This window comes from Impatiens glandulifera, chromosome 6 (genome assembly GCF_907164915.1).
Source record: "Impatiens glandulifera chromosome 6, dImpGla2.1, whole genome shotgun sequence".
Classification (NCBI taxonomy): Eukaryota; Viridiplantae; Streptophyta; class Magnoliopsida; order Ericales; family Balsaminaceae; genus Impatiens; species Impatiens glandulifera.
In genome coordinates this window covers 13,354,284-13,426,372 of record NC_061867.1, presented here as the reverse complement: position 1 = coordinate 13,426,372, position 72,089 = coordinate 13,354,284, and the positions used below count along the sequence as shown (strand labels likewise).

The window sequence follows — 72,089 nt, the reverse complement described above, 5'->3', positions numbered from 1 at the left end:
TTATTTTATTAATGAAAATAGTGAAGTATAGCTTACAATGTTATAATATTTTATTTGTTTAAGAAATAAAATTAAACAAATTAAATATATAATAAATAATTTAAAATAAAATCATTTATAAAAAATGATATTTCAAATTAATTTAATTGTAATAAACTTTTAATAAATCTGTAATTTATGGAAATGTTAGATTGAATAAGGCCTGACTTATAAATGATGTTTACACATTTATTATGGTAGGGTCAATAAATTTAATTGATTTTTATATAATTAATTTCAAAATAATTAAATATTATTTTACTTTTTCTTCATTAATTTATTAACAATATATAAAAATATTTTTTATTTTATTTTGATAAATTAATTTTATCATTATATTTTTTGTTTATCGAAGAAGATATATTATATGTTGCTAGACAACTAAATACTGTACAAACCAATTAAATTTACTGATAATATTTTAATAATTAAAAAGTGAACCAAGAAAATAATAATAATAAAATAGCACAAAAAAAATTATTGTGATTCAACAAAATGCCTACATTCATTTTTAGAATAGAGTATGACTATTCACTATTATCCAGACCATCATTTACAAGAGTACTCAAAAGTCAAAACTCGAGAATTAAAACATTCTTTCACACAACTTCACTTAAAAATAAATTTATCAACCCACTTCAGATTTCAGCTCTATATTATATATAGGGTAATTTCTAATTTACATTAAAATAACTAAAATCTAAAATTCTTTTTAGAGTTTGAGGACAAGTGAAATAGGAAATATGGAATTCTTGAAGTGTCAAAGCAAAAAAAAAAATGTAAATTAACTTGTTATATTCTTTTATTTTTCTCCCAATTGTTGTGTTTTCTTGTGAAATTTAGTTTCACGGTGTAATTTTCAAGACATAGATCAATCAATCAAATCACTCATCTAGATTAATAATTTCATTTTTGAGTTATTTCCTAACATTAATTTTTCAAAAAATAATTAATTTTTATTTTGTATTTTTGTCTTTAATATGGACTTTGTATTAGCCTATTCATGATTAATTTCAACATATTTTAAATAATTTATTATGAAGATTAATATTTGTTTACAGTAAATTTAAATAATAAAATTAACACAAAAAATTATAATTAAATATTATTTAAATAAGCATAGGTTAAATGTCACATTTGTGACAACTAATTAATAAGTTTCTTAACTTATTTTAATTTCCGAACATGGATATGATTGATTAAGTTTATACTCACTATTTTTATTTATTTTTATATTTGTAATAATATTTAATAATTAATATTATATATATATATATTATTTAATTTTAAATATTAATAAATTACTTAAGTTAAAAATTAATCTATTTTAAAATAAATTGAATAAATATATTAATTCTATAAGTTTTTATTAATATAAATTTTTTAATTAAATGAAAATAAGTAATTAAATAAATAGTTTTTCAGTATATTGTTTTTTTACTTTTTTTTTTCGTAAATGAAGTTGAAATGATTACCCTACTTACAATAGTGATAATTTCTCCTACGATCATAGTCATCATCATTACAAGATCGGGCAAGTAGAATGAAGAACATACAAAACACCATTAATTGATGATTTTTGACTTAATTCGATCCACTTGCTTCACAAACCGATTTCGGGAAGTTATAAATAGCTTCCCTTAAGAAAACCAAACGCAAGATATCAAGTCTCCCCCTCTCAATCAAGCACAAAGTAAAATCCGTCATTAAAATTTCAAGATTTTATTGGAAAACTTGAATTTTTCGTGCAAGGCCTTAAAGCTCTGATTTGAGTATTCACGAAGCTTTTTTAAGAGCTGAGAAGTGTTCTCCAACACAAAATAAGCATTCAATCACCCTCTAATTCAATCTACCAGTTTGAAAGTGAAAATTTTAAATTTCAGTTTTAACAGTTTCATATACTCCCTGGTTATTGGATTTCTTGATTGGAAAATGATTATAAGATCATTTATAAGATTTATGTTAAAGTAAAACTCAATTAATCAACCTAAATAAAAACCCACAAATTTGAATTTTAAAAAAAAAAATTCAAAATCGGGTTTCTTTTCTTGAGTTATTGCTCAAGAACAACAACTCGAAAAGCTTCCCCAATATGTTTCTAATGATGTTGGGAAACTCTTTGGACCAGTTCCAATCCACCCCGATCAGGTTTGATCAAAGACCAAAATTTTTATAAAAAATAAAAATTTGAATTCTTGATTGGTCAAAACAAACCGTCAGTGTTTATGTTTTGATTCTATTCAACCATATGCAACTTAAGTAGGTTATTTATAAGCTCATTATCCTTCATCAAAGCCCAAAAACAAGAAACCCATTTTTTTTTTTACCAAAATTGGTTGATATGAATGGAACCTCTTCCCAATCGAATGATACATCGGGGAGACATTAAACATGATCCTAAGAACTATTTGAAGCTTCCCATGCCCTTGGATAAAAGGATCTAGGCCTCAAACAAAAATATCACAACCTGTAGTTTTTATGCTCTTGAAGATTAGAGAAACTTAACTCGAGCTAACCCCTGACTAATACTCCTTTGCATCTAGAACCAGGGAAAATTATCCCCAGGTTAACCCCCGATCGAGAATCATCAGCACCTAAGACCGAGGAAAATTAGCCTCAGGTTAATCCATGACCGATTATTCCTCTGTACCCCGACCGAGGAATTTAGCACATTCACCAAGGATCCCTGAACCCCGACCGAGGATTTCAGCAACCCGACCAAGGATTTCAACACCCTGATTGAGGGATTTCAGCACCTCAACCGAGAATCCCATGACCTCGACCAAGGGGGTTCTGACCCAAGATCAAGGGTTTTAGCCCCAACCAAAAAAATTTGCACCTAGGACCGAGAGTACTGGTCTTAGCGCATGTTTGGTTCTATCTTTTAAATTCCAAAATTATTTTTGTAATTTTAGGATCTAACCATTTTCTACAAATTCAAAAAATATACTAAATGATTTCAAAATACTTTTAGAATATTTTATAAAAAATATTTTGATAATGGCTTGTTTGAGATTTATTTTTAAACCATAATGTCTTTTAACTAATATTTTAAGATATGTTCCTCCTTAGTCGTCATCAACAACATGTACCAGCACTTAAATATTGTTATTATATTTTTTTAAATACCAAAAAATATGTGAATGCCTAGGATTTGAAAAATAATTTGTTAAAATAAACGTTATACAATCAATTTTAAAAAAACCAAGATTTTATAAAGTAGATACCGTTTTTAACGGGTATGGAGGATGTAGCGTAAAAACTCTTTCCCAAGTATCACTAAACTACGAGCCAAAAAGAAACTTTAGTCAAAATACATTTGATATGTATACATTTTTATTGAATTTAAATTTAAATTAATTAGCGACTCTTTATCAAATGAATAGTCTTTTAAATTAATTAATTTTTAATCCATTTAAAGTAAGATTTCTTTAATCAAACTTTTATTTGATTATTCCAAATCTAGGAGATTATTCGAAATTTGATCAAAAATTAATTATTGTTATAATTAATTTCAAAATATCAGGATTAATTTCAAAATATCATGATATATTTTTATAAATCTTTTAAAACCACATTTTATCTAAAAGATGCTTGACACGAAAATCGATGTTATAATTTCTTGAACTCGAGCTTTTTTTGGGACAAAATTTTTCCGAGGGTTACAATTTTAATTAAACAGGAAATTTTATAATTAATGTAAGACAAAAATAAAAAAATATTGTTTTTATCGTTATTGATGTTAGTTAGGTAGTTAAAAAAAACTGAAAATATATATTTTTGTTTGAATCATTTGAATAATCATAAATCAAATTTATTCTAAATCGAACTCAATCCAAACTAAAATAATTAATCCAAATTAGTATTTCGTTTTTGGATCGATTGGTTTAAGAATTAATCCGTTAAATGCATAAAAACTTATTTAAGGTTACTTAATAAATTTCCACATTAACTTGTATCCTCCCAAATGTCGAAGATGCATTAGCCAATGTCTAAATGTCTAATTGCACTAATCAATGTCTAGATTTCAATGTCATCTCCGTTTAATCCAAAGTTTCCCTAGGGCAACTTAATAGTTTATGACGTTAAGTAAGTCCAAAAAATGTTGATAACTTGTTATAAGGAAACGAATTAGTAAACATATTAGCATGATTGTCAATAGTTCCTACCTTCTTCATCTTTATCATATTCTCACATATTTTCCAAATGCATTAATCAATGTCGAGATGACCTAGATGCATTAGTCAATGTCGAGATAACCCAAATGCGTTAGTCAATGCATTCTCTGCATTAGTCACATTTTGCTCTTTGATAACCCTTCCAACATGTTAGCACGAAATGTGCTCAAGCTAAGAAAGAAGAGTAGAGAATACTGAAAGACTAGGAAGAAAAAAAGCAAGCAAATAAAACAGAGGAGTCTAACATCAAAGATCAAAATGTGGAGGAAGAGTAAGAAGTTGAAGCGAAGGAGGACTCTAAAAAGGAAGAAATTAATGTGATTGAAGAAAATAGGGTAAAGGGGACTCTAATTAAGAAGAGGATAAATGTTATAATGAAACAGATGTTGAGAAAGAAGATGAATGTTGATTCTCAAACAAGTCAAGTTGTAGTAGAGGAAAATACTTAGACTAATGAAGTAGAGGATACCAAGACTGATACAGAGGATACCAAAACTAATACTAAAGGAAACAAAGGCAAGAATCCTAAAATTCTAGTAGAGGACAACAAATATAAGAAACTTGAAGTCCTGAAAAAGAATTTTTTTCTATCAGATTAACACGGGTTCATACAAACAAATATTATATCGTGGGAATAATCAAGATTTATCATCTTCTTTCATTCAATCTTCTTTCATCGCAAGAGGAAGGAGAAGAAGGTTTTATGATGCAATAGATTTATATATAAACAAAACCCTGATTGGGGTAGTTAGGATCTGTTTTTGATTGCATTTTTTTTATTTGTAATCTTTGTTGTTTGTTTTTTTTTGTGAATGCTACTAATCAGTTTCTTTAGGGACTTTTGATTATTATCCTTTAATTATAGCTAGAGTTTGTCTAGCTTTGATTCTTGACCCTCCCACTTTTTCAATTTTTAATGAAATGATATTAACTATTTTCCAAAAATAATTATATAATTCATATGCTTTAGTCAATGTCATGATGGCTCAAATCCATTAGTCAATGCGAGATGACCTAAATAGATTATTTTCTACCTCGTTAATCGTTTTTCTCGGATAACAAATTCGATATAGGACATGAATTGATGAACTCAACTCTTGATACACCATCACTTATTTTCTCTCCCTTTTTTCAGCATTTAGGGTGGTTTCATAGCCCGAGGGGTGTGAAGTCGGATCCTCCTCATTAAAATCGGCTGGCTCATTTAATCTAGCCTCAACATGCTCAACATCTCTCCCAACCATATCAAATCTTTCCAAATCTATCATCTCAATAACTAGCCTTTCAACATCTGTAATGTTAGCCATATGGATCCGATCAACATAATATGTGGTTTTCACTAACTCTCTCGATAACCTTAACGAAGTCGACGACACTAACACATGCTTATTTGACAAAGACTCCACTTCGTTTTCCGATGAAGAAGATCACGGTGAAGAAGACACGACAATAGAACGTTCATGCCACATCATCATCTTATACACATGCGTCCCGTTATCAATACAAATGGATTCAGGGTAACGACTATGTGAATCAAAATGATGCACCTTAATTTTAACTCAACTATTCTCCTACACTAATTGAGTATCATCGCCAAGTTTAATAAATCTCTCAAGATCATTATTGGCCCTACTAAGAAGATCATGATTCTTTTTCCCAAAAAAGAAGATCATGATTCCATATATCTGTTATCAATCCAAATAATCGAATTCATGTGTCCTCCCTATCTACGAACGTTCTTATGTTGTGTTCGGGCGCAACAATATATGTGTTTTCAATATTATTTTATCAACCATCAATGAGTCGTTGGATTCCTTTTTCAACTAAAGGTTTACTACACTTATCAATTGACATGATAAATTTTATTTCAAATTCTTTACATAAAGCAACATATATTCCTCGAGAATTGAATCAATACCAAAAGACGTCCACATTAGGTCCAAGTCCAAGACGCCCTCGATTCCAAGTCGACGTCTGAAGAACCCGGCGTAACAGTTTTAATTGGATCAAATCAACTTTCATCGTTCTTTTTTTTCTCGTTATTAATTTCCGAGATAGCCACAACTTCTAGGTGCGCCTCCAACATTTAAAATTCAAAAGTAGGTCCGACAAGAATCACTTTTGTCCAGTCGACTCAAACAACTCGTTTCTTATTGCCTACCATTGTTACAAAGGTATGAACTTTGTCCACAATAGGAACGGGTTGCACCAATATAGGCCTAGTTTGTTGTCTAGATTGTGTGCTAACAAGAGACCTCTCATTCCTTTAATTTTGGACACGGAGTCTAGTCGAGAACCAACCCCCTTCTAGAACCCTTCTTCTACCACCAATGACATTCACAATACCATGCATAACTTCCCTAAACTCAGACGCGTAAGACGCCCTCCGAGGTTGCTGAGAAAACTGATTTAAGACCGATGACCAATGTGACCCTTCGGCTCCTCCGACCCTCTTACAATGTTTTGCGTCATTTTACCATGAACACTCATATGAGGTTGTTCGTCTTAGCTTCCTTTAATAGTTATTTCTCAATGTATATAGACTATAATTTGAATAATTTATTGTCTAACCTTAATGTTTAGAGATTATTAATGCATTTTTCTTTGTATTTTTATTATTAATTTTGAATGTCCAATTTATCAATCATGTGATTTATATCATTTAGTAAAAAGTATTATTTGAAAAGAGTGTTTTATCTCATTTAGTATAAAAAAAATATATTGTAGTTATTCCAACTAAATTGCTTATTTGATGAAAGATTAGGGTAGACACTCAATTCCCATTTTTGACTAGTACAACTAGTAATAGGTATTTGATTTTGTTTTTGCTTAGAATTTTAATAGATGCTTTGAATTATTCGAGGAAATAATTGATTGGTGATGGGAGTGTTGGATTTTTAATCCAAGTCAAACATATGATCCAATTTGTCAATCATCAGCTCTACCTAGACAATCTTTCCAATTAACTTTGATAATATAAGTCAATTATTGGGATTATAGGTTAGTAAACTTTTAATCTTTCAAACTGAATATTTTAAAATGTTGCTTGATTTTAGAATATCATTTTAATATTTGCATTAAATATTTTAATAATATAATTTTGGGGAAAGATACAGTAATAGCCGTCGGCATTCTGTTCTTTTTTTGCAATGGTTATAAGCTGTCAGCGTAGCCTACTCTTGGCGATGGCTCTTAAGTGTTCGGTATCTGTATTTTCAGACAATATCAAAATAATACCCTTTTTCGCTTTTAATGACTTATATATCTTCTTCATTGTCATCATTCACTTGAAATATGTTTTCCTTTTTTTTGGCTTGTTTTAATAATTTTTTATATGATAGTTAACATCTTAAATTTCACAATTATAAAATTTTGCATCTGTATATCTACAAACTAAGTGATGTTTGAATTTATACATACTGTGTCTCACATTACCTTACCACAAAATTGATAATTTACTTTTTTTTTTCTGAATTATATATCAATGTAACAACATTGTCATTTCAATATCAAATAAATTAAATAGTTTTGAAAAAAATAATTAAGCAAATGCAAATTAACCCAGCTCTATGTGGTTTTATAATTAATCAAAGTAAGCCCATGGTTTATGGAAGACCACCATAAGACATTCCAATATTTTTTATAATTTTAAAAACTTTTGTATGTTTTGATGAGTTTGTGTTCACATTAGAATGTTAATTTCAATTTCACAATAATTCGTATTATATTACAATTAACTTCTTAGGTTTGAAAAAATTTAATAAAAATAATTTAAATATATTATTTATATTATTAAGATATTTGTTAGATATAAGAAAATAGGATAACTCAAGTATTAAGAGTTTATGTTTAGAATTAGTTTGACGAGTTAATTTACTAAATTAAAACAAAATATAGGTTCGGCATCTTAACATTTGAAATTGAAAAAGAATGAATATTGGTTCAACATTTAAATTCCTAAATTAAAAAAAAAAAATAGTTTAAAATGTGAAGTTACTAAATTTAAAAATATATATAGATTTTACGGTTTAACTTTCTAAATTAAAAAGAAACCAATTATTAGTTTAACCTGTTAACTTTGTTGTAAAGATAGAATAATAATATATTTTTTTTGTTTAAAAAATATATAAAAAAAAAATTACAATTCTGATATTAAAAAAAATGAAATTCAGATTTATGAAAACACATTTGAATCCTCAATCAAATCAAACTTAGGAATTGGACCCCTAATTTTAATTTCAGTTACCAAACACACCTACTAATATTTAAGAACAACGTACTATTTTTTTGTAAATTAAAATAATATTAAAGAGTGGTAAGCACTAAAAATCTACACTCAATTTATAATATTAAAGTAATTATTTTGACTTATTTTTAATAAATAAAATTAAAATGATTAACCCAATAACAAAAACTAATTAAACAATTAATTAGAATAATTATTATGATAATTAAAGCCTAATTAATTAAAGAAAACAGTCAAAATAATAAAATAAAATTATTTGAGATAAATGTTGTACTCATTTATTTAAAAATAATTTGAGAAAAATTAAGGGACATAATAAATAATTTAGAATGAATTGTTGTATCCATTTCATTTATTTTAATATTTTGTGTATTTAAAAAATCAATATTAAAGCCAAAAGTGTTAAAGAAAAATAAATTTTAAACAAACTATTAAACTTTTAAAATAAAATTAAATCTGTAATCGTATATAGCCAAAAATAGAAGGAAAAATTCTAACAGGAGACGCATCGGATGGACACTGGAACCGCATCCAACAACTTAGGGCGCTCCACGTAGTTGGTCGTAGCCGAGGGAAAGCACGCACGTGAGACAGTAGATTCGCTAACGCCTGTTAGCCAAAACGCCAACAAAACGCCCAAACAGAATGCTGACAGAACGCCAAACACGTATGAAATTTTCAGCCTCCGATCTTCTTCTTCATCGCGATGCCGAGTAGATAAGGATGAAGAACCGTGGTTGATTTTTCCGACTTAGAACTCAATCGTTAGTCCTGTTAGGAAATGAGTCAACAATAGTAGGGGGTTGACCAAGTATTGTTAACCGTGAAAACCTTCGTTTAATATTAACTATGTTAGAAGTTAATATATATTTCTATTATTCACAAGTCTTCACAAACTCTTGAACAAAGTCAAGTGCGGAACTGTTTGTTTAGACTGGAAGCGACAGATAAAGAGTAAGAAGATTCAGAATGAAAAGAACACAAGACACAAAGTTTGTTTATGGATGTCCGGAGCAAACTCTCATACGTCAACCCTTCTTCTCAACATTGAGAAGAATATACACTAGAAGATTTGGTTTGAACACAACACTTACACAAACCCAGTCAGACAACTAGGACTTAGACAATGCATGTTTCCAAACTTCTAGTACTACACACTCTGTTAAACAGAACAACCCCTGTTTAACTTATAATACTAAATCTCATACAAAAATATCAGTGAATGTAATACAACTTAGTGATCTAGCAAGCTTGAATACTCTTAAATTTTAGAGCTTGAGCGCTTGATAGAAAGTTCACACACAATGCTTAAGACTCGTGAAATTAGTAAAAATCAGTGTCAAAATTCAGATTGCGAAAAACCGAGAGAGATGCAAATTGTCTTCTAACTTCTTCTTAAACAGATAACTCCTCAACGGACAAATTTGCTTCAGAGGAAACATGTCCTATTTCGGTTGGATGTGTGCCAGGGTAGTACATCAGAGGATATTCTTTTGATCGTGGATGTATTGGATGAAGATAGTGCGCTGAATATTCTATAAAGAGATCGTGGTGTACTAGGAACATACATCACATGAAATTTGAATTAGTTTGGCATGCGACAGTCTTCTATAGGTTTAGTTCGGCTGCTGTGTCAGACTACCAATAATAGATTTGATCAAGAATCGAATGTGCTTAACAAAATCCAAATACCGAGTTTGATCAAATACCGGAAATGCTTCATAAAACTAAAGTTCTGGAAAAATCGGAAGCGATTCATATAAAACCGAATTTGATCAAATACCAAAAGCACATTGTATAAGACCGAACTGGTTAAATAATGGAACGCTTTGTATAAAACCAAACTGATTTAATACTGTAAGTTCTTCATATAAAACCGAACTGGTTAAAATACCTGAAGCGTGTTGCATAAAACCGAACTTATTAAATACCGAAAGCTCTTTGTATAAAACCAAACTAGTTAAAATACCGGAAGCGCCTTGTATAAAATCGAACTGGTTAAATATCGGAAGAACCTTGTATAAAACTGAACTAGTTAAATACCGAAAGCACCTCTCTAAAATACCGAAGAGAACATAAATCGGAAGCGTTTCTCCAAAAACCGATTTAGACAAAATACTGAAAGTGCCTATCCAAAAACCGATTTGGACAAAAATACCGGACGCGCTTCTCCAAAACTAATGTTTTGGAAAACCGAAAGCGCCTAGAAAAGGTTAAGCCGATCAAAATAACGGAAGCACTTCTGCAAAACCGAAGCCGATCAGAAACCGAACGCGCTTCTCCAAAACTGAAGCCGAATAAAAAACTGGAAGCGCTTCTCCAAAAATCAATTTGGACAAAATACTGGACGCGTTTCATGCAAAAACTGAAATTGATCAAATACCGAATTTGATCAACTACCGGACTTGATTCCCATTTTGTTTTTCTTCACTTTGACCCTACACATAAACAATTTAACACGCCTTAGTCTTATTAATACAATTATAATTAATAAAAGATTTTACCTTAACTATTTCTCCATTTTTGATTATTTAAACTAAATTATCAAAACCCGGTAAAGTCATTATAATGAATGTCCTAGATTAATTAAATTTGATAATTTCTCCCTTTTTGATTATTTAAACTAAATTATCAAAATCCGGTAAGTTTATAACGTCGATTAATTATCCCAAGTTAATTAGCGACTTTAATCTAACAACTTCTCTCTCTTTGATTGTTTAGAATAAATTATCAAAGTAGTGATATATATCTAGTAGTCCACCATTTCGGCTCATTTAAAACTTGAAATGATCACTCTACGAAGGTGGTCATTTCTACCTATCAAAATAAGGATGAATCACCCTTATTCCGGCGACTTAAGCCAACAATGGTAAAAAACCATTAATAAATTTTGTCGATTTAGGCTTGTAGAGCCTACACCAACTCAAGACGAGTATAAATAGACCTTCTAAGTCGTTCTTAAACTAGTGAATCCAATCTCCACTCTTAAATCACGATTTTACCCAAGTTGAGAAACCTAATAAGAGATGAGTAAAATTAGCCTAAATAATGTAATGCAATAAAATTATACAACAATTGTAACTCACTCTTGTCTTGAAATAGGCTACGTAACGTCTATCAAACTCATCAATTTGTATGAAATGATCATCATATTCTCACTTGAACTCACTGCATACAATTTGAATGAAACATTGAGTCCATGCATGTAAATCAGAAGATAAATGTACAAGTAATTGAGCATTTACTTGTAAATAGATTCTGTATCCGGACAGTTCTTTAATATGTAAGAGTGTGCCTTCTATCGATCACCCGGTTCGTACGTGTACATAATTCCTTTTGATAACTCTTCCAAATATCTAAATACAGATATGGTTGAATCTCACACTGAAGTACGCGGGATAACTTAATCTTCCAAATATCTTGCACATAAGTTCATATTTTCATTCACTATATAACTCTCACTAATATTTTCATCTCACTATAGGAAGAAGATATTCTAATATAATATGAAAATTGTGACTTTTTAAACCCTGAATCTTCTTTTCATCCAAGTCAACACAGTCCGCAACATTAGAACTGAATCCTTCCAATATCTTTATTTTTTTTTTCAAAATTTCACAAAAAAAAATATTTTTACTAGGAAAAAGTGCGTATGAGGCAGAGGGACATTGGAGAACTCCATCAACCTCTAAGGGATGTAATGAGTGTCTTATGTCTATCAATTGTAAATTTTTTTGAGTCTCCAGTCCATCTTTCATCGTCTCTTTCACATCCTTCATTGTTCCGACAATGCTATCGCAATTTTTTTTCTCAATATGCATGACATCTAGATTATGTCTTAACAATAGAGTTTTCAATTATGATAGAGTAAAGAATATAGATAATTTGTTCCAATTATCTCTTCGCACATCATGATGGATTTTCATTCTTTTTGAATGATTTTTACTTAAAACAATGTCTTTTAGATTTCGAGTTTGCATATAGGCTTTTGTACCTGACAATAATGGTGGGCATTTGATATTATGTATTACCGTTAAAGACTTGACATTCTTTTCGGAATCTGTGGTTAGGGGGGAGAAAATGCATGTGACACTTGTAACACTCTTTTTCCATTTGTCAATTTCATTAAAGCGGTACCACTATTACAACACGGACAAGCCAATTTTCCCTTAGTAATATAACTGAATAGGTTTGCATATGCAGGAAAGTCGTTAATAGTCCATAACAATGCATGTTAAAATACTCTAGAAGTGGATGCATCAAATGTTCGAGCACATGTATGCCATAAGGCCTGCAATTTCTCAATCAACGGTTATAGAAAAATATCAATCACATCAACGGGACTCTTAAGGCCAGGAATCAACATGGATAACATAAAGTTACTTGAGTCCATATATATTATCGGTGGTACATTGTAAGGTATTATAACAATCGACCAAATGTTGTACGATTTTTTTACATTAATAAATGACTGAAACCCATCACCAGCCAAACAAAGTTGTACGTTTTGGGGCTCTAGTGAAAAATTAGTGTAGTGTTCATCAAACAATTTCTAGGTCATAGAATCTGCGGGATGCATCAAGACTTATCGTCTCCTCGACTATCTTTGTGACAACTCATTAGTGGAGACATTTTAAGACATGTATTACCTTTGCAGCCTTGGTGTCAATGGAAAATAACGTAGCACCTTAGCTGGAATGTATTTTCCATTATATTTTTTCTAAACTACACCACTTGACTTATCAATCTTTCATCTTGAGATGCCACACACCTTGCAATATTGTAGATCATTATCCTGCTTATGGTAAATCATACAATTATTATTACATACGTTGATCTTATCATATGTAATAATTTTTTTACACTCAAAATAAGAATTAGGTAAATGAGAATTTACTGATAAAATCTCATTTTGAGCAAATTTAGCAATATGTCGAATGATGTATTTATCCATTGACCAACATTCTTAATATGAAGCAACTTTAATAATGTGGAAGCCTTTGAAATACGAGAACCTTCATACAAATAATTCTTTGAATCATCTAACAATTTGTAGAAGGTTTTATCATCGTCAACCGGATCTTTAGAACTAGAGTATTGAATGTTGAGATACAAATCATTGAGAATATGTTCCATATACTAGTCATTACCATAGTTAAAAATGTCTTCGATAAACACTGTATACTATTCTTCTATAATATTCCTTTTAACATCATATTCGTTATTTGATTCGTCGTCATCATCATTACCAATAAAATCAACGTCATCATCAACAATATCATTGTTGGACTTCCTTTCACCGTGAAAATGACCAAAAATCATAGTTCATTCTTATACCGTGTATAATAAGATGTCTCTTCACAACACTAACACTTTCATAGTTTCAATTTTCACATTTAACGCAAGGACATGCAATATTTTCCCTTCTAGTAGCGTATTGAGCAAAGTTTAGGAATTGCTAACGCATTTCATATATTGTGGATGATCTCAACGTAGGAGCATCCAACATTTGTCAGAAATTTCCTTTCTCCACTATAATCTTGGTATATATCAAATTTTAGAAAATTATTTATCAAAGTTTCCAAATAAATCTAGGTATATATGACTTATATTCAGAAATTAGATTCAAAATTTGATAATAGTCTAATTAAATAATAAGTAGACCCAATTCTGAATTAGAAAAACCAATAATAAAATATGAGTCACTTTCATTATATGATGTTATAATAAGGCAATTCAAAATAACAAGCTACTAATTAAATTATAATCACCAATTTCATTATATGATGTCAGAAAATTGAAAGTTATAAACCTTTATTGTCTTTTATATAATTAGGGCTTATTTAATTATTAATGGGTTTGGGCATGTATGTATAAGTAATTTAGAGTTTCTAGGCTAATTACTCCTTTATAAGGATTGTTTGTAAGACTATTCACAGCAGGGTATCAAAATTTTCATTTAATACCCTATCACGTCATCTTAACACCTATTTTAAAACCCACTTTTTAGCATATCCTACAGCAGAGTGTTATTCAAGATATCAAAATTACTTTTTCACTTTCTCTCACTTCCACATCATTTATACATAATTTTATTTTTTTTAACCACAAAAATATTATTCATCACTTGGTAAATCAAACATACAAATATTATTTAAAACGAAAAAGAAAACAAACACTCTAAATATTGGTAATTTGTTAAGTAGTGTTTTTAAAACTCTAATCGAGAGTATTCATGGGATCTTCCGAACGTTCAATGTTTGGGTTCGAAGGTTGTATATTTGGGTTTTGTGCTTGATTTGGGATGTAATTTAGAAAGAAGTTGTAGTTTTGTGAAGGATTCATGAAAGAGTTTGAAGATTTCAAAAGAAAAGTGATACAAACAAGGATGATAATATAGTGGAAAATTTCAGAAATTTTTTGGTGTCTAAATGACACAAACCAAGTCTCTATTTATAGATCTCGAAAAATAAAAAATAATGATATATATATATATATATATATATATATAAATTTTTTATCAATTATTATGCAAAAGTGTATTTAAAAAAGAAAACAAAAACAAAAAAGTAATCACCAGCGCTGCCACTTGGCACGCTGTGATTGGGCCACATCAAATTTGGTTCGTATCAAAATTTGATACCCATATTTTAACACTTAATTTTGATACTCTGCTGCACCATTTGATATTATTTTAACACCCATTTGATACCTTATTTGACACCCAGTTGTGGGTGATCTAAAAGTTAAATATACAACTAATTAAAATTCTGAAATTTTTTTCTATTTAGAAAATATCTATTTTCCAGAGTTTCATATATTCATAAATGTTCTTAGAAAGATCCAATAGTCAAATCCAACACCGTGGAACGAATTCACATCCGGTTAATTTGTCTACTGATCCGTCTTTCTAAATGCGAATTCATGCCTTTGATCTCATGAACTATTTAGTCGTTTCTCATGTCTTGATCAGGCGGATCAGCCATTTGGGAATTAGAGTCGGTGTATCTCTCCTCTGCTGGGTTCTAAATAAAGAAGATAATACTAAAAATCCCCGGACCACCTGTCTATCTCTCAACTAAATATAAAAATATTGGGAAAGACTCCATTTTTATTTTATGATTTATGAAATGAATCCATGAATTCATGTCGGGTTTAGTTTATTAGTTCAAATGTGGAATTAAAAAATTCAATTTACTTTATATACTAATTAAGAAAGAAGTGCACAAGTTGATGTGTCAAAGAATCATACATAGAGATAATTGATGGTATTTAATAACTAATTGTTCGAATAAAAAAAAACTTTTCATCTGTGCTTCATAAAAAGAAATAACAGGTGGATGAATGGATGAATCAGTACCCTGATGTGAAACTTTTTTTTAGTTTGGGTCTTTGAAGAAACTCTAATAATAAGATACTGAGTCTCCAATCCTTTTTTATCGACAATATTAGAAGAAAAAAAATATTAGATTGATTAAACATTGAAATTTATTGTCATCTACATATTTATTTTTTATATTGTTTTATTGAATCTCATTCATTTTTTAATCTTGAATCTGACTCACCTTTCTATTTGAAACAAAAAAAGGTTAAAAGATAAACTTGAGACAAAGAATTTTTTTTTTTTTCTACAAAGGCAAATATAGAGAAATGAAGTGAGTCAACCTCAAAAATTTCTAAGAATGCTCTTAGGCTTGTTTAATCTGTAGTTTTTTTGTTTTTTTTTCAAAATTTTAACCCATAACTCAATCATCCTTTTATTCATGGTTTCAACCATCTAATCACTCATTTTATATATTTAAATTACCAAAATTTTCCTTTATTAACTATAAAAAAGAAAATAGAGAAAATTAAAATATAAAATATTTTGATAATTTAACCAAAATATATAATTTATTATTAAGTATTTATCATACAAGGAATTTTTTTTCTTCTCATTTTATATATTTAAATTATCAAAATTTTCCTTTATTAACTATAAAAAAGAAAATAGAGAAAATTAAAATATAAAATATTTTGATAATTTAACCAAAATATATAATTTATTATTAAGTATTTATTAGGATTTTTTTTTTTTTATAAAATAGAATATTAGGTTAGAATCTTTAATCTGACTCTTTTGAGTCTATAATCATCTTTAAAGAAGGATTATACATATATATAATTTATCTTACCAATGATAGAAATATCTGAACCTTAAAAGAGAAGTGAAAAAAAAAAAGAGTTTTTCTTCCCAACTTCTACTTTGTAGTTTCTCTATCTGATTTCTTGTTTCCTCCCCGTTATTGTTTTTTTTTACTAGAAACTCGATGCTTATTATATAATATAAAATAATATATAATAATTATTATAATATAATAAATAATATATAATAATTATTATAATATAATAAATAATATAATATAATAAATATTATTAGTCCAAGTCCAATGGGTTGGACATCCAACAAACTTCCCCTTGGCTTATATGGTGGGCTCCAACAGGCCCACTATTCGTTGACAAACATCATGTTTTTCACTCGACAAAGTCTTCATCAAAAAGTCTGGCATGTTCTCACAGGTGTGCACTTTTACCAAATACATTGCTTTTTTAAGCATGTTTCGAATCTAGTGTTATCTCATATCAATATTATTCGATCTTGAATGAAATGACGAGTTCTTAGAGAAATGACGAGTTCTTAGAGAAATGAATAGTGCTCTAGCTATCGCTAAACACAACACATTTATCTTGGTTGCAACCCAACCCTTCGAGAAATTTCTTCATCCATTAAGCTTCTTTACAACCCTAAGTGATTAGGATTTACTCAGCTTCTATAATGGACAACACAACACATTTTTGCAGTTTTGATTGCCATAAAATAGCTCCCTTGCAAAAGTCATCAGAAATTTTGAAATTAATTTTCTAGAATCAATATCATCTGCCATAATTGAATCACTATACCCAATTAGCATAGGATCACTACTTCTAAAACACAAACACACTCGAAGTACCTCTCAAATATCTTAATATTAATTTCACAACTTCTCAGTGCTCTTTACTAAGATTTGAGAGAAATCGACTAACTACTCCAACATAATAAGCAACATCAGATCGAGTACAAATAATGGCGTACATTAAACCACTGATAGTAGACGAATAAGGAACTCTAATCATTTTTGTTTTATGTTTCTCACTCGTAGTGCATTGTTCATAAGTGAGCTTAAAATAACCTACAAGTGGATAAAAACACAACACATTTATCTTGGTTACAACCCAACTCTTCGAGAAATTTCTTCATCCACTAAGTTTTTTTACAACCCTAAGTGATTGCGATTTACTCAGCTTCTATGATGGACAACACACCACATTTTTGCAGATTTGTTTTTTTGTTCAATGGTCGAACATTAAATATCAACGGTAAGTCACTAAGAATAGTTTGGGTGAATTTTACTCTTTTTTTTATATAATTTTAGACTTTTATTACATAAGATCTCTCTAATTCGAATTTAAAATCAATTTGGCAATAATTTTTTTTAAAAAAAATAAATAAGAATTCGGTTTAATTTAAAATTTTCAAATTTGAACCAAAAAATCGAATTTGAATTCAGTTTTTCGTAGAATTTATTCGAATTCAGTTCGGTTTTCGAATTTGCTAAAAACAATTAAAAACCGAGAAACTCGAATAACCCAAAAACTGAATCGATGAACACCCTTAATCGATTTTCCTTTCTTTATCATTTGTATTTTTGTTCTTTCATTGAAACATTCAACAAAAATTCTTAATATGCTTCTTTTGCCACAATGATATCACTCATTATTAGCATGGTTACCATATCTGTTTTGCTATACTTTTTTCCATTATGGTCTACTCTTAATTCTCCCTCTTTTTTCAGTAAGTAGGACATCAAAATGCGAAGAAGGACCATGTGATTTTATTCTCATCTCTGTATTGATGACACTACTCTTCACCGCCTCCGTAGTACAAATACTATTTGCAGCTAAGTTAGACAATGACGTTCTTAACGTCTCCCATTAATCTATTAGTATACCAAGAATTCATAAGACTTGTACTTCATCATAAACTTGATTCCTTAATTAATACTCCCTGAAATCGTTTTCAAGTGATTGGACATTGTTTTTCAGTACTTCCAGCTCATCATCTGATTGATAAAAAAATTTATGAACACTCAATTTTCAAAGGGTTTGTGAATATTGAGTAAAAAAGTCAAACACTATAACAATTTTTATATCACCATCTAAGAGTGTCCTGAGATTGCAATTCAACCATCCTACTTACTTTCTTATTACTACATACACTTAAATTGTTACAAGTTCTCAACGTTTTAAAGTATTTTTGTTATGTAAGAATAAAATCACTTTTCTTAGGATCTATATCTCTCCAAACATTAACCTCTTTAAGAATGGAGATATCTACAAATTTGGGAAATTATGGAAGACAATAATCATTCTTAGCATGATAAATAGACATTATTTAGATATAATTTTTTTATTAAAACGTATCAAATCATGAATGTTCAAACCTCTAAGTTGCTTGCATTTCTTTCTTTTACCTATCTAACCAAGTGGGTGAAAAAAGATTATGAAGAGTCCCATAAAGTTGCTGAAACACACACATAAGAAGTCTCACATACAAAATAATAAAATCATATACTTAGGCGCGCGCATATAAACAATTTACTATTGGTAAGGATCTTATAAATTTCAATAAAACAATCTCAGTTTTGTATCATTTTTTAGAATTTTGTTCTTGAATACTTAAGCTAACAGATTGCAATTAATATTAAAACATTGTCTTTTCTATCGAAATTAAGTTGATTGGCATATTTCTAGCTAGGGCTTAGCCATACATGTAAATACTTAGAGTTTCCTTAGAGTTTTTTTTCTAGCACGTGTTCTTTTTTATATTAGTATTAACTTATTTATTATGTGTAAATTAAATTCTCGTAAATATTAATAATAATAATAATAATAATAATAATAATAATAATATGGTTATTCTGTGCCTTTTACGTTTGAATGATGAATGATAAGTGATTAAAATAAACATAAAAATAACAAAAATTAAAAACTTAAATTCTTAAGCATTTTAATTGATTTCCTTTTAAATATGTCAATATTGACATTCATAAGAGGAGTAGATAAGATTCTTTTAGAAAAATAAGCTTTTTTATTGACACTTGTATAAAAATAAATAATCTTCATAATATTTTATCTAAATTAATGTTTGATTGAATCTAAATTTGAAACTTAGATTGTTTATTTTCTGTTATCTCCCGCTAAATATTTTGCAAAATACTTATATCCATTTGAATAAAAAAATAATGGTTGTGGTGATATTGGTAAAAAGAAATTGTGGAAGAGGAGATGATAAATCCTTATCTTTCCATTTGCAACAACATTCCTATAAAACAAATTTGTCATTATAATAAAAAAAGAAAAATAAACTTTATTTTCTTGAAATGGTGACTACGAAACAATGAGTTTCTTTAATTAAAAAAATCGCATAGAAATAAAATTTAGTTCAGAAAAGAAAAAAAAAATGAAAGCAAAAATTACAATATTGCTCAAGGAAAACCATTGGTACTCTAGAACCCTCGATGACTATTGGTTTTGATCTTGAATTGGTTGCGGAAGACTACTGGTTTGGATCGGAGGTGACGTCATAGTTCTTAAATGAGCGAAGCTCTGATTGTGAGTACTGGGTGATGTCGAGGGGATCATGATGAGGGTTTTGCATGAAGTAATTGGTTGGATGAAGAAGATGGGATTGCTGATTTCCATTAATGGATGATAATCTTCTACGGGTATTACTCAGCATCATCATGGAGATATCGTCTTGATCATGATGATGTCCGTTAATCCAGCTCAAAGGCACCTGGTGATGATCAAATGACTATCGATCATAAGTAATTCAACTCCAAATTTTCAAGTAACCCGTTACCATTGTTTTGTTAGAAGAGATCCTTCCATTCATATTCATCTGCAAATTTCATCCAACAAAACAATTTAATTTTAAATTCTTGCATTTAGCTATATCTAGCTATCTATGTATACAGAGAGTTGATATATAGTAAATATATTTACCTAGCTGAAAATAAAAATAGTTCTTGCTAGACAATTCATACAAAAAGTAGATGAACAAGAGATATAATTTTAGACGTGAAATGAAAATGAAGAATAAGAGGTTTATATTTATAAATATATATATATATATATATATATTATTTATAAATAAATAAATAAATATATTTATATATATAAATAAATATATATTTATATATATATATAAATATATTATATTTATATATATATATATATTATATATTATATATATATATTATATATATATAATATATATATATATATATTATATATATATATATATAAATATATTATATTTATATATATATTATATATTATATATATATAAATAAATATATTATATTTATATATATATTATATATTATATATATATAAATATATTATATTTATATATATATTATATATTATATATATATATTATATATATATAATATATATATATATATATTATATATATATATATAGAACTTGAGGTCAAAATCTGGGCTTAGTAGTCTTTTTCAAATTAAATTATAAACGTGACAGCAATCAGAGCCTGCCCCGATGTTTGGGATGCCTCAGTCTAAAAAAACGTTATTTTTTATTGTTAAAAAAAATGATAAAAAATTAAGCTTTTGTAAGGTTTGAACTCATGACAAAATGATAATTTTGTGTTTTCTTTCCAGACCATTAGACTAGATTTGTTTATGTTTACAAAATTATTAAATTTCATTCTTTATTTTATTTAATGGGCTGCCTGGTACATGTTTATCTTTATTCAAAATATAAAAAATAATTTGTATGTTTTTTTTAATAATATTTATTTCATCTTAATTATTTTTGCAATATCTTTAGATTTATGTACTTATGGACCTTTATGTATGTATTTGATATTTTTATAATATTTTAGAAAAATGTAGACTTATGATAAAGATTAAACAAATAAATTTCAACAATCTAGATAATTTTGTATTTTTTAATAATTAATTCATTTAATAAATACCTAAGTTTTCATTGTTTTTATATTTTATTTTTGTTAATTTTTTTATTTATTAATTAAGTGTTGTAATATTTTAAGATCAATTATTAATATAATAATCTTAAATAAACTTAAAAGAAGAAATTAAAGAGGATTAACCCTAATGGTATAATAGGTAAGTTTTAGCAACTTTGATGACAATTCTATGAACGACAAAGAAAAAATAAATCTTTTTCAACGAGGCAGCTAGCTTGATTTGTCGTTTGTGTCACGTTTATTATATTAGTTGTTAAATAATTCATTTAGTAATTTTATTTAAGTCGTAACTAATACTTTCTTTTATGGAAAGTAAATGTGACATAATCAATATCTCTTGTTCGGGGTGGCCACTGGCTTCTTTTGCTTTTCCCCGTCCTTTTTTCCGGCTACAATTTGAATTTGAAATTTATTCTGAATGCCCGTAAGATTTGCAATTTCATTTCCAAATGCCCGTTAGACCCTAACAAATAAAACCGAACCCAAGGTTTATGGTTTATGACTCTAGTCCTAAGGCCTGTTTGGTTCCAATTTTTAAAACCCAAAATTATTTTTGTAATTTTGGAACCTCAAACCATTTTCTCATAATCCTGAAAAAATAGAAAAAGATTTCAAAATATTTTTGGAATATTTTTGGAATATTTTCACAAATTTTTTTTTTTACTAAGGCATTTTGGTGTTTATTTCTACACCCCAACACTCTTAAAAATAACTGATATTCTTTAAGTATAATCCTCCCTAATTATCATCAGAAATATTTACTATCATTTAAATATTATTGTTTCAATATTTTAAATAACCCTAAAACCTATAAACACGACTATGACCGGAAGAATAATCGGTAAAAATAAAACATGATACAATCGATTTTTACAAACGAACTTTATAAGTAGAGACCGTTTTTAAAATGAGTACGGAGGATGAAGCGTAAAAATTTTTTCCCGACTATCACCAAACTACGAACTAAAATAAACTTTGGTTAATACGTATGTACACGTATGCCAACTTTAATTGATTTTAAAAAATTCAATTGGCGACTCTGTTTCAAAATAAATAATCTTTTAAATTAATATGTTTAATTGATTGAAATCAAATTATTTTTAAAAAAATAAATCGTGATTTGATTACTGCAAATACTCGGATTATTTAAAAATTGACCCCAAATTACTTACTTTCATTTAATTTAAGGGATAATTTAAAAATCTTTTAAAATAATATTTTATTTTAAAAGAGAATTACTGAAACGCAAACCGCAAACCGATGTTGAAATTCTTGAACCTTGATATTTTCCGCAAAACCGAAATAAAAGGTTTTTACGGGGTTACAAATTCAATTGATTTCCTTTTAAATATGTTAGTATTGACATTCCTAATTAAGATGTGTGAATTAGAAAAATATGTTTTTGTATTAAGAGTCATATAAAAAAAAATAATCGTCATAATATTTTGTTCAATGATCGGGGTCAATCTATGTGTTTACCCTATAATTCTTTTATTATGAGAGATTTTTCTGGAAAACCGGTGGAGGCGGTCGGTGAACTAATTGATTTTCTTGAAGATCTCTGAGCTCGTTAATGTTAGAGTTTATGTTTTGTTTTATTCGTTAATTGGTGATCAATTTTTGTTTATATTTTTATTGTTGCGCTCAAGTGGTTAATCTGATTGTGTTTTTGGTTTATTTCGTGATTAGGTAAACACTCGTGTTTTTGTATTGTTTTTGTCGTAATGCTTAAACGAATATATTTATATTATATTACATTGAATTTTTTCAAAAATGAATCTTCATTCTATTTTGTGTAATTGTATTATTTGATTGAATCTAAATTTGAAACCCTCTTAAAATAACATTGTTATTATCTCCAACTGAATTTTCTACAAATACTCAGATCAATTTGAATAAAAAGCAATGGTTGTGGTGATATTCCCGTTTGTCCGTTTCATCTTTTTTTGGTTAGAGTAAACATATAATTGGCATTTCTCCTATTAATAATGCAAGAAGGAGACATCCATTTCCAACATCTCAATGATAAAAATATCTCTTTTGTGGAGAGTGGATAAATCATTAGCTTCTTTCATGCAACAACATTCCAATAAAACAAACTTATCATTATTATAAAAAAAACATAAAACATTTTCCTTCTAAATAATTTTTCCTTAAAAACTTAAATTAAAAATAAAATAAAATAATAACATACAAATAAAATTCAGTTAACTAGGAAAAGAACATAAAAATGAAAGCGAAAATTACAACATTACTTAATTATTTAAAGTCATAAGAAGCTTAAAAATGAAAGGCAAATCATGGTCTAGAACCATCTATCACGGTGCTGCTTGTTGTGGGGGTCGGTTTGGTTAGAAGGGTTGAATGTGCTTTACAAATTGGGCATAAATTCTTTTGTATTAGCCATGTCTTTATGCACTCAAAATGGTAAATATGGTAAACATGGTTTTGCATGAAGTATTGGTTTGGTGTATAAGATGGGCTTGCAGATTTCCATTTATGGGTGATAATCTTCTACGTGTATTACTCAGCATCATCATGGAGATATTGTCTTGATCATGATGATGTCCTGCAATTAAACCCACTGCAGGTTTCTCGTTAATCCAGTTCAAAGGCACCTGATTATGATCAAATGACTTCATCGATCCTAAGTAATTCAACTCCAAATTCTCAAGTAACCTATTACCATTGTTAGAAGAGATCCTTCCCTTCATATCCATCTGCAAATTTCATCCAATAAAACCAATTAATTCTAAATTCTTACATTTAGCTAGATCTAGTTATCTATGTATAAGAGATCAGATGATAGTAAATATATTTACCTAGCTGAAAATATGAAATCCCGAATAATTGAAGAATAAAAATAGTTCTTGCTAGACGATTCATACAAAAAGAAGATGAATAAGAGATAGAGATTCGGATATTAAATGAAAATGAAGAATAAGAGGTTTATATATATAGTGAAATTGAGGTCAAAATCTGGCATAGCAGTGGTTTTCAAAGTAAATTATAAAACGTGACAGCAATGTAGGAAGATTACATGTCTATCTTAATTTAATCAAAGGATAAAAAGCAATTTGTAATATTTTAAAATAATATTTTAGTTTTTATGAAAACTTTTCATTTATTTATTGTCATAAAGTTTTAATACTAATAAAATATAATTATTTTTAAATTATTTTTTAGGACTTTAAAGATAATTGGATTATTTTACTTATATTAATTTAATGTAATTATAATAACTTTTTTTTATTAAACTTTTATTTCATCTTAATTATTTTGACAATCTCTGTAGATTTATGTAACCTTTATTTATGTATTTAATATTAGTATTATAATATTTAAGAAAAATATAGATTTATGATAAAGATCAAATAAATAAATTACAACAATCTAAATAACTTTATATTTTTTAATAATTAATTCATTTAATAATTACCTCAGTTTTTCATTGTTTTTATATTTTTTTCGTTAATTATTTTATTTATTAATTAAGTGTTGTAATTTTTTGAGATCAATTATTAATATAATAATTTTAAATAAACTTAAAAGAAGAAATTAAAGAGGATTCTTATGTAAGTTTTAACAACTTTGATGACAATTCTATGAACGACAAACAAATAAAAAATAAATGTCTTCAACGAGGCAGCTAGCCTGATTTGTCGTTTGTGTCACGTTTATTATATTAGTTGTTAAACAGTTTATTTATTTAGTACTTTTATTTAATTCGTAATTAATACTTTCTTTCCTAGCTCATTTTTTCTTTAACTGAAAACAAATAATTTTTTTTTAATAGAAATATAAAATGACTCAATCGATAGTTTACATTTTTTTTTAACGTTTTAACAACTAATAATTTATTTATGAGAAAATAAACACGACTCAATTGACCATTAACGTTTTCTTTAACTTAAAAATTACTTTTAATATTAAACTTGTATCACGAAAATCTAAACAAAAGTTTTCATTTAACTTAAAAGATAGTTTATTAAAACATTTGTTTAACACACGAGTGACTTCAGTGAAATATGCTTTAATAGACGTGTTTGATTGTTAGTTGAATATGGAGTGTGGTGCTAATTTTATAAAATCGTTAAATACAAAAATAAATTATTTTATATTGTCTATTTATTTGACAATTTTCAAATAATATTTACAATTTATACAAAGTGAAAAAAATATTTTTACAAATATTTAAGTTTTTATTATTAATTAAAAGTTTGTAAGTCGCCAAATGTAGAACCAATATCATTTTAATGGGTGTGGGATTGAACTATATGTTTTTGTTAAACTAAATTTCTTTTTTGATTTGGTATATTGATAATAACTATGCATTTTAATATACATGGACTATTTAGAAATAAATAAATAAAATTATGTATTTTAATTTTCTACTCATAAAAGATAACTATAAAGATGTCTCGAGATTCGATTGTTTTAACATTGTTTGCGTGTCAGGTATCTTTTTAAAATAAAATATTATTTTCAAAAGATTTTGATAGTATCTAGCATCCTTTTTTAAATCAATTATGTAAACATAATTAATTTTATTCAAATTTTAATACTATGGAGATTTCTGTAGTTAAATGACGATTTAATTTTTTTATAAAATCCGATTTAAATTAATTAAATATAATTATTTTAAGAGAAAATATTATTTATTTGAAGACAGAGTCGTCAATTGATTTTAGAAAAATCAATAAAAAAAAGCTGTACGTGTACAAACGTATTTTGAGTGTCGTTTGGTTCGAAATTTGGTGATACTCGGGAGAAGACTTTCGCGCTATGTCTTCCGTAACCGTTAAAAAAGGTCTCTACATTATAAACTTTGACTTTTTTGAAAATATGTTGAATAACGTTTGAGTTTTAAACGATTATTCTTCCGGTCCTAGTCATGCTTCTAGGTTTTTGCATTATTTAAAATATTGAAACAACAATATTTAAATGATGATAGCTGTTGCGGATGATAAATAGGGTGGAAATAACTAAAGACTATTAGATTTTCGAAATAAACACCAAACGAGCTAATTATTTTGTGGAAATATCCCAAAATATTTAAAATGCATTTTTAGAAAATAATTTGGAGTCAAAATTGTATAAAAATAATTTTAGATTTTTAAAAGTGGAACCAAATAGGCCTTAAAACCGGAGTCCTAAGGATGGTGTTCGATTTTGTTAGTCGGGGTCTAGTGACCCTCTGATTGGGCTTGAGAGCTCTCGGTCTGAGTACCGAAGTTCCTTGGTCGAGGTGCTAAGGACTCTCGATCATTAGCTGATCTTACTAGAGTAGGTTTAAAAACATATCGATCATGGACTAGCTTAGGGCTAGGTTTCTAAGTCGAGGTATATAAACCTCTTAGTCTGGGGCTAGATCTATGCTAAGTCCCTCGGTTCTAGATTCGCGAGGTCTCGTTCCCAAGCTTGGATGTTCGGTCCTAGTTTATGGGATCCTCGGTCCCAAGTTTGAATTTCTCGGTCGTGATCCCTAGGAGTTTCGGTCCCAACTCAGACCTCTCGGTCCTAGGTGGGAATCTTCAGTCGGGTTTCTTGGTCCTAAGGTTAAAACTCTCAGTCTTAGGTCAGACCTCTCGGTCCTAAATGAAAATCCTTGGTCGGATTTCTCGGTCATAGATCAAGAACATCGGTCGACCCTCTCGGTCCTAGGTCGATTTTCTTGGTCATAGGTTACGGTTCGGACCGAGGATCCTCAGTCGGATCTCTCGGTCATAGGCTAAGAGCCTCGGTCCTCAAGAACATCATAGTGCATTTTTTTTAAATTAGTTTTTTAGCTCTGATTCTTTGATCTAAGAGCTTGAGTAGCTTCACAAAGATCTTAGGAACATGTTGATCATCATCTCTAGGTATGAATCGACCTGGATGATGATCAATTTGTTCAAAACAGTTTGTGATAAAAAAAATTGGGTTTTTAATTTTAAAGTTGTTTTGAATCGAAAGGAGTTATCCAATAGATTCATTATATCACATATATTTGATTGATACCAAAACAAGAACACTGTCTGTTCGTTTTGACCAATTCAAGAACTCAAAATTTTCAATTTATTTTGAAATTTATGATTTTAATCAAACATGATTGGGATGGATCAAACATTATCAAAATAGTTTCCCAACATCATTACAATCATGTTGGGAAGCTTTTCGGGCTGTGATTCAACATAATTAAACCAAGAACTTCAAACCCGTTTGTTAGGATCGAAGACAATAGTAGAAGGGGGGTTGAATATTGTTGTTCTATTTTACTTAAATGCGATTTTAATCCCGTTAGATATTAAAAATTCGTTTTTATTCATCGACAAATCGTAGCAAACTCTTGAACGGTTTCAAGTGCGGAAAATACTTGCAGGATTTGAAGCGACATATATAAGAATAAATGAAGCAATTAAAAGACAACACAAAATTTTATGGATGTCCGGAGATAAAAACTCATATGTCACACCCTTCTTCTGTTTCCAAAAGAATTCCACTAGAAGACTTTGATTTGTATAGCCTCTACACAAACCCACTCAAATAACAAGTCTTAACACTTGTAAGTTTGAACTCCTACCTCTCACACTATCTTGTTGAACAAACTACTATTTGTTCAACTTACCGCTCAACGTATATTGTAACGTATTCACTTGTGAAGAACGAATCAACACTCGGAGAGAGGACGAAGAAAAACAAAGAGATTCGTCGTTGTTCTCTAATGCCTTTTTATCTTTCAGTCATGGCAACGGTCGAATCCATTTCGTCAATACGTGGCACCAGTACGTTTGTCATACGCCTGGCGAACGGGGTGTAGTACGCGGACGGATGGAATATTTTGTTGGAATTAAACTAATTCCATTAATTAAATGGAAATGATATTTGGGCTAATTAAATTCACACCAAATTCAAATGTGAATTAAAGTGAAATTAATCCAAATGAAATTCACATGAAATTCAAATGTGAATTCAAGTGAAATTAATCCAAATGAAATTCACATGAAATTCAAATGTGAATTAAAGTGAAATTAATCCAAATGAAATTCACATGAAATTCAAATGTAAATTAAGGTGAAATTTCATCCAAATGAAATTCACATCAAATTCATTGTGAATTAAATTTGTTAATTGTTACAATTAACATAAATGTCTTGAATGAGGCAATTAACAAATGATGTTAATTGCCATTGTAACTACAAAATATTTATTGTAGGATGTAACTTGCAAAGATGATGAAAAGGCAAGCAACGATAACCGTTGGATGAATGGATGATGGATTAGTGACCGTTGGATTAAAGAATTGATTATGAGTTTAATTTTCAACTATAAATATCCCTTCACATTCTATTCTTCTCTACACATTATCTTATCACTTCTCTCTCTAGAATTCTAAAGTCTTTCCTTGTTCTTGTGAGTTTTCTTGTGAGTGTTCTTGTGAGCGTTCTTCGAGTTTCTTGACTCGATCATTTCTGTGCGAAACCCGGTGATTGTGATTCAGGTACTTTTGTCTAGTTCGCTGTTGTAGTGGTTTTTCTGTGCTAAATCATTGCAGGTTCCGTTGTACCCTGGGAAGCAGCCACCGACGAAACTCTCCAGCACAAACGGGAGACGGTGAAACTGTTTTAAGGGAACTGTGTTTCATAGGCCTCGGAGCAAACGAGAAGACATTTTTACATAATCTATTGTATCTGTTGTATTATCCTTTTATTGTATTCATATATTATTTACGTGTAATTTTTTACGAGATAATTTTAACAACAATCTTAAAACAGTTAGCAAATATTACTTATCTCAGATTCTTACACGTTTCTGGTTTTGTGATTCAGAAATGACTACCGAAACACCTGCTTCTAACATGAGGATGCCAGTTCCAGCTAACCATCTGGATAAGCCAGAAAAGTTTGATGGATCAAACTTTAAGAGATGGCAACAAAAGATGTTCTTCTACCTTACGACCCTAAGTCTTGCGCGATTCCTCACGGAGGATCCTCCCACTCCCAAAATCGATGAGCCAAACGTGGCTTCATCGTCGGATGCAAACGTGCATCCGAAAGTTGATGTGCAAGCGGCTTCGGCCATTGATGCTTGGCACCATTCAGATTTTCTATGTAGAAATTACGTGCTGAATGGTTTATCAGATTCATTGTACAATGTGTACAGTGAAAAGAATACGGCTAAAAAACTTTGGCAATCTCTTGAACGTAAGTACAAAACAGAAGATGCGGGTGCAAAAAAGTTTATGGTCGGTCGATTTTTGGACTACAAAATGGTAGATTCAAGACCAATCATTAAACAAGTTCAAGAGATCCAAGTAATTTTGCACGAAATTCATGCTGAGGGCATGAATTTGGGAGAAACTTTCCAAGTGGCTGCTATTATTGAGAAGTTGCCACCGTCTTGGAACGATTTCAAGAACTACCTTAAGCACAAGCGAAAGGAGATGAACGTAGAAGAATTGGTGATTCGTCTACGCATTGAAGAGGAAAATAAAAGCGCCTCAAAGAAATACTTTAGTCAACATGTGGCTAAAGCAAATGTGGTTGAACATGGTAAAGACAAGAAGAAACATAATTCTTTTGTCAAAAACCGGAGCCTTAATCCTAAAGGAGGAATCTCTAAGAAGTTCACGGGCAAGTGTTTCAATTGCAATGGCATGGGCCATAGATCTTCTGATTGCAAGAAGCCGAGAAGAATTCGAGAGGCTAACTTGACTCAAGGATTATCGGACATGGATCTATGTGCGATGATATCTGAGGTTAACTTGGTGGGATCTAATCCACGGGAGTGGTGGGTTGATACAGGAGCTACAAGACATGTTTGCTCCAACAAAGAAGTATTTTCAAGCCTCGAAGAAGTGAAGAATGGTGAAAAGCTGTTCATGGGGAATTCTGCCACTTCTGACATACAAGGTGAAGGAAAAGTGGTGTTAAGGTTGTCTTCAGGAAAAGATTTAACTTTAACTAATGTGTTGTATGTTCCAGAGATTCGGAAAAATTTGATATCCGGATATCTTCTAAGTAAGCATGGTTTTAGAATTGTGATTGAGTCGGATAAAATTATTTTATCCAAAGGTGGAATGTTTGTAGGTAGAGGTTATGCTACTGATGGGCTTTTTAAGCTAAATGTAATGGCAGTTAAGCCAAGTATGAATGAAAAGAATAAGTCTTCTATTTATTTGTTGGAGTCTTCCATTTTATGGCATGGTAGACTAGGTCATATTAATTATGATTCGATGCATCGATTAATAAAACTGAGTAGTATACCTACATTCGAAATTAATAAGAAACACAAGTGTGAAATTTGTGTTGAAGCGAAATTGACGAGATCATCCTTTCGAAACGTTGAAAGAAGTAATAGACCGCTTGATTTAATTCATACAGATGTGTGTGATTTAAAAGGAACACCAACACGTGGTGGAGGAAAATATTTCATTACTTTTATTGATGATAACACAAAATATTGTTATGTGTATATTCTTAAAAGTAAAGATGAAGCCATAGAGAAATTTACTCTTTATAAAAATGAGGTTGAAAACCAACTTGGTAAAAAGATCAAGGTGTTAAGAAGTGATAGAGGAGGTGAATATGAATCACCTTTTGCCGAGCTATGTGCTCAACATGGTATAATCCATGAGACGACAGCACCTTATTCTCCTCAGCAAAATGGTACAGCTGAGAGAAAAAATAGAACATTAAAAGAAATGATGAATTCACTTCTATTAAGTTCTAGTCTACCACATAACATGTGGGGAGAAGCTATTTTGACAGCTAATTACCTTTTAAATAAGGTTCCACGAAAGAAGCTAGATAAGAGTCCATATGAATTATGACATGAAAGAAAACCATCATATGAATACTTACGAATGTGGGGTGTCTAGCTAAGGTAGCCGTACCATTACCTAAAAAGGTGAAAGTTGGACCAAAAACTGTTGATTGTATATTTATTGGATATGCACATAACAGTAGTGCTTATCGCTTTCTTGTGTTTAAATCGGACATTCCGGATATTCATAAGAATACGATAATGGAATCGAGAAATGCATCGTTCTTTGAACATGTATTTCCATATAAGTCTAATGAAGAACAACGTTCTCCAAAAAGATTTCTTGAACTAGATGAACAAGAAAAGGAGAATGAAGTTGAGGTTGAAATTAGACGAAGTAAACGAGCTAGAACCGAAAAATCATTTGGTCCAGATTTTATTACTTTCATGATGGAAAGTGAACCTCAAACGTATAATGAGGCAATTAACTCGTCTGAAGGGCCTCAATGGAAAGAGGCAATTAATAGTGAGATAGAATCTATCTTGCAAAACCATACATGGGAACTAGTGGATCTGCCTCCGGGAAATAAACCACTAGGTTGCCGATGGATTTTCAAAAGGAAAATGAAAGCTGATGGATCAATTGATAAATATAAGGCAAGACTGGTGGTAAAAGGATATCGCCAACGAGAAGGTCTTGATTATTTTGATACATATTCTCCAGTTACGAGAATAACTTCTATTCGATTGATTCTTGCGATTGCTTCTTTGCACAATCTAGAAGTTCATCAAATGGACGTAAAAACAACTTTCTTAAATGGAGACTTGGAAGAAGAAATTTACATAGATCAACCTCAGGGGTTTTCTTCTCAAGGGCAAGAAAATAAAGTTTGTAAATTAGTTAAGTCATTGTATGGCTTAAAACAAGCTCCAAAACAATGGCATGAGAAATTTGATCATGCTATGATCTCAAGTGGATTTAAGATCAATGAATGTGATAAATGTATTTATATTAAAGACACAAAAAATGGTTACGTCATTTTATGTCTTTATGTAGATGACATACTTATCATTGGAAGTGATGATAAATTGGTTAAATCCACTAAAGATATGTTAAATTCAAAATTTGACATGAAAGATATGGGATTGGCGGATGTGATTCTTGGAATCAAAGTGATTAGAACATCGGAAGGGATAGTTCTAAGTCAATCACATTATGTGGATAAAATCCTCGAAAAATTTAACAATGATGATTCTGCATTGGCTAAGACTCCGATAGATACGAGTCAACATCTATCTAAAAATCGCGGAGAGAGTATTTCTCAATTAGAATATTCTCGAATAATTGGGAGTCTAATGTACTTAATGAGTTGTACAAGACCAGATATAGCCTATGCAGTAAGCAAACTAAGTAGATACACGAGTAATCCGGGTAATAATCATTGGAAAGCCATTGTACGATTACTTAGGTATTTAAGAAATACTCGTGATTATGGTCTGCACTACACGAGACATCCTGCTGTTATCGAATGGTACACTGATGCTAATTGGATTTCAGATATGAAAGACTCTAAGTCAACAAGAGGATATGTATTTACACTTGGAGGTGCAGCTATATCTTGGAAATCTTCTAAACAAACTGTTATTGCTAGATCCACGATGGAATCTGAATTTATAGCTCTTGACAAATGTGGTGAAGAAGCTGAATGGCTACGTCTATTCTTAGAAGATATTCCAATATGGTCTAAGCCCGTACCAGCAATTTCTATTCATTGTGATAGTCAATCTGCGATTGGACGAGCTAAGAGTCATATGTATAATGGTAAGTCCAGACATATACGTCGTAGACATAATACCATTAGACCATTACTCTCTACTGGAATTATCTCAATTGATTACGTAAAATCAAAAGATAATATTGCGGATCCGCTAACCAAAGGGTTAAATAGAGAGTTGGTGTTAAAGTCCTCACAAGGAATGGGACTTAAGCCTACAATAAGTTAGTATGAAGGGAAACCCAACCTATGATGACTGGAGATCCCAAGAACTAGGTTCAATGGGACAACCTAATTGTACTAAACTTGGTAGATTGCTATGGGTAAAAATCCTACGATAAAATAGCATTTCGGGAAAGGATAAGCACACAGGCTTTTAATGATTCTTTATGAATAAAGAGATCACCTATGTGAGAGAGAAGTGGGGCCGCTTCGAAAGAATTGCACGGCTCAATTCTAGACCCTCTCACTGAACCAGGCGAGTGTTCATGGCCAAAACGAACACAATCATGAGAACTGACATGTATCAGGAAGAATTTTATGTGAAAGTGTGTAATCGTTTACACAAAAGGCAGAATAGTTCAAGGACATCGAGTCTACTAATCGGCTAGTAAAGTTATATACTTTCATAAGGGAAGGTTCAAAGGGTTACACCTACCTATCCTATGTAAAATTCAACTGTTGAACCTTTCACCGGGTTACTCTTTCAATTTCCATTAATGTGGGGGATTGTTGGAATTAAACTAATTCCATTAATTAAATGGAAATGATATTTGGGCTAATTAAATTCACACCAAATTCAAATGTGAATTAAAGTGAAATTAATCCAAATGAAATTCACATGAAATTCAAATGTGAATTCAAGTGAAATTAATCCAAATGAAATTCACATGAAATTCAAATGTGAATTAAAGTGAAATTAATCCAAATGAAATTCACATGAAATTCAAATGTAAATTAAGGTGAAATTTCATCCAAATGAAATTCACATCAAATTCATTGTGAATTAAATTTGTTAATTGTTACAATTAACATAAATGTCTTGAATGAGGCAATTAACAAATGATGTTAATTGCCATTGTAACTACAAAATATTTATTGTAGGATGTAACTTGCAAAGATGATGAAAAGGCAAGCAACGATAACCGTTGGATGAATGGATGATGGATTAGTGACCGTTGGATTAAAGAATTGATTATGAGTTTAATTTTCAACTATAAATATCCCTTCACATTCTATTCTTCTCTACACATTATCTTATCACTTCTCTCTCTAGAATTCTAAAGTCTTTCCTTGTTCTTGTGAGTTTTCTTGTGAGTGTTCTTGTGAGCGTTCTTCGAGTTTCTTGACTCGATCATTTCTGTGCGAAACCCGGTGATTGTGATTCAGGTACTTTTGTCTAGTTCGCTGTTGTAGTGGTTTTTCTGTGCTAAATCATTGCAGGTTCCGTTGTACCCTGGGAAGCAGCCACCGACGAAACTCTCCAGCACAAACGGGAGACGGTGAAACTGTTTTAAGGGAACTGTGTTTCACAGGCCTCGGAGCAAACGAGAAGACATTTTTACATAATCTATTGTATCTGTTGTATTATCCTTTTATTGTATTCATATATTATTTACGTGTAATTTTTTACGAGATAATTTTAACAACATATTTATTTATCGTTTTAAATGTCATAGTAGAGAGCTGGTTGTACGTTTTGGTCATATTACATTCTATGAGTGCTTAGCTACTTGACTTAGCTGATACGCGTTCAGCTGATGTGGAACTCAGCTGATAGCGAGTTCTACTGATGAGTTACTCTGCTGATATCAAACTCAGCTGATGGCAACTCAGTTGTTAGCGCATCTTCAGTTGATGTGGAGTCTGCTGATGGCAAGTCAGCTGTTAGCGCATCTTCAGCTGATGTAGAGTTTTTTTATGGCAGTTGTTAGCACAACTCTATTGATTGCTACTCCGCTGATAGAGAACACAACTGATTGCGCAACTCTGTTGCCAGCGCATCTTCAACTAGCGGTAAACATTGGGTGGATTAATCTGAAATCCAACCCAATCCGAGCCCTAAATACTAATTCGAATTGAATATTTCAGATTAGATTGAGATCGGATCAGATTGAGTTCGGATTTAATTAAATCGGATTGGATTAAGATTATCCAAATTATCCAAACTATCTAAATAAAAAAATATTTTTTAATTTTTTTTCTTTAAATTAAATTTCATCTCAATATAATATATATTTTACTTATCATCACTTTGACTACGATATTTATTTTTATTTTTTTTTTATTATTATTTTTTCAGATTAAAATTTAATAATAATAAAAAATTCAAATTGTTTTTAAAAAAATTTAAAAAATTTATTGACTAATTTCAAGTTGATATATATATAAATATTTTTTAGTTTGGATTATCCAAATTATTTTCAATCCAATCTGTATCCGATCCGTATTAATTAGTAAAATGGTTTGGATTACAGATTGGATAAATTTAGTTTGGATTTAATACGGATCGGACAAAACAGATTGGTTTAACTCATTTGCTCACCTCTATCTTCAGTTGATGGCGAGTCTGCTGAGGCAACTCAGCTGTTGGCGAACTCTCCTGCCAGCGAGTCTTCAGCTGATATCAACTCTACTGATGGCGAACTCTGCTGTCAGCGAGTCTTCAGCTGATTTTACCTGCACATTAACACATTGCTGAACATAGTTTTATTCATTCATTAAAACCATGTTTGTTCATTTTAATTATCATAAGTTCATTTTAATCAATTAAAACGTTTTTCTTAATTCAACTTAATTTAACGATTTCCCATTTTATTTTAATTTACCAATTTCCCCCTTTTTCCTAATTTAACTTAATTTAACACAGTTTTTTGTTTTTAAAATTCAAATTTTGATTTTTGTTATTTAGATCGATTGATTGGTTTTATTCTATCAAGATAATTTATAAATCATATATGGATGAATTTTCGACCATAAAACATCATAAACAACAATCATACAAGCTTATACAATTTGAAATATAAAAAATTTAAATTCATATTTTAAATATGAATTAGAGGTTGATGTAAACATTACCAAAAATTGGAGAACACTCCTTAAACCTTAGGGAAGTAATTTAATTAGTCTAATATTATAATAATGTAAAGTAAAAATATAATAAAGGTTGAAATAAGCATCATATTAAATTAAAATAATTGACAACAAGATACATAATTTGAGATTAATCATATTGAATATAGTTTATTAAATGAATTATTTAAAAAAACAATAATTAAAAATACATAGAAGGTAATCTACAAATTGGGCAAAAATTCTTTTGCATGAGCCATGTCTTAATACACTCAAAATGATAAATATGATTTGAAAGCAGTTTGTATATATCCTCCTCTTATTGGTTAAACTCTGGGTTAAACTCTCTCTGCAAAGTGCAATTATATCCATTTTTAATAAATACATAGAATTTAAATATGATCAAAATAAATATATAAAATGGGTAATAAATATATAAAATGATCCCCTAGCTACCTGTCAAATGGAACAGGCTTCTCCTTGATGCTCACTCATCAAAAAAGACTGTCAATGCATCAATCTCTCCCTCGTTGAATCCTACTTCATGGTCAACTTCTTCTTCCATGGGAATTATTGATATCTTGGCCAGTTGATTCAAAGACGGAGCGGAGCTTATAAGCTTTACATACATAAGAGGACCAATTAAGTAGGCTATGCTATTATTATTATTATTTAAATAAAAAGAAAAGAAAAGAAAAACCCACCTCAGTTTGTGTAGCCTAATGAAGATTACAGAATTAATGATATTTTCTATAATGAATGATGTATTAGTAAAAGAGTAAAAAAAAAATATATACATATCAGGTTCCTTCTCCTTCTTCCAGTTGTGATTGATCTGCGTTGATAAATGGCGGGAAGATGTGAAGCATTATTACTATATATATATATAAATATAAAAAATAATATTAAAGATAATATATAAAAAATATATTTTAAGTTTAAGCCGTTATGTTTAACTAAAAAGTTGACGAAAGGGCCATTAGTGACCTTTCTAAAAGTTGAAGGGGCGATTTGTTTCAAAAAATAATTTGAGGGCTAAAAGTGAACGATCGGAGTAATTCGAGGGCCGCCTAAGTAATTTTCCCTTATTATTATTGCGGCTGTTACGCCTGATGACCACGGTCTAGTAGCAGGAGCACTACTCTGGATGGGCCTGGAATTATGGCTGTTGATAATATTAGTGTTGGTTGAAGCTCTAGCAATATAATTATTCATGATTTGTAGTGTTATCAATTATATTCTATAACTAGATTTATGAAAATAGAATTATATATCAACTCTCCTTACAAATAAATTTTCAAAATTCAAACTAACGGTAAAAAAAAAACTCTTAAAACTTTTTCAAAATAATGAGAAGTAGTTAAATAACATATCAGGAATAAAAGTTGGTTTTCCTATAACCTTTTCAAAAGTTTAAGATATTAATTTGATAAATCTTTAACACGTCTAACAAAAAATCTTTTCACCGTGTTAAAAAATTATTTAAAATAATGAATTCATGGGACATTTATATACATGCTCACATGGTTTTATGTCAAATCTACATTTAGATCTATCTATATGTATAAAGAGAAAAACAAATGATAAGAGATATACTTACATAGCTAGAAAATGTAAATCGAAAAACTAATAAAGAACAGATAAATTTCACAAAAAAACTAATAAAGAACAGATAAATTTCACCAGACAATTCTAACAAAAAGGAGAGAAACAAGCGATAGAGTTTCAGTTGTGAAATGAATAGAAGCATAACCCGTTTTTATATAGTGGAATTAGGGTCAAAATCTAAGCTTATTATTTTTTTCAAAAATCAAGATTACAGTAATAAATACATCTTTAAAAAGATTTTAATACAGGAAGACGACAAGCGATATATTTCACAAATATATAAATAAAAAGCATATCATATATTTTTTTTATTATTAATAACTTGATATATTTCTTAACTTATCTTACCTTTTATTTATACTCATATATTATTAATAAAAATATGAAAAAAAAAGTATTTGTATGTAATTGTTTTTAAATCATAAGCGACAAAGAACAAAACTACTTTAGAAAGTTAGTTAAATTGTCGTTTATTGTAATAGTTTAAAAACAATTGATTTCAGTAATTTTATTTAAGTCGCAATTAATACTTTATTTTATGATTAAAATAAACGTGACTCAAATAACCAATCACGCTTCTTTATCGGTTAAACTATAATATAAAATAAATGTGACTTAATTAATAATTCACGTTTTTAACGAAAATATATTTTCTTTTATTAGAAAATAAATATATTTGACTGTTAACATTTTTTTATATATATATATGATAAAATTACTTTTAATAATAATAAGCAAGTATCATTACTTTTATTAAACAAAAAATTTGGAGATAATGAAAGTATTACTTACCTACTTGTAGAACTTACATAAAAAGGACAAAATTCTAGGGATTTGAAAGGAATCGCGATCGGTACGGAGGCACAATAGGCACAGACAAAAAGGCACGGGCAACACGATATTTTCATGCACCATAAGTCATCAAATCGGCATAGGAATCACCACTAATCAAAGGAAGCTCCATCGGCACAAGCAGCACGACACAATCGACACGGGCGACACAATAGGCATAGGCGGCACGGGACGATCAACACGGGCATCCCGGTATTATCTTGCGCCGTTCATTAAATGTTGCTAGTCTAAGGTGTCTTGTACATTTGTAAGAGCCGTTAGATTTTTCCCTTGATTGCAGTATACTTTTGGTCATCTCTTAGGATTTCTGTAATTAATTTGTTCTATTACTCTGTTTCTGCCATTATGGGGAAGGGGGAGAACAAAAGTTATAAATCTAAATAAGTTAGGGATTTTATGTTGGAAGGAATTTGAATGAATTGCTGAAGAAGTTATCAAAGAACAGCAGGATGCCAACACAAGTAAGCAACCTGCTTTAATTACTGCTGGGAAAATTCTTATTGAAAATAATGCATGAAAACAAGGGGATAATGAAGGAGCTTGGAAGATATTCTATAATGAAAGAAATAATCTGTTTGGGCTCAAGAATCAGATTACAAAGCTCCTTATGCATGCCAAAAATGAAGAATTTGTCATCAATAAGGAGAAAGCAAAGCATATTACAATTCAACTCAACATCCACTATCTTCAAGACTGGAATCTGCTGAAAAAAGAAGAATATGAAGAAATTGTTCAATGGTCAGTTGCTACAATGAAGGAGCTGATGAGGCTCCCAAATCTAAGTCATATACTATCAGGAGAAACTCGACATGGAAAACTAATGAAGTCTTGAAGAACAACAATACAAAAAAGTCAGAAGATCATGCTTATAAAGGGAAAATCTACTTGGGCAATACACAGACAAAAATGGAGGTACTAAATTCTTCATTTGAATTTAAATTGCCTACTGAAGTAGAGAAAAACTGTATAAAGAAATGGGAAAATGTAGTTGTGAGAAACTACATAGGGAAAAACAAAGTGTCCTTCCCAGTTACTAAAGATGCACTGTTAAAGCAATGGGAAGGAAAAGGGCTAGAGAAGATTTCAGTAAATGTCCATGATTTATATTTCCTTAAATTCAAGAACGGATCTAATCTAGATGAAATTCTAGAAAATGGGCATACATATATAGGATCCAACTATATGAAGTTAGAAAATAGTCTGAAGACTTGAACCTATTGAGTAAGCCAAAAGAAACTACATAGATATGGTTCAAACTCTGAAATATATCTGCACACATGTACAATTCTGAAGCCCTTAGTCATTTTGCAGGTTTATTTGGTAGACTTTTATACATGGATACAATTACTGAAGAAGGAGAGCACCTATCATTTTCTAGAATTAGCATTGAAGTGCATCCCAGAAGCACACTGCCGAAAAGTATGACAGTAGTAGACGAGAAAAGAAAATCTACTGTCATGAAAATCACTTGTGAGTGGAAGCCAGACAAATGCTCTTTCTGCAATACCTTCCAACATGCAATCCCAAAATATGATTTGGCTAAGGAAGAAGATCAGAAAATTCATAAAGGTCAGAAAATAAATATGTAGGAAAACGAAATAGATGTGTCGATCTATTTTCAAAGAGTAAATGTGGTTAAAAAAGGAAACATAAAATAAAGAAAATTATGTACAAGAAGAAAGTAATACGAAAAAGGAGGTGGAACCTCAACCTAATCATGTTGAATAGATAGTTGAGGATTCTCAATCAAATCAAGTTAAAGTGGTTGTTGATGAAAACAGAGAGGAAGATACTCAGGCTAATCAAGAGGAAGAAGATAATTCCAAGGTTGATACAGAGGAATCTAAAGTTGTTAAAGATTCCAAAGCTAAAGCTGAAGGAAGTAAAGACAATGATATCGAAATTCAAGCTGAGAACAACAAGATGAAGAACTAATAAATTCTGAAGAATAATTATTTCTATCAAATAAGAACAAATTCATATAAAGAAAGAAAAAAATGAGAATATACAGTATTCATCAACATCTTCAGTTCATCCTCCTTTCATTGCAAGAGGAAGGGGAAGGACAAGGGGAAGACAATATGTTGAAACATCATGTTGGTATGAAAATAAAAATCCTGATTGGGATAATTAGAGTTTGATACAGTTTATAATCTTTTTTTGTAATCTTTGTTTCTTGTATGTTTGATTGCTACTAATCAAGTTCTTTAGGGTCGTTTCATTGTCATCTTTTAATCATAGTTAAATTTGTCTAGTTTGATTCTTGACCCCCACTTTTGAGATTTTAATTAAATAGTTTTAACCGTTTTCTAAAAGAAATATCATTATTTTACTAAACCAAAGTTATCCAGATCTTTAAAAAATAGTTTATTAATCAAAATATATTTGTAATTTATATTCTACAATATCATTATTTGTCGTTTTAATTTATATTTTCCAATATTATAATTTGTTGTTGTATATAGAAAACAATTATTTTTACCTCCACAATTTTCAAATATATATTTACAAGTGAAAAAAGGAATAAATTAAAAATATTTAAGTTATTAGTATAGTAATTTTAGACAAAATTTTGAATTACAAGTTTGTAGGCCATCAATGGAAAGCCAAACGACATGATATGTGTTTTTTCAAAAAATAATTATACTTTTCAATAGTTTATCCCTGTTTCAATTATTACATTGTCAATGAAAATGGGCCTCGTTTGATTTAGGCTTATTTGAATAATTAATGGGTCATTATTAATAACTCTCATTTTAATTTCAAGTTATATTCATAAAGAAATAATATATGCAAATATATATATATATATATATATATATATATATATATTGAATAATAAAATATTTGTGTTGATGATATAAATGATAATTAATTTGTTATTGAATAATGAGAGTTAATTAAAATTAATTTTAAATCAAATAAGTTCAGTTCTAGAGCAAAACTGAGTACATGCATTTTAAAATGTCCATGTCATCTCACCATTTTAGCAGCAAAGGCAAATAATTAAATATATAGAATTTAATAATTTACTCATATTTCAAAAGAAAAATAAGGTGAAATAAATATTATTTTAAAAGTAATGAAGAATATTATATAATTAATTACTTATTTCTGTATTTGATATGTATAATTGGAATTATATCAGATATTTCAACTAGTCCATTGCTTCCTATTTTATTGGAATTTCTATAAGTAATTTGATTATTATTATTATTATTATTATTATAATTAAATACAGTCTCTTTCAAAATATAACCGACCCTCATTTAAAATGGCGTTTCTTACTAAAATTTTAAGAAAATAAAAAACAACAGATTACAAATCAATAACATATTGAAAAAACCATTAACTGCAAGGTATCCAATTATTCACAATTTATATTGAATAGTGAAAGACTTTTAAATGATCAACTATATAGATGAATTCACCTACAAAATTTAAATTATTAATAACTTCAATATTTAGATACAAGTTTATAAAGATTTACTTAAATCTTTTACGGGTTTATAATTATTTTTTAACAACAAAAGATGTCACTTTATAATACAAATATATACTTATTTTTAAGCTACATTATTGTATTAATTTCATAATTCACTTTTTACCAAAAACAAAATATATAAATTAATTATTGTAACGATCATAACTAATTTTAGATATGAATAAATATGTTGATTTCATTAATATGGTCAATACATTCATCATCATAAATCTTTTAACTTTGTTGGTGAAAGGATATTTATATTCAAATAATTTCTTATTTGATTATCAATAACTTTATCAGAAGATAAAATATTTTTATTAATTGACAAATTTACACATGTTGGTACATAAATAAATTATCAATTAAAATATTAATTTTGTTATTAACATTTTAAAATATAAAATAATAAAGATATTTGATAATTTTATTTAATTAATTCAATTTTGATATTAAAATAATATATTTTCTAAATAACTCAAAATTATTTCTAAATAACCTAAGACTATTTCTATAAATATTATTTTCGGCAGTAGTTTCGCACTGTTGAATTTTTTAAAATAGGGTCGTAATTTAGTGTTTTCATTCGTAAACCTTGTTTTTTTGTCTTTATTTGTTTTGATATAAATTGTCAATTATTGTTATAATAAAATCTAAAGAATTTCTTACGTGAAGACGAAGTTCTCTGGTTCTTTGAGAGGGCCACTTAAAAAAAATATATATGTTGCTCTCCAATTTAAACCATTCACTTGTATTACTATAAGTTTATAACAAAAACAATTTATTAAGTGAAATTATTTTTATTAAATAAACCAATGCATAGGTTTATTTAAATGATATTAAGGAGTGTTTGATTTGAATTATTTGAATTTAAATATGATTTTTGGCTTTCTGATTTAAGAGGGTCATTTTATTTTCCAAAAATCTGAAAAGAAATATAAATTGGCTTAAAATAATTTCCCTAAGCAAAATAAATAATTCACAATTTTTTGCTTCGGTTGAAATATTTCTTAAACTTTGAGAGCTCTTAACTTTAATTTTAAACTCCAAAATTTATGAAAAAAAATCATAAACAATTATTATAATTTATACAACATTGTCATGCGTTAACTTTCCATTTACGGATAGTTACATATTTATGCCAAAGTCAATGTTTTCTTCATTATCAATTGCATTGAATAAAAAATCTGTAATTGTTGCCTGCATCATGTTCAATAGGGAGCACTATTCTCCCTTTACCAATATCAATGAGCCTTTAGTAAACTTCCATTTTCTTCACCAAAACTATTGTAAAATCCTTCATCATTGAGCTCCCTGGTGGAGAACAAATTCATATGGATGATATTAGGGTGTGTTTCACATTCTTCATAACCAATGTGTTATCATTTTCAAACTTTTGGCACACGTTTCCAAAACTAATAACTTTTACAATGTCATCATTATCCATTATAACACTTCTAAAATCAATAGAAGTGTAGAAAGTGCCTCTATCAATCACTCAACTAGTCTCTTGGCAAGTGAGGTTAATATCATCGTCATACAAACTAAAAAAAATAATTGGTGGCCACATTGATTTTCTTATATTTGTCATTATCATTAATTTTCATTTCTTTATCATTTGTATTATTGTTCTCTCTTAGTAACGTACGACAAAATTTCTTTATATGACATTTTACTACAATAATAACACTTAGTATTAACATTGTTATCATATCTACTTTTTTTATACTTTACTCATTTGGGCCTCTACTATTAGTCCTCCCTCTTCTTTTAGTAAGTAGGACATCAAAATGTGTAGAAGAACCTTGTGATTCTCTTCTCATCTTTACATTGAAGACACTGCTATTCACCACCTCCATAGTACAAATACCATTTGCGTCTGATTTAGATAATGACGTTGTGAACGTGTACCATGAGTCCGATAGTATACGAAGAAACAATAACCCTCGTACTTCATCATCGAACTCGATAACCATTCCAGCTAGCTGATTAATAATCCTCTGAAATGTATTCAAGTGATTAGACATGGTATTTCAATCATGATACTTCAAGCCCGTCATTTTCTTAATCAAAAACAATTTGTTGTTATAAGTATTCTGAGAAAATAACTCTTCAAGTTTTCTCCATAGATTCTTCGCGTGTATCTCTTCACTCACATTGTTTAGAACATTATCATCCACCCAATGCCTAATTAGCCACACAGTTGACGATGACTCAAAGTCCACTGCTCATTAGTTTTATCTTTTAACTTTTCATCAACAAACACAAGTAAATAATAATCATTAACGTAAAGAAGATCTTATATCTTCCCTTTCCACACATGATAGTTAAGGTCATTAAAAATAATCATTCTACTCGTATTGCTCTCTATTATTATAAATAGTACAAGGACTACAACCTACTCGGATACCACTTGTTGATAAAAAAAACCTCATAAAAAGTGATGAAGAAAAGATTCTATTTAGTTTTAGTGCTCTGTTTATAACCTACCAATCTCCATTCAACCAAACAAATAACAAAAATAAAGATACATGAACTTTAGCGTGAACAAATAACAATATTCTATTTCCTTCCATATGCCTGGAACATCTACTATCAAGATACCATACAGATTCCTCCAGCCCATCGTTTATTTGTACCTACACAAAACAATATTTACAATCTTTTGGTACCCACATTCAATTGGGTCCTCGGTCAATCAGTCCCTTAGGAATCTATATCTAAGTTATTCTGATGGATTTCCCATTTTGTGTTGTGATTAATGCGTTAGCAGACAACTTTCTGCTAGACACTGATCCATTAGCTTTTGAAGAAAACTTTCTTTTAAAACTTTTTGACTTTGAATCAGGTTTAACATTGTTAGACTTGCTAACTGCTTCTAATTTATTCTTTAGCCAGCTAACAGTCGGAGGAACATATATAATTTCATTTTAAGAGTTATTTCTTCATAAATGGGATCAGATTCACTATCAGTCAAACTCCCTTTAACAAAGCTTACTGGCTTAAGCTTGTCATTTGATAAGTTTGACTTTTTGCAGGACAGGTTAGGGTCATTGTTGTCAAATCCTAGACCGGATTTAGATCCAGCAGGTTTTAACATACTAATCTGATGTTTGACAGCATCTTTGGACCTTGTTCAAACACTTACAACATCGTTCAACCTCTTGTTTTCAGATGAAAGAATTTGAATCTTTTCTTTGAGCATCTCATTCTCAGATGAGATCTTTGCTATGTTTTTCGTAAAAAATATTTGATTCAGATTCTTTGTTAGAAGAAAGAGCAGTTGATTCATATTTTACTTTCATTTCGTAAAAAGAGTCATTTAACTTTTTGTACTCAATGGCCATTTCATTGAGTGCATTAATTAATTCTTCATTTGTAAATTCTGGGGTAGAGATGTTGTTTACCTTGGATTGGTCATCTTCCATCAAACAGGTAACAACTTCATTCTCTTTTTCAGCGGGAGACTCCTCTGAGTCGCTATCAACCCATTTGGATTTGTTTTCAACACACATAAAGACTTTCTGATCCTTCTTTGCTTGAGCGTTTCTACCATAGATCTGAGTAAGCTTATCCCAAATCTCTTTAGCAGAGAAACATGTCTTGATTTCATAGAAAACGTTCATGTTGATCGACTGATACAGAATGTTCCTAGAAACATTATCCAGGTTGTTAGTCATCTTGTCTTCAGTAGTCCACTCACTTCTTGGCTTCGAAATCTTTATGGGGCCATCAGTAATGACATTCCACATATCACAATCAAGGGAAGCCAAGTGAACTTGCATTCTCATCATCCAATATTCACAGTTGTCCCTTGACAGAATAGGGATCTCATTGATGATTGACATGATTCGGGATCTTTGAGCTTGAGAATAGAAACAAAGCTCTAATACCAATTGATAGGATCGGCTTAATCAATAGAGATGGGGGTCTGGCGATTTGATGAAGGCTTATAAAAAATAGTTTAAAAGAAATCTTGTTAGGATTTAATTCATTTTCTATTCTACGCAAACCCTTGTAAACACTTGAAACAAAATCAAGTGCGGAATATTTACTTGGGTTTGAAGCTTAGGATGAAAAATGAGAAGATGACAGAAAGGAACAACATAGCAATTTGTTTATGGATGTTTAGAGCAAACTCTCTTACATTACTCCTTCTTCCAACCACCGGAAGGATTTACTGTAATATGATTCGAATCAAATACAGTTTGCACACACTTAGCTCACTATTGAACAAAACACGCTCTGTTCAACTTACAAGATGAAGAATATCACTCAGCTAAAGGATGCTTTGATTCTAACTCTCTCTTAATTAACACGCAGTATAACAAGGAAAGCAACTTCACAGTATGAATGTTCAAAGGCTTGATTTCTCAGTAATTTCAGTAAGCAAGATGATCTACTGATTTCTCTCTATGTAATTCCGACAGTTCGTCTGTTGTCCTTAGGAATCTTTAAATATGCATAGATATCAACGGTCGAATCTTCAGAATGATACGTGGCACTCTTCCATTGGAACGCCTCCATAGTACACAACAGACTCTGAATACAAGGATCGTGGCCGTACACAACAGGTAGTGCGCCGAATATTCTTCAGAGATTTACCTGCAAAACAAGTAGTGGGAAGGATATTCGCCTACGTGTCATTAATTAATTGGTTGCATAGGGCTGTCGTACTGATCTTCACAAGAACGTGGAGAAGAAGTAGCTAACAGCTATAGAACATGGGTAGACGGGTGCTAGCTTCAAGCAACTACTTAAGCAAAGCAATTAGACGCATTTTAATTAGACGACTTCGTCTAATGAAATCAAACGTCCCCGTCTAATAACAGAATCCATTAGACCACCTGGTCTAATGGGATTAGACTTACGTCTAATTACAATCACTTCAGACTAATCTGAAGGAGTTAGACTACACGTCTAACATTCACAAGTTAGACTGCACGTCTAACTTTCTCTTTCCATTAGACTACACGTCTAACTCCACGAGTTAGACTGCACGTCTAACTCCACGAGTTAGACTGCACGTCTAATTCCGTTCCACTTCAGACTAATTTGAAGGAGTTAGACTGCACGTCTAACTTTCTCTTTCCATTAGACTGCATGTCTAACTCCATGAGTTAAACTGCACGTCTAATTCTGTCCCACTTCAGACTAATCTGAAGGAGTTAGACTATATGTCTAACTTTCATAATCCATTAGACTGCACGTCTAACTCCGCTGAGTTAGACTGCACGTCTAATTTCGTTCCATTAAACTGCACATCTAACTCTGCTGAGTTAGACTGCACGTCTAATTACGAATCCATTAGACTACACGTCTAACTCTACTGAGTTAGACTGCACGTCTAATTACGAATCCATTAGACTGTACGTCTAACTCCGCTGAGTTAGATTGCACGTCTAATTACGAGATCCATTAGACTACACGTCTAACTCCACAAGTTAGACTGCTCGTCTAATTACGAATTCATTAGACTACATGACTAACTCTACGAGTTAGACTGCACATCTAACTCCACGAGTTAGACTGCACGTCTAATTCCAAATCCATTAGACTACACGTCTAACTCCGCTGAGTTAGGTTGCACGTCTAATTTCTCCAGTTAGACTGCACATCTAATACCGCTTAGTTAGACTATACGTCTAACTTCGCTAGTTAGACTGCACGTCTAACTTTGTGCATCTAATGTCAAATCGGTCTAATGAAGCTCATTAAACCAAGTCTAATCAAATTGTTCTTCAATACACCTACATCAAAAACAATTAGACGCATATATAATCCATTCATCATTTCATCATCAAAATTCCAATAGTCAAACTATTTTAATATATGGTCAAGATAATTTGACCAACATATATATAGAATTAAGTATTTAATACTTAACCAATTTTAAGAAATTATATATTTTAATATAAAATTAATTAAAAAATATTAATAAATAAATAACACGATAAAAATTTATAGTTACAAAATTAATTATATTAATTTTTTAATTTTTTAATTTTTTAATTTTTTAATTTTTAAATATAAATTTGTTTTTATAGTAAATCGTATAGAATCGTAAAATCGAAATTATTTATAAACTCGTAAAATCATATTATCGTAAATTTAAAATCGTAAGAGTTTACTTATTTAAGAGTTTACTTAAAATCAGACTCGTTAGCCTAATTAGAAATCGTAAGATTTTAAGAATCAACTCGAGATTTTGACAGTCTTGATTTGGGAACCATTGGCGAAGGAATAGGTGAAAGTTGTTGCCGGTCCTACAAAGGAGTCTACCTTTGGTAAAATCACTACTGAATTTGAGGTCTTGAAAGAGAAGGCACACTCAACAATTTTACTTTGTCTAGCTGATGAAGTGACTACTGAGGTATTAAACGAAGATACCGCAATCGGTTTGTGGTGAAGTTAGAGGATTTGTACATAACAAAGTCACAAACTAACAATTTGTTATTAAAGCAACGTCTGTTCAGTTTTCGTATGCTTGAAGATAAGTCTCTTCGTGAACATCTTGATAAATTCAACACTATATTACTTGATTTGAGAAATATATATGTTAAGATCGAAGATGAAGATGCTGCATTAATTCTGTTGATATCTTTACCCAACTCGTTTTAAAATTTTGTTTAATCGCTTTTTGTGGGTAAAGACTCTATGACTCTAGAGGAAGTTCGGTCAACACTTTATACTAGAGAACTGCGTCATAAGGCGAGTGGTAAAATTGTAGATATTCAAGCATCTGGGTTGATTGCCAGCACAGTCAACTACAAAGGAACTGGAAAGAAGAAGGATCAAAAATACAAAGCTAAAGGCCCTAATGCTAAAGACATGTGCAATTACTGTAAAGAACCGAGTCATTAGAAGAACAATTGTCCTAAGAAAAGGGGAAAATATTCTACGGCGACTATAACACATAAAGACAAAGACACTGACTCTAAGGAGGACATTTCCCTTGTAGTTAATGCTTCTATACATCCTATTGATACGTGGGTGTTGGATTCTGTTTGTTCATATCATATGAGTCCGAACAAAGAATGGTTCGATACCTATGAAGATTATGATGATGGAAACGTTGTCATGGGAAACGATGTCATATATAGAATTGTGGGTATTGGGACTATCAAGATTCTGACTAATGATGGAAAAATACGGACCCTAATTGGATTTCAGCATGTTCCTCAACTGAAGAAGAACGTAATATCTTTAGGTATTTTAGATACTAAAGGTTTCAAGTTTAGCGGTGAAGAAGAAACATTGTGCATCAGTAAAAGTTCAAAATTAATACTGAAAGGTATCAAACATAATACGTTATATATACTATAATATAAGACGCTCACAAGTTTCACTACGGTCGCATCCAAATCTGTGAATCGGCACCCTGATGTAACTAAGTTGTGCATATGCGACTTGGACATATGGGGGAGAGGGGATACATATTCTATCCAAACGGGATCTTCTATCTGGCCACAAGGTTACCAACCTTGAGTTGTGTGAACACTGCATTTTTGGGAAAAAGTATTATAGTAAGTTCAGTAAGGGAGTTCACAAAACAAAGGGCACACTAAATTATATTCACTCTGATTTTGGGGTCCTACTCGAGTTGAAGGTATAGAAGGTTATAGCTATTTTGTAACATTCATAGATGATTACTCAAGGATGACCTAGTTGTACCTTCTGAGACATAAGAGTGAGGTATTTAATACCTTCAAACATTGGAAGGCACTGGTGGAGAATCAAAGTGGAAAGAAGGTTAAAAGGCTGTGAACAGATAATGGACTTGAATTCTAATCATCTGAGTTTAATGAGTTCTGCAGGGATATGGGGATTTCAAGACATCACATTGTCCGAGGTACACCATAGTAGAATGGTGTAGCAGAAAGGGTGAATCAAACACTACTATATAGAGTTAGAAGCATGCTCTCTAATGTTGAATTGGCTAGAAAGTATTGGAGCGAGACTGCCTTAACGACTTGCTATCTGATAAATCGTGCATCGTATACTGGGATTGATTGCAAAATCCCTTATGAGGTATGGCTTGGTAACGTCGTTTATTATTCTCACTTGAAGGTCTTTGGGTGCATATCTTACTATCATGTTAATAAAGGGAAGTTGGAACCAAGGGAAAAACATGGTATTTTTATGGACTATGGAGATGGAGTCAAGGGAAATAGAATCTTGTCATCTTTTGAAGGTAGATTAATCCTCAGTAGGAATGTCACATTTAATGAGATGTTTATACTTAACTCCTCTATCAAGCTGTCACTTTCTAGAGAAAACGATAGTACCGAGAAACAAATGGAGCTTGAGGTGGCTCTAGTTCAAGGGACAACTATCAATCTGATATTCCAACACGACCTAGAAGGCAAATTAAAGCTCCTGACAGGTTAAATAATTCAATCGAGGGAAGAAAGATCTCAATCGGTCCTGGAAGTAGGACAATCAGTCCCTCTATGAATGATATTAAAGATATGGTATGTTATGCACTTCAGATAATTAAAGCTCCTGACAGGTTAAATAATTCAATCGAGGGAAGAAAGATCTCAATCGGTCCTGGAAGTAGGACAATCAGTCCCTCTATGAATGATACTAAAGATATGGTATGTTATGCACTTCAGATAGCTGAAGATGTCATACATAATGAGTCATCTTCTTATAGTGAAGTTGTTAATGGTGGTGATTCTGCGCAATGGATTGCTTCCATGTGTGAGGAAATGGAATCACTTCACAAGAATAATACATGAATCTGGTTACTTTACCTAAGGGGAGAAGAATCATTGGGTGCAAATTGACTTTCAAAAATAAAGATGGAACCTCTAATGCTTAAGGGACCAAATATAAAGCACGATTAGTTGCAAAGGGATTTAGTCAAAAGGATTGTGTAGACTACAACGAGATTTTCTCACCTGTAGTCCGACACATGTCTGTTAAGGTACTACTAGCTATAGTAGAACATCAGAATCTGGAACTCGAGCAATTAGACGTGAAGAAGGCTTTCTTACATGGTGAGATTGAGGAAGATATATTGGTGATTCAGCCTAAAGGGTTTCTTGTTCATTGTAAGGAAACATATATTTATAGTCTAAAGAAGTCTTTGTATGGACTTAAACTGTCTCCTCGACAGTGGTATAAGCGGTTCGATAATTTCATGATTGAACATGATTATAATAGGAGTGCATATGATTGTTGTGTCTATCACAACAAAATCAATGATGGTTCTTTGATTAGTTACTCTTGTATGTAGACGACATGTTAATCGCAACCAAGAAAATGTCGGAGATTCAAAAGCTGAAAGACCTTCTCAGTTCCGAGTTTGATATGAAAGATTTAAGTAGAGAACGGAAAATTTTGGGCATGAAAATAGTAAGAGATCGAGTTCAAAAGAAGCTATTTGTTTCACAAAAGAGTTGTATTTTATAAATGTTGTCTCATTTTGGGATGAGTACAACAAAGACTCTAAATACTCATGCAGCTGTTACTAATCATTTGTCTGTATTCGCATCCCAGTCTGAAGATGAGAAGTTATACATGTCTCATTTACCGTATGCTAGTACGGTGGGTAGTTTAATGTATGCCATGGTATGCACTAGACCTAATATTGCGTATTCAGTTACTGTTGTTAGCAGGTTTATGTCTCGACCTGGTAAGGAACACTAGCAAGCGTTAAAATGAATATTTCGCTATTTGAGAGACACATCAGATGTTGGTCTCATTTATGGGAGTAATAACTAGTGTCTCGTAACTAGTTATTCAAACTCAGATTATGCTGCAGATATCGATGGTAGAAGATCAATGACTAGTTATGTTTACACCCTTGGTGACTCTATGGTTAGTTAAAAGGCAACATTACAATCGAATGTAACATTGTCCATAAAGAAAGAAATTTGAAACCGCCCCGCGAAAACCGAACTGAATTTCCCCGTTTGGGACGGTTTTTCCCCGAAACTGAACGGGGATGGAGTGAGGATGATATTTGTGTCCCCCGATCCGCCCCGATTTCACACTGATTCTGCCTTGAGCACTATAAACATAATTAAATATATTAAATTACCAATATATTTATTTATTAACTATATTTTATAAGAGTAGTAAAGTTATATCTTTATAATAATATAAAATTTTAATATATTATAATATATATTATATTAAAAAAATCGTTTATATAAATTTTATAGTATAATTTATATTTATTTAAAAAAATTATTAAAGGTGCTCCGCAGGATTTCTTGAAACCGAAAAAAACCTGAACGGAGTAGGGATGGTAAATGCATTCTCCGCCCCAAACCGCCCCATTGCCATCCCTAATTGTCCACTACCGAGGCTAAGTATATGGCGCTAACTAAAACAGCCAAGGATGGTATATGGTTAAAGGATTAGTTAGTGACATTGGTATCCATCATGATCAGGCAATTGTTTTTTGTGATAGCTTAAGTGCTATATGTTTGCCAAGATCAAGTGCATCATGATAGAACCAAACATATTGATGTTCGTTATCATTTTCTTCGTATTGAGAGAAGAATCAAGTTGAAGAAGATCAGCACAGATCATAATCCTACTGACATGTTCACGAAGTCAGTCCCACTTAACAAATTTACCCATTATTTGGACTTGCTAAATGTTGACAATTGGAAGTAGTTTGATCAGGCTCTTCTTGTTGGGTGATACTAAGACAAGGTGGAGATCTATAACGATCTGTCTTTAGTATAGGAATTAATCTCAACCATTGATTGTCCGTAGTTTATATTAACTCCGTTACATCACATTTATTCTACAGTTACACTTAATTAAGTTAGGTGTTTATGTTTTCTTGTTTTCAACATTTTATAATTCTAGTCTTTTTCATTTGTTGTAATATATTTTTTTATCTTTAACAATAATAAATCTCTCTTCCATACTTTATTGTTCATTATTTTTTTTCATTCCGAAAAAAAAACATTAGTAGAAATTTGTGAGGGTGGTGACTTCTTTTATCTATATTTGCTTTTATAGATTTTCTCTTTTTTTCTCAAATTTCTGGGTATAACACTTTTTTTTTCTTCCAATATTTCGATAAAAAAAAATGTGGACACTCATAATTTATTGGTCGAGGATATAAATTCATGTTTTCGGATAATGAAATAGAGTTTTCAAATTGAAAATCTATATAAAAAAAAATTTAAAAAAGTGAAGTGAGTCATGCCCAATATTTTTACACTTAGTCGAGAGACCGACAGGTGGAGGGGATTTTTAGTCTTATCTTCTTTATTTATAATTCATAACACAACAGAGGAGAGATACACCGATTCTAATTCTCAAATGGCCGATCAAGACATAAGAAACAACGAAATAGTTCATGAGATCAAAGGCATGATTCGCATTTACAAAGACGGATCAGTAGAAAGATTCATGGGCTGCGAATTCGTTCCACCATCGATTGATCCCCAAACCGGCGTCCAATCCAAAGACGTAGTCATCTCCCCTGAAAACTCCATTTCCGCCCGCCTATACATACCCAAATCACAACCTGACCCATCGAAACTACCTCTCCTAATCTATTTCCACGGCGGCGCTTTCTGCATAGAAACCGCCTTCTCTCCCATGTATCATAACTACCTCAACTCCCTTGTCTCCGCAGCCAATATCGTCGCAATCTCGGTTGACTACAGAAGAGCGCCAGAGAACCCATTACCAGCCGCGTTTGAAGACTCATGGGAATCGGTCAAATGGGCTGTGAGCGCCGAAGACGAATGGGTGAAAAACTTTGCAGATCTGAAACGCGTGTTTTTCGCCGGAGACAGCGCCGGCGGAAACATAGCGTACCGTATGGGTATACAAGTTGGGTTGGAAGGGTTATCATTTGGAGCAAAGCTAATGGGTGTTATTATCGTCCAGCCGTATTTCGGAGGAGAGGAAGTGATTGGATCGGAAGCGACGAACCCTAATATGGAAAATCTTGAGAAATTGTGGCGAATTGCTTGCCCGACGGTGACATCGTTGGATGATCCGATGATAAACCCTAGTATGGATCCGAACATTGGAAAGATGGGTTGCGAAAGGGTATTGGTGTGCGCGGCGGAGAAAGAATGTTTGAATGAGAGAGTTTGGTGTTTTTATGAGGCGTTGAAAAGGAGTAATTGGAAAGGAAAGGCGGAGATTGTTGAAACGGCCGGAGAAGATCATATTTTTCATTTGTATAATCCTACCGGCCATAATGCCTTGGCCTTGATGAAACTGTTGGTTTCGTTCATCAATGAGTCAATCTAAGGAATTGTTTCGTTATAGATGGAGTGGTAAGAGTGTCGTGTTCCTTAATTCCCCCTTCCTTAATTCCTCCTAAGACGTTTAAGTTAAAATATAACTCTTCAACTTGGACATGGTTATGACAAACTTTGAACTCATAATGAAAAAAAAAAAAAAAGAAAGAACTAACTTGAATTCATTTAAATTGAGACAAAACTCAATTTAAATAAGAACTCAAACAAAAATTATTAGTTTTGCAAAATTGTTCACCGTTTTGCAATATTGTTCACCTAAACAAGATGCTTTTTTGCCATGTAAATTTCCAATGAAAAAGATAACAAAGGGAAAAGAACCAAATGAGTTTAAAAAGAATTTTTAAAAAAAAGTTCTTTGTTTAATATGTTGGTAGTTAGAACCACAGTGACGTGAGAAGTTTTTACCCAATTTTAACTCAGCATGTTTGCATTATTTTTTTTCTTCAAATTTTGTTGAATACCTCCCTTTTCCACTTTCTATTGCACATTTCCTTCTAAATCTCATACACGTGCTTATAAACAACTTATAAGAGCATCTCCAGCGCTTGAACTGTGCCCGCATAGGACAGCGTGAAAAAGGGCAGGTCATTGATTTTTTGCATTGTAGATGAAAGCAAAAAGAGGGTAGTGCCCTCTATGCCAGTCATGCCCTTTTATGACTTTTTCATAATTATATAATATAATATATTATATAATATAGGAATATTAGTTATATATTTAATTATAATATTTTTTTTCTACTATTTTTAACTAAAATTATAATAACATTAAATAAATATATATTCTAAAGTTTTACTATAAATAGGAATATTAATTATATATTAAATTATAATAATATTAATTATATATTAAATTATAATAATATTATAATATATTTTAAATTATAATAATATTATAATATATTTTAAATTATAAAAATATTTTATATTTTATTATAATATAGAAAATTAGTTATATATCCTCAAATTTTCCTATAATATAGGAATATTAGTTATATATTCTCAAATTTATTCTTATAATGTTTTTAATATTATAATATATTTTAAATTATAAAAATATTTTATATTTCAATTTATTTAATATTAATTATATATATATATTTAATTAATAAATATATATTTCAAATAAATTAGTATATTTTAAATTATAAAAATATTTTAAATTAAATTACTTATATATTTAATTAATAAATATATATTTTAAATAAATTAATATGTTTTTTTATTAATTATATTAACACGTTTTAAATTTTAAATTCTTAAATTTTCCTATAATATAGGAATATTAGTTATAATAGTATAAATTAGTTATTTATTTAAAACATTTTTAAATTATTTAGATAAGAGGGCGGACAGAAGCATTGGAGTGTTTTGTCCAAGTACAATGTGTGCTCCTTTCTACTGAGGTGGAATATAGATTTGACAAAATAAGAGGGTAGAGGTCTTGTGCGCTGCTGATGCTCTAAGACTTATAAGAAAAGTCATTATTACATGTTATCATTAATCATCTTGACACACTTATTTTGGAATTGTGCTTTTAAATTTGTCTTAAAGTTGGAACAAATTTTCAAACTAACTTCATCTACCATAGTTTAATCTAGTTTAATTTTCAAACTCAGTTATTTTAATTAATTTATTTATTATATTTAAATTCATTTTAGATATATATATTTTAAAATATTTTTTTTTTATAAATTTGTTATATTTAAATTATTATTTGTATAAATTAAATTGTTAATATTTTGATATATTTTAAATTATTATTTTTTTTATAAATTTGATTATTTATATTTTAATATATATATATATATATATATATATATATATATATTTCAATTATTATTTATATAATGTAATAAATATTTCTTTTAATATTTTAATAAATATTAATAAATTTAAAATATTTTAACTATAATAATATAATAATTAACCATTCATAAAACGTTTATAATCTTATTTCTATAAATTATTGACGATTTTGTTCAAGACATCGTTGACTACATCTCGTATATTCTTATTGTCACACCTCCCTCAAATGATGGTCCTTCGTGAGTTATCCATTTCGGTTCGAATACGTTGATTTGACATCGTTGATTTTTTCTTCTTTATCAAATTTTCATTGGGAACAAGATTATTTTATTTTTCTCAATCATGTGTTATTGGAACGTCCAATATGATTCGTTGAGTATGGGGTGAAAATCATATTGTCATATTTCAGAAATTGGGTCCAATACATCGATACATCGATACATATCACAATCTAACAACACTTTCACAATCCAACGATGTCCAGAACAAAATCGTCAATAATTTAAAGAAATGATGATTGTAATCGTTTTTATAATTAATTAATTATTATATTATTACGGTAAAGATATTTTATATTTATTATTATTTATCAATTATTTATTAGAATACTAAACGAAATATTTATTACATTATATAAATAATATTTGAAATGTAATATATATTAAAATAAAATAATCAAATTTATAAAAAAAAAATTAATTTAAAATATATATCAAAATAAAAATAATCAAATTTATAAAAAAAAAATTATTTAAAATATATATCAATATATAATTAATTTAATTTATACAAATAATAATTTAAATATATAAAATTTATAAAAAAATAATAATTATATATATATATATATAATGAATTTAAATGTAATATATAAATAAATAAAAAACTGAGTTTAAATAATAAATTAGGTTAATTTAAGAATGAATAAAGAAATTAAGTTATTTGGAAACTTAAATGCCCAAAATTGGGTATTAAATTATCTAACATTTGGATATTGGACCCGATTTATTATATAAGGAACTCAATTTTAGATTCTTTGCATTTGTTTTATAAATTTAAACTGAATACTTTTAGAACCAACTTTTTTTTTATAATAGTGTCAACATAAATTGATAGAGATCAAATTGATTTGATATTTTCTTATTAAGATTGTCTACTTCGGCGGCTATACTTTTATAGCTCTTCCATACTTACGACTTTTCAATACTAATGATTGTAACCGAATGCTAGATACTAGGCCTTGTTCGAATTGAGTTATTGTAACCCAACCGAACAAGGCCTATAAGTAGAAACACGAATCATTGATGAGATATTTTTGGGATGAAAACACTGAATTTAGTACATAAATAATTAAGCATCAATTGGTTATGGACCAAAATCAGAAAGAAATTCAATATTCATAGGATTCTTTATCCTACCTTTGAGGAAATCCTTTGCACTTTCTTTTTTAGACTATATTAACTTCACCATTAAGTTAGGGTAGTCTTAAACAATAATTCCTCATCGAAGTGCATTGTTAGTTTCTTTTTATAAGATTAAAACTTTAATATCCTTTTTTTTTTTTTTTAATCTAGAATTTTTTTTCTTATTAAACATATTTTTTAACCCGTTAAATTTTTTTATCCGATTAATATATATTTATATAATAATTTTAAAAATGTCTTTAAATTTATAATAAAAAATGGGATATTAAAGTTTTAATCTTATAAAAAGAAACTAAAATAGTATAAATTTAAAAAAAATTGTCCTTATATTTTTTATACTAATTACCCAACCGGTCAATAATTGAACACCCAATCCGAATTAATGTGAAAGAAGTTTAATTCAAATTTTCATTTTATTTTTTTGAGAACTTGTATGGAGAAGATTTGTGTGAAAACTATTTTAAAGATTTTTTTTTTAAAATAATCAATTTTATAATATTATGAAATGAATAATAGTTTAAACTTACCTAAAATCATAATATTAACTAACAGAAATAAAAAATAAAAAATTAATGTAATAGAATCCCTAAAAGGCCAATGGATCCCGAAATAATAATAATATGTCGATTTTCCAAATCGAAATATCGTAATATCAAAATGATAACACACCTAACAATTGAGATTATTAATATATATCTACTATTACTCACTAATCAAATTATACTATTTCTCACTAACTAAATTATATATATTTTTTTAAGTGAGTCCAGATCCAAAATGAATGAAGAAGGTGGAAGATTCAAAGAAAATATAAATAATAAAATGTTTAACAATTATAATTTTATGAGTCATGGTTGATAGTTAGGTGGGTGGATTTTTGGTCCATTCAAATTCCAAACCATATCTACTCTTATTCTAAAACATTCTATAAGTACTAGAACAGAACACAACAGAGTAGAGATACACAGACTCTAATTCCCAAATGGCTAATCAAGACATGAGAACCAACGAAATAGTTCATGAGATCAAAGGCATGATTCGAATTTACAGAGACGGATCAGTAGAAAGATTCATGGGCTGCGAAGTCGTTCCACCATCGATTGATCCCCAAACCGGCGTCCAATCCAAGGACGTCGTCATCTCCCATGAAAACTCCATTTCCGCCCGCCTATACATACCCAAATCACAACCTCACCCATCGAAACTACCTCTCCTAATCTATTTCCACGGCGGCGGTTTCTGCCTAGAAACCGCGTTCTCTCCCATGTATCATAATTACCTCAACTCCCTTGTGTCCGCAGCCAATATCGTCGCAATCTCGGTTGACTACAGAAGAGCGCCGGAGCACCCATTGCCGACCGCGTCAAATGGGCTGTGAGCGCAGAAGACGAATGGGTGAAGAACTTTGCGGATCTTGAACGCGTTTTCTTCGCCGGCGACAGTGCCGGCGCAAATATTGCGTACCGTATGGGTATAAGAGTTGGGTTGGAAGGGTTATCATCATCGGGAGCAAAGTTGGTGGGTAATATTCTTGTCCATCCATTTTTTGGAGGAGAGGAACCGATTGGAATAGAAACGGACACGGAAAACCCTTATTCTGAATTATGTGAGAAATTGTAGCGACTCGTTGCCCGACGGTGACATCGTTGGATGATCCGATGATAAACCCTAGTATGGATCCGAACATCGGAATGATGGGTTGCGAGAGGGTGTTGGTTTGTGTGGCGGAGAAAGACTGGTTGAAGGACAGAGGTTGGTATTTCTACGAGGAGTTGAAAAGGAGTAATTGGAAAGGGAAGGTGGAGATTGTTGAAACGGCTGGAGAGATTCATATCTTCCATTTGTATAATCCAACCGGCGATAATGCTTTGGCTTTTATCAAACTGTTTGTTTCATTCTTCAATGAGGCAGTCTAAGGAGTTGTTTTGTTATAGATTTACTAAATTATTAGTTTGGTGAATATCTAAGAATAAAAGTTACCCAATAATTGGTTGTTTGTTGTAGCATTCACTTAATTTCATTGCAATATTAAACTTGGAGAATGTGGTGCCAAAGATGACTATGTGTTTTACATATTAGCTGTTTCATCTAATAAATTATGATTGTGCAGTATTACATCATTAATCTTATCTCTATTATTCTATAACATATATATAGTAAAAAGAAGGAAATAAAAAAGCTCAAAGAGCAAAGGGTTATTCTTCAAACTTTTGATTTTCTTTATAGGCTCTTAGACAATTTGATTCAGAGCTACTAGGGTGGCAATAGATAATTGGACTCCTGAAGAGAATTCCGTAACACCTTAAAATAAAAAATATTACTATTTTGTAAGAGAAAATGATCCTTTCTGCCCAATATCTCTCTCTTCTCTATACTCTCATTTTTTCATTTTTTTTTTTTTTTTTTTTTTTTTTTTTTTTTTTTTTTGTTTTGAATGATACCTCCAAAATAAGAATTGAACCAATTATGTTTTGAGTTATTAATAGTGAATCTCTCCTAACCTCTTACTCTCCTTTCCCTTTTATTTATTTATTTATTTTTGACTTATTAATAGGGGGTTTAGGGAAAAATCTTAATAAATAAAAAAAGATGGCCTTTATATATATATATATATATATATATATATATATATTAAAATGATCCTATTCAATATTTAAAACTTTCCTACATTCTTAAATTATTTCTCTCTAATTCTAAATTTAACCTGATTTTGTTCTCGTTCTTATTATAAGTTGATAAATATAAGATTATAGAGAAATGACATCATATTGGGTATTTGGGAACCGATACTCGATTTATCGGAGATGAATAACTATATTGAAATCGATTACAGATCAGGTAGTTTACACGTTGCAATCAAGGGAGGAGTTAAGATTTAGAATCTATTCAGACTAATTTTTTTCACAAAATCTATACGAGCTAAAATGATAATAATATCAAACAAACAAGGTCTACTTAATTTAGCGTAACTATTTCTCTTTAGCGATGGGGAAGTCATCAATAGCGACGATATTTTTTGTCGACATTACCCTATTTATACTAATAAATTTTGGGTCATCCACTACAACCCGTTCGATCTATCTATACAGGCATTTCCTGAATCCACTATTAATTACATGTGTCAATCTCTTACAAATTAACGTTGAGAATTTAAATGAAGAAATAATATATTAAATTATTATATAATTTTTTTTTATAAGGAATAACATAATAATTAAAATTAAAGAAATGATTGGGAAAGGAAATTTGGGGGAGAAAATTGAGGAAGGAATGATGTGGCGCAATTTGATTAGCCAAAAAAATAACAAAATTTATCTCTCATTCCCTCCCTCATTCCCTCCCTCATTCCCTCCCTCTATCACACCTCTTAAAATTATTATGTTATTTCACATTAATATATATATATATATAATAATTTAATGTATTATTTCCTCCCTCATATTCTTAGTTATGTTTGTGGGTTAATTTCTAAGAGAAATAAATTTAAAAATGGACATGTATAGATATGATAAAACTTTTGCAACCCTAGTAGTTTGATCTAGGGGTGGACAAACCTACGGATTAGATATCCGCCTCTATTTTTTTCAAAAATTGCGATCCGTATCCGATCCGGTATTCGACCACTATTCGATCCGAAAATACCGGATCGGATCGGCCAGCCGGATACCCGCTGATCCGATTTTTTTCATATTTTTAATTTTTTTCATGTGCTAGAAAATTGAAATTGTTATATTAAGGATTTTAGTTATGAATAATGATGATTTGAGAACAGATTCACAAATAGATCTAAAGGGAAATTGGAAGAAAAACAAATGGAAGAGACATATTTTTGTTTGGGTTTGTGAGTTTGTAATGGAAAATAGGAGAAAACATAAGGAAGAGAGAGATTTTGTATTTTTATTTGGGTTTGTAAAGAAAAAAAAGAACAAATAAAATTTTGTTTGGTTTGTAATTGTATAATAATATTTTTATTTGAGTTTGTAAAGAGAAACGGGAAGGAAAATATAGAAAGAGAGAGATTTTTGTTTGAGTTTGTTTATTTAATAAATTTTAAAAATCATCGGATCGACTTTGGATATCCGAAATTCTTTTTGCCCGATCCGTATCCGATCCGGAAATCCGGTAAAAATATCGGATCGGATCGATATCCGAATTCGATCCATCGGATACGGATTTTTTCGGATCGGCCGGATCAACGGATCGGATCTTTCGGATCGGATTTTTTGGCCACCCTAGAGCCTTGATCCTCCCTTGGTTGCTATCCCCATATCTCTTACTGATCTCTTCCTTTTATTAAGGAACTTTTGTATTCTTTAACTAGTTAGTTACTCTATACACCCATATTTTGTACCATAAGTTTATAAATTTAGGTCTATTTACATAAAATAAAAGTAGTAAATAAAACCAACAAATTATATGGATTTAAAGTGATTTTTATCTATTTAATTAATTTGTGTTTGGTTTTGTTTTTGTTGGAAAAAAAATTATTGAACGCTAAGTCAAACGAGGCATAAGCGCATCATTCCACCTAGGCACCGAACCAAACTAGGCTGTCTATAAATGATGCAAAAGGACAAAGGGGAGAGCTGGATTGTGGGTCTTTGGGGGATTTTGTTTGGAGCCTGTGGAGCAGAGGCAACAAGGGAAAGAGAGCAATGATAAAAGGCAATGAGGGGTTTGAAAAAAAGAAAGAGGAGAGAAACATTTTTTGTTTGTAAGAGGAGAAAAAAATAATATTTAACCTGAGGTATTTGACTTCTTCTCGGACGAGTTCACACGAGATGACTTAACCACTACATTCAATGACATGGTCATTTAGTACAAGAAGTTATCAGATTCTTTTAATGAACTGAATTTAAAATACAAATCTGATAGCCCTTCTTCTTCTCAGAATAATGATTAATAAATTTTGAGAAATTTTGAAAATATCTTAGCTCTCATATGAGAATGAGAAGTTCAAGGAAAAGATTCAAACTCTTTCATCTGAAAACCAACGTTTAACCTATGTGGTTAGTTTTTGGACGAAGTCTAAGGATGTAGTTAGACAGCTGATCAGTCAGCTGAGGCCTGCCGGATGCAAATCTGGTTTAGGATTCGACTATGGTAACCCAGACAAGTTCAATAAAAAGTTGAACCCAGTAAAAGACGAGCTTAAACCTATAAGCTTTGTCAAGGGACATTTATCTGAAAAGGGGACTGATCATAGATGTGAAAACATAACTTTAAAGGATGAGATTACATATGTGAAGCCAACTTCAAGCTAACTGAAGCCCAAGAAGAGGACAGTCAACAAGTCTGGCAAACAAAAACTTGACAGAAAGTCAAGAAGTTTTCGATAAAAACCATCATCTGAAGTTAACCGATCAGTTGCTGGCAGGAAGACATCTGCCAAGCCAAAATCATACACATTATTAACCACACAAAATAAGAGATCCATCAAAATAACTTAAATATGAATCCCCAAAGGACTAATTAACCAAGGACCCAAGTGAATATGGGTACCAAAAGCTGTAAATATGTTTATTTGTAGGTACATAAGGTCAGCTGCTTGGAGGAGTCTGTCTGGTATTTGGAAAGTAGATGCTCTAGACATATGACCGACGACAGCCGACTGTTGATTGAAGTGACGAAGTGCATAGGGCCTAATATCACTTTTAGTGATAACAACAAAGGTAAAACTGTGGGTAATGATAAGATTATCCATGGTAACCTCACTATCAAAGATGTGTTGCTTGTAGAAAACTTGTGCTATAACCTGATCAGTACTAGCCATTTGTGTGACAATGACTATACTGTTGATTTTCAAACACATGAATGCTTAGTTAAGGATCAGTAGGGTAACACTCCACTGATACGAAATAGAGTAGGAAATTCTTATAAAATGAATTAAAAAAAATAAGACGTCTGATCCTTTATGCGTGATAGCCAAGAATGATCAAAATTGGCTATGTCATAAAAGATTAAACCATCTTAATTTTAAAATCATTAACAACATCTATTTAAAAGACCATGATGAAGTCCACTTTGCTCAATAATAATATCCATCTCCAAACAGAGACGAAGTCCTCATTTGATTTTCTTGCACTCCAGCTGCTCGAAATCTCTAAATCCCTCAAGTCTGTAGAAGCTGACGGAGATGCTGACGCGGTTGCTCGACGGTTCCAAGATGAAGAAGATGTGGTTGCTGAAGCTTCCAAAGATACTACACTTGCCCTTTATAATGTTAAAATGGGGGAAAGTAACAATCGAGGGGTACAAGAAATCAGGGTTCTTGCTCCAGGAGAATGTCAGATCAAGGAGGCTGTGGAGCAGGTCGAGGAAAGAAGAAAAGATGGCAAGAAGTTATCCTCGGAGAAGTAAATGCCTTTGAAGAAGATCAAAAACGAAAAAGGGGATCTTGAACTTAAACTTTGTATATTTTATGTATTTCATATTTATATTTATATATTGGTTTATTTTTAATCTCTTGCTCTTAACTCAATTTTAACTTAGTTTTAACATCATCAAAAAGGGGTAAATTGTTAGATTAAGTTAAATAAAGAAAAGGGAAAATTAATTAAAAGAGAAATAATTAACTAAGGAAAAATGTTTTAATAAACTTAGATGAATAAGTTTAAATTAATAAGTCATAGTTTTAATGATGTGGTCTGAATAAAACTAAGTTGTGTAAACTGTCTTTGCGCAGGTACAACTAAAGACGCACAGACAGACGTCGTCTAACCTCTACAGACGTGTTAGTATGAAGAAGTGCACGAGTAGACGCCGTCTGACTTCTACAGACATGTTAGTCTAAAGAAGTGCACGAGCACACTTCGTCTAACTTCTACAGACGTGTTAGTTTGAAGTAGTGTGCAAGAAGACGTCTTCTGACTTCTACAGACGGGTCAATCTGAAGAAGTGCACGAGAAGACATCCTACCTCATCAGTTGCTATGGTCTGAAGGAGTGCAAGCAGACACTTAGCTTCAGCAACCGTCTGAAGAAGCGTCCGTCTATCTACTCATCTTATCACTCCATAACTGCTTAAGTGTCACGTTCTCAAATATTCCACCAGCCCACGTTCTGTACTGTCCTTTACACCACGATCAAGCGAATATTCTCCAGTTCAATCTGGTACGCCACGATCCAACGAATATATTCTTATGTACGATCTCGTACACCTAGCGTCTATCCAATGTATAGATGACACGTATCAAAGAAGAAGATTCAATTGTTGCTACGATTTCAGTATAAATAGAAAGTAGAGTACAACGTCGAATCTCTCTGTCTCATCTGAACAATTGCACGAATTCTGAATTACCAAACTATGTGTGTTTACTTTCTGTGTAATTCACTAAGCTAAGCTAAGAAATTGTTTACTGTCCTTTCTATGTGAAATTTCAGTATTATAATTTGAATAGAGGTTGTCTGTTCAACAGAGTGTTAGCTAGAAGTTCATAAACATGCAATTGTTAAGTCATGTGTGTCTGATTGGATTTGTGTAGTATCTATACAAATCAAAGCCTTCTAGTGAAAAACCTTCTAGAAATAGAAGAAGGGTGACGTATGAGTTTTATCTTCGAACATCCCTAAAACTCCGTGTGTTATTTATTTTTTGCAACGTTCAATCGTTTATCTACCGCTTAAAATCGAGCAAGCAATTCCGCACTTCATCTTGTTCTAGAGCTTGCGAAGATTTGTGATGAATAGAAATAGATCTTAATCTCTAACAAGATTAAAATCTAATCGAAAGTAAAGTTTAACACATCAATAATCAAACCCCCTTGCTATTGTTGTTGCCGATCTTAACAAGTTTGTTATAGAAATATCTCTCTTGTTAAAATTTATTGAGAGAGTCTAAAAGGGAAAAAGTGTTGACATAGGTCATAGGCTTTAAGTTTGTTGTAGCATGTTCCCACATTGGAAGCTTCCTCCTCTTCATTTTTCTTCACCTACTCGTATTCTTCAAAAATGGTAGTCTGATAGTTCTTTCTCTCTTTCTGGATGCCTATCTGAGAGGTGTTAAGTCATTTCTCAAGATATCCCACACAGACTTTGTGGTCGATTAACCTATCTATAACGATGAAATTTCCCATATAAGGAGGCATAAAGTCACGACCAAACTATTTGTAGAGGTCGTGGGTGTAGTAGGAGGTAACCCATTCCAAGCCCATAATCATGATCATGGGTCCATCATCCATCATGTTTGACATCTTCTTGATGGGATACCACAAAAGTAACTTTATAACTTCATCTTCATTCTCTATAAGAGGTTCGGGCGAAGCTTTCCACATTCTTCGGTATTGAAGAGAAGGGGACATGATATCTCTAGGACATACTGACGACAAATGTCCAAGTTTGTCGAGCAGTCAGTTGTACAGAATTAGAGGTGTGCCTCTTTTGCTCACGGTAGAGATTAAGAACGAGTCGTTCAAACCCATCAGCATTTAAGCCAGAATGATACCTGAGGGGTCTTTGTTTCCCACGCATGTGGTATTCTACCTCTAGAATTTGGGAGAATGACTTGTCATCCACTAGAGACATGAAGAAGTGGGCCAACAAAACTGTCATTGTCATCAGGGAAGAACTCATAGTTAGGGGGACTTCTCCATTTATGACCTCCATCTTTTTCCATTTTGGAAGTCAATGAAATTCTTCTTAAGGATTGTCTCGGATGTTGTATTAGTATATCCATACTCCTCTTACAAGAACTTTCTCAAGGACATTGATTCTAGAAATGGTTGTAGATGCATAACATTCTTGTTGTCCATCATTATGATAGCTCAAAATTCTTCTATGAATGGGCACATTTGCGTTTCTCCCATGAAGTATACCCGTCCCACGGGGTTCTACCTCCTTTGCATTTTCATCATGAAGGTGTGATTTATTTTAAAGTTTATGAACCTCATGATGGGGGTTAGTCCATTGATCTCATGGTACCACTCGTTTTCGTGGAAACTATCAATCCATGGGATCATAACGACATCCTTCAGCATGAACATAGTGTTTGCGAGGGGAAATTCTAAACATTTACATAAATGTGTTTGTTTAGAAGAAGGAACATATTTGAGATGTTCACTTAGACTATACATCCATACACATAATACATATATATTAGTCACATAGGGTTGTAGTGACGAGGTTTTGGTTGTATGGGCACAACAAACAACCGGCTTGGTGATAACATCCATGTTTTTGTACTAAGGAGAATCATAAGATAGTATAATTTACCAACAATGGAGGGTAAAATTACCGCCATAAACGAGGGAATATCAACTCAATTGAGAATTTCCCCCATCTCCACAATGCCTACGTCCTATCGGACGATTCATCGCCAAAGTGTGGAGTCGATCCCTTGCATTCTAGTTTTTTCTCTCGTAACATCACCCATTTTGTAACAAGTTGTCATTCCTCGTTGACAATTTTTGTACATAGGTGTATAAATACCGAATCTGGTCGTGTACTTCTTTGCAAGTAATGTGAGGGTTATGTACCATTATGCAAGTATATGCATTTAATATAATAAAACATATGCATCTCTTAGGTGTTGTACCTTTCGGGACATGCCTATTTATTGAAAATGTGATACACACGTTTTTCCAAAAGCCAAATTTATGTTTTCAAGTTAAACATTTAATCCCCAGCAGAGCCGCTAAAAAGCTGTAACCCCCAGAAAACACTTGTCCCATGGAAAATTCAAAGTTCAAGAAATTTTAACCTTTGTTTGCATGTCAGGAATCTTTTTAAAACAAAATATTATTTTAAAAGATTTTAAATAATTCTTAACAACATTTTGAAATTAATTTAAAATAAATTTTTGAATAATTTTTGGATTTGTAATATTAAACTATAATTTGATTTTTAAAAAATTTGTTGTTTAAATTAATTAAAAAATATTAATTTAAAATATTATTCATTTGAAAACTGGGTCGCTAATTGATTTTTGAAGATTAATAAACTGACATATGTGTACAAACATATTTTATCTAGATCATCTTACAAGCTCTTGAAAACTAAAATATAAAATTTTAATTTCAAATTGGAAGTATGAATTCAAAAATGTTTGGAAGATTACTAAGTGTTGGAAAATACTCCTTAGGCCTTGGGGATGCTTTTGGGATGTTAGGATCCAAGCTTTAGAGCCTTATAAAGAAACTTCGAAAAATTAGAAGCTTTTTGCTTAAATGGAAAATTTTCGAAATATTTTGATTGGAATCTGGAGATGGATTCTCTTGGCATCATAATTGCTAAGGGAGGAAGTCGGTTGATGCAAAATGTGGGCTTGAATCAGACAAACACCATTCATGGTGTTTTTTGGATGTTCTTCATCCTAGTTGCTGGAATAGGCACGGATGATCCCTATAGATGTAGGGGAAATGATCACCGAAGTAAGGTGATCATTTCACCTTTTGAATTAGCTGAAAATATTGACTGTAGGCGAAGTTCCATATTTGAGAAATTAAATATGGGACATGTTCTTATCCTCCGACGATCGCGAGGAAGAAGATAACCCAAGCGTAAAACAATGCCATTTTGAGTGTAAACACGGATGCGAAGCGTTCCGTTAGCGCTCCACGCGTTCTATTGCGTTTCGGATAATGGGCGTTAGATGATTCGTCGCTTCACGGGCGTGCGCTTCCTCTATTACAGAAGGCAACGCGGTGTGCTCCTAAGCGTTGGATGAAAATCTAGTGTTTATCCAAAGGCCGTGGTTTCGGCAGTAATTTTCTTTTGGATTTTGGCTATACCCGATATATATATATATATATGTATATATATTAGTTAGTTAAAAAGTTGAACTTATATTAATGTTAAAACGTCCCACGTTAAACATATTTGGTGTTGAATTTAAAATATAAAGTCTTATTAACTTAGTTGGTTAAAAGGTTGTACTTTTTTGTTAGGTTGCAAGTTTGAAACATACCTCTAGCATTTTTAAATTTATTTTTAATTGTTTTAAGTTTATGGGCGGGTCAATCCACAATCCGACCCAAGTATCCAAATTAAACACAGCTCTCAACTCGGCAATTCGGACACTTTGAAAATTATATATATATAGATTAGTTATTTAAAAACTTGAACTTATATTAATGTTAAAACGTCCTGCGTTCATAAAATTTGGTGTTGAATTTAAAATATAAAATATTATTAGCCTAGTTGGTTAAAAGCTTGTACTTGTTTTGATAGGTTGGATGTTCGAAACAAACCTCTAGAGTTTTTAAATTTATTTTTAAATGATTTAAGTTTACGAGCGGGTCCGCACAATCCGACCCAAGTATCTAAATTAACCACAACTCTCGATCCGACAATCCGAACACTTTGAAATTAAGCATATATATATATATATATATATATATTTGGAGATTCATCTCAATTGTATTCTTTTAGATAGTTAATTAAGGCTAGTTTGATTTCTAAAACTATAATTATAAATAAAAAAATATCAAAGTATTTATATTTAATATTTTTCTAAATTATTTTATATATTAAGATATTTATTATAAATAATAAATAAAAATATATTTAAATTTATGTTTTTTATTATAATAATTTTATATAAAAATATAAAAAATATTATAAATATATGAAATAGATTAGAGAAGGAATAAAATAATTAAAAAGAGATTGAATAGGTGAGAGAGAATGAATAAAATAATTAGAAATAAATGAAATAGATGAGAGAATAAATAAAAAAATATTTAAAATGATGAGAGAGAAAAACGCTGAGATTATAATATTAAATACTGAGATTATAATCTTAAACGTTGAAGAGTGAGGTAGAGAGAAAATTGAATTTAAACGCAAAAGTGTGTTTGATTATAATTTTTTGCGCGAACTTATTACGCAAAATTACTGTAACAACTTATTACACAAACGTCCATACGCGACTTTTATAAACGCTAAATCAAACGTGTCCTAGTAATAGGTATTTGATTTTGTTTTTGTTTGGAATTATTTTTAATAGATTCTTTGAATTATTTGACTGAAAGAATTGATTGGTGATGGGAATGTTGTATTATTATTAAATCCAAGTCAAACATATAATCCAATTTGTCATCGGCTGACCACGAAAGATTGGTGATGGGAGTGTTGGATTATTAAATCCAAGTCAAACATATAATCCAATTTGTCAGTTATCGGCTAAGTATACTTAGGAGGAAATGTTTTTTTTTGGTTTAATTCTAAAAATTATTGTTTTTGATAAAAATTAAAAAATAAATAGTTTTTAAAATTTGAAAACTAATTTATTCTTTAATTTTAGAGAATATGGTACAGTGAAGGGAATGATGATTTAGAGAAAAAAAATAATATTAAAAGATAATTTTAGTATTTATATAATAAAATTATTTAATTTAATATCTGATAAGTTGTTTGAGTTTTGGGATAAAAATTAAGTTTTATCTTAAAACTCTTTCATCAAACGAGGCACTAAAAAATTTTTCCAGTCAATTATTGGGATTATAGGTTACTAAACATTCAATCTTTCAAACGGAATATTTTAAAATAGTGCTTGATTTTAAAATATCATTTAATATTTGCATTAAATATTTCAATATCAATTTGGGGGAGAAACAATAATAGCCGTACGCATTCTGTTCTTTTTTCAATGGTTGAGGCTGTTGGAGAAATCGAATAATAGCACTTGTTTAGCAATTCAGAAATAAACAAGCTACAATAAGGCCTAACAATTCTTTTTCCCTTTTGTGTAATCAAATAGGCAGCCAAAACAATTGAGCATCAAACAATCAAACAATCAAAGAAACAGAGAGCAGGACACCAAGATTTTACGTGGAAAACCCAAATTAGGTAAAAAACCACGGGACACTTCGGCCACTTATATCATCCACTATATCAAATGAGTATACAATGTAGTTCAATACAAGCCTGGAGGTAATCTAACAAAAGTTATCAATTAACCTCATCCTAACTTGTCATTCACATACATTATCATCATCACTAAAGATGGATAACCAAATGGAGAAGAGATAAATGAAATCAGAAGAAGAACCTGCTATTGCAATGGAGGAATTGCTGCTTCAATGGAGGAAGAACTGCTTCAATGGAGGAAGAACTGCTGGAAGAGAGAGAGAGAAAAACCAACACCAAAAACTACTGTGTTTTTTTTCCTTAATTAAATATGCCCTAATGGGCTTTATTAATTTGTTAGGCCCAGCTGCCAAAAGAGCCGACCCAACAAATCTCCCCCGTCAGTGCAACTTCGCGGGCTCCAATAAACCCGCTCTCTCCCGACAATCTTCAAATTTGTCCTTAGGCAATGATTTCGTAAAACTATCGGCACCATTCTCACTTGTATGAATCTTCTCCAAGTTCAGTTCTTTTGCCTCAAGCACATCACGTATCCAATGATATCTCACGTCGATGTGTTTGGATCTCGAATGAAAAGCTGAATTCTTTGAGAGATGAATGACACTTTGACTGTCGCAAAACAAAGTAAACTTCTCTTGCTTTTGACCCAACTCTTGTAGGAACTTCTTCATCCATAACACCTCTTTACATGCCTCAGTAGCTGCAATATACTCAGCTTCTGTAGTAGACAAAGCAACACACTTTTGTAACCTTGACTGCCACGAAACAGCACCGCCTGCAAAGGTAACCAAAAAACCTGATACAGATTTTCTTGAATCAACATCACCCGCCATATCAGAATCTGTAAAGCCTTCCAAAATAGGAGTATCACTTCCGAAGCATAAATGTGCTTTCGAAGAGCCTCGAAGATATCTGAGAATCCACTTAACAACCAACCAATGTTCTTCTCCAGGGTTGGAGAGATACCGACTAACAACACCAACTGCGTGTGCTATGTCGGTCTTGTACATACCATGGCATACATAAGACTACCAACTGCAGAGGCATAAGGTACATTCTTCATTTCATCTTTCTCTTTCTCACTTGTAGGACATTGTTTAGAACTCAACTTGAAATGACCTGCAAGTGGAACTGAAACCGATTTTGCATTTTTCATTGCAAACCTCTCAAGTACCTTCTCAATGTACTTCTCCTGTGATAGCCAAAGTGTCATGTTCTTTCTGTCTCTTGTGATTTCCATGCCTAAGATCTGCTTCACTGAACCCAAATCCTTCATCGCAAAAGACTTGTTCAAATCCCTTTTGAGCTTCTCAATTTTTGCAATATCTTGCCCAACAATCAGCATATCATCAACATAGAGCAGAAGAATAACATAATCATCAACACCGTATCTTTTGATGAAAACACAATGATCAGAAGTAGTCTTACTGTACCCATTTGCTTCCATGAAGGAGTCAAATTTCCTGTACCATTGTCTAGGGGCTTGCTTGAGCCCATACAAGCTTTTCCTCAACCTGCAGACAAGATCTTCTTTACCTTTAACTTTAAAACCCTCAGGTTGTTCCATATAGATCTCTTCCTCCAAGTCACCATGGAGAAATGCAGTCTTCACATCCAGTTGTTCAATTTCCAAATCTTGACTAGCAGCCAATGCTAACACAACTCTGATGGATGACCTCTTCACAACTGGTGAGAAGATCTCT

At 30.8% G+C, this 72,089-nt stretch overlaps 1 protein-coding gene and 1 pseudogene across 2 annotated transcripts; both read left to right on the top strand.

Annotated features, from left to right (window-relative positions):
- The first annotated feature begins 53,359 nt into the window (after positions 1–53,359).
- LOC124942431 (2-hydroxyisoflavanone dehydratase-like) lies at positions 53,360–54,366 on the top strand. Of its 2 annotated transcripts, XM_047482942.1 has the most exons (2): positions 53,364–54,066; positions 54,146–54,345. In XM_047482942.1, the coding sequence occupies exons 1-2, from the start codon at positions 53,390–53,392 to the stop codon at positions 54,162–54,164; spliced, it is 696 nt and encodes a 231-aa protein (XP_047338898.1). In that variant the 5' UTR covers positions 53,364–53,389; the 3' UTR covers positions 54,165–54,345. The 2 variants fall into 2 exon arrangements, with proteins under 2 accessions (XP_047338897.1, XP_047338898.1); XM_047482941.1 differs by having other exon boundaries at positions 53,360–54,366.
- Positions 54,367–58,507: 4,141 nt separating this feature from the next.
- LOC124942297 lies at positions 58,508–59,586 on the top strand (annotated as a pseudogene).
- The last annotated feature ends 12,503 nt before the right edge of the window (positions 59,587–72,089 follow it).

Bases quoted from the DNA above. Each gene is read 5' to 3' on its own strand.
- LOC124942431 (XM_047482941.1), top strand. From the start codon at position 53,390: ATGGCCGATCAAGACATAAGAAACAACGAAATAGTTCATGAGATCAAA.